At 37.0% G+C, this 72,089-nt stretch overlaps 1 protein-coding gene and 1 long non-coding RNA gene across 7 annotated transcripts; both read right to left on the minus strand.

The window, feature by feature from the left end:
- Window positions 1–27,511: 27,511 nt before the first annotated feature.
- Window positions 27,512–48,646, minus strand: RUG1 (Regulator of chromosome condensation (RCC1) family protein). Of its 6 annotated transcripts, none has more exons than XM_039027643.2 (15): window positions 48,116–48,646; window positions 47,838–48,010; window positions 43,830–43,905; window positions 39,887–39,946; window positions 39,319–39,420; window positions 39,112–39,205; window positions 38,751–38,793; window positions 38,632–38,677; window positions 38,496–38,542; window positions 38,295–38,397; window positions 37,622–37,676; window positions 37,465–37,531; window positions 37,125–37,161; window positions 29,033–29,112; window positions 27,512–27,883 (listed from the first exon to the last, which is right to left on the minus strand). In XM_039027643.2, exons 2-15 carry the CDS (start codon window positions 47,937–47,939, stop codon window positions 27,764–27,766), a joined length of 1,032 nt encoding a protein of 343 aa, XP_038883571.1. In that variant the 5' UTR covers window positions 47,940–48,010; window positions 48,116–48,646; the 3' UTR covers window positions 27,512–27,763. The 6 variants fall into 6 exon arrangements, with proteins under 6 accessions (XP_038883571.1, XP_038883567.1, XP_038883568.1 ...); XM_039027639.2 differs by having other exon boundaries at window positions 47,838–47,914; window positions 48,116–48,628; XM_039027640.2 differs by having other exon boundaries at window positions 27,512–27,941; window positions 47,838–47,914; window positions 48,116–48,624.
- A 2,900-nt stretch (window positions 48,647–51,546) lies between these two features.
- LOC150037520 (uncharacterized) lies at window positions 51,547–57,480 on the minus strand. Its single transcript, XR_016528220.1, has 3 exons — window positions 56,848–57,480; window positions 54,869–55,174; window positions 51,547–51,762 (listed from the first exon to the last, which is right to left on the minus strand). It is a non-coding gene; the product is annotated as an uncharacterized LOC150037520 (long non-coding RNA).
- Window positions 57,481–72,089: the final 14,609 nt, after the last annotated feature.

Consider the following 72,089-nt stretch of genomic DNA (forward strand, 5'->3'; position numbering starts at 1 on the left):
CTTAGAGATGAAACTTAAAAATTTTGAATTTAAAATGAAATTCAAGTTTCATCCCTAATTTAATTTAATTTAGAAATGAAAACTTTAAAATTTTGGTTTTAAGAAAGTTTGGAATATGGCCAAATTTATAAGAAAACTTTGAGCTTTGCCCCAAGTTAATTTGATTTTAGGGATAAAACTCAAGCAATTTTTGAGTTAAAAATAGAAGTTAAAGTTTCACCCCAATTTAATTTAATTTGGAGATGAAAACTTACAATTTTGGTTTTTAAGAAAGAAATTTGGAATATGGTGAAATTTCCGGAAAGAAAAAAAAAATTAAGCTTTAACCCCACTTTTTGATTTTGGGATAAACTCAGGAATCTCAAATTTACAAATAAAGAAATAAGTTTTATCCCAAATTTAATTTAATTTGGGCTAAAATGAGATTAATAAAAAGGTTCGGTGCATGGCCAAAAGTTTTAAAAAATGAGGAACGAAAAAAAAATCATCAAAGATAAGATTTGGGTCGTTAAAAAAAAGATTTTTTTTGTAACCAATAAAATCTAGATTTAATCAAATCTAAGATTTCCGGATTGGATTTTAGATTCTTATAAATAGGGCTCAAAACCTTCTATATTTCATTCAAGACAGTCAAAGGTAGAGGAAAACAAACTTCCCCTTTCTTCTTCTCTTTTTTTTCTTTTTTTTCTTTTCTTTCCTTTTCTTGTCCATTTTCTTCTTTTTTTTTTCTTTTATTATATTATATATTATTTTTTTTACTAACTTGCCCCCTTGCCTTTTTTTTACGGGAGATAGAACTATCAGTGACTTGCGCTTTCTTATTTCCCTTACTTCTTCATATCTTTGCACAAAAGGTGGGTTCTTTTTTTTATTTTATATATATATATATATGCACATATATTAGCAGGGGCATTCGACGCGCGACTGTCAGCTCCGTCAAAAGGATCTGACTCCTGCTAGACACAGCCCCTATGTGGGCGACTTTGTAGCCTGCAGGGGTGGTCGTCAACTCTGTCAACAGCGATCTGACTCCTGCTAGACACAGCCCCTATGTGGGCGACTGTGTAGCCTGCAGGGGTGGTCGTCAACTTCGCCAACAACGATCTGACCCCTGCTAGACACAGCCCCTATGTGGGTGACAATCGCACAATCATTTTGGAGATAAAGCGAAGTCACACCATCATTCTGGAGATGAAGCGAAGTCGCGCCTTGGCTTGTGAAGACAAAGTGAAGCCAGACGAAGCGAGCCACGCCAGACTTTGGAGGCGAAGCGAGCCATGCATACCGACCATAAACTTGAAGATGGAGTGCAGTCGTGCACCCCGACCTTGAACTTAAAGATTGAGCGGAGCCATGCACACCGACCTTGAACTTGAAGATGGAGCAGAGCCATGCGCATCGACCTTGAACTTGAAGATGGAAGTGGAGCCATGCACACCGATATTAAGCTTGAAGATGGAAGTAGAGCCATGCACATCGATCTTGAATCTGAAGATGGAGCGGAACCATGCATATCGACCTTGAACTTGAAGATGGAGCGAAGCCATGCACACTGACCTTGAACTTGAAGATGGAAGTGGAGCCATGCACACCAATCTTAAACTTGAAGATGGAAGCAGGGCCATGCACACCGATCTTGAACTTGAAGATGGAGGTGGGGCCATGCACGCCAATCTTGAACTTGAAGATGGAAGTGGGGCCATGTACACCAATCTTGAACTTGAAAATGGAGTAGCATCGATGGAGCCTCTGAACTTGAAGATGGAGAAGCATCGACGAGATTTTCGCGTTTGAGTTTGACAAAGCATCAGCAATTCTCTGTATTTGAGTTTGACGAAGCATCAGCGAATCCTCTGCACTTGAGCTCGAAGAATCAGTGAATCCTTTGCATTTGAGTTTGAAATATCGACGAATCCTCTGCATTTGAGCTTGACGAAGCATCAGCGAATCCTTCGCAATTGAGCTTGAAGCATCGGCGAAGCCTCTACACTTGAGTTTGACGAAGCATCAATGAATCTTCGCATTGAGCTCGACTTCGTGACTTTGAGCATGAAGATGGCATTGCAAAGCCTCCAGACTTGAGCATGAAGATGAAGCATCGATGAAACCTCTAAACTTGAAGATGGAAGAGCATCCAAGTTTGATTTCGAAGAGGAAGCAAAGTGCATTCCAAGTATGTGCTTTTTATTTACTGTGCTAGCTCCTTACGAAGGATGAACTTCTTCAATCCGTTGTGTTGCCCCCAATAGGGATCAAGTCATAATGTAGTTCAAAAAGAATGTTTTTTATGTGCGACTGAACTTAAATTTCTCTAAGTTGCCTACGTACCCTTTATAATGACAGGAATCAAGTTGTAACGTAGTTCGTACAAAGATTTTTTTTTTTTTTGGGAGGAGGGGGGCGTTCACATTTTAAGCTCATGCGGGCCAGGAGCATCATGCAGTTTAGGCTCTTGCAATGAGAAGCTTTTTCATTTAAACTTCAGAAGCTCTTATTTCATCATGGTTTTGATCATCCTTTTCATTTGTAGGATTCGTCAATATGATGAGTTTTGGCTTCACTATCAAGAAAACTTATGTACTTATGTCAACAGAAAATTTCCTCTTCATGCGTGAAGGGACACGACTGCGAATCTTTTCGCCATTGTTTTCTTCATGGAATGACGTCGCCTTCAAGATTTTCATCCTTCCTTTATGTTGATCGCTTGTTGTCTTGAGACGATCAAAAGAAAATGTTGATCTTTCTTTCATGTGGATACACTTAGCCTTTTGAAGGATGAAATTCGAGTAGTTCTCCTACCGTGGCCATACTCAATATTTGAAAGACTGAAGATTGAGGACTTGAAGGCTAATACGATCGAAGACAGAAGTTCTTTACTTCATTTCTTCTGAGTCATTGACTTCTTCGACAGTTATATGATTGTTGTCAACTTCCACTATGCAATAACTTCTTATGCTTTCTCTGGATGATTATTGAGAAAGCTTCTTGAGAGAAATTCTGCCAAAGTTGTTGGCCGTCGAAATTGAGGGAAATCCTTGTCTTCTTTCTTAGCAGACTTAGGCTTCCATGTCAGCTTTTTGCCTTTCTTTTTATAAGTCTTGTTCATTCTTCTATAGTTTCGATAGGAACGCGGCTCTTTTTGGGTGAAGTTTGGTTGTCTTCTTTTTTGACGAGTCACAACTATCCACCCTTCGTTGTCATCTTCAATGAGCTCATCTTTATTTTTGGAATTCGCTGTTTGAATCTCTTGCTAGAACCAAACAATTATAGACTCGAAGGCTCCAAACTGGATCAGGCTTTGTCTTTGAGCATGGAACACAGACAGTGTTGGAACACTTAAAGTCACCGCTACTGTAGCGTGATTTTTCTGAGCTACTTCATCCAAATCTAGCTCAATCTTCTTTTCACGAGCCAATATCAAAATTTGTTCCTTCAGCACGAAGCACCTTTCAACTAGGTGACTAACGACCCGATGATACTTGCAGTAGTTAGGATCATCTACTTTTCCTGCTTGTTCTAGCCGTTTGCATTCTGGTACCTGAATAAGTTACTTCTCTAGTAGTTACTCCAACATATCTGCCACATCAGAATCAGGGAATAAATAAACCTTTGTTTGTCTTTCTTTAAGAGCTGGACGACGCTTCTCGCTCTCATTGTGCCTTCTTTCAAATTTTGTTTGTTTTCCTTTGGAGGAAAATTTCAGCGAGGTCACATGAATGACCATAGATTCTTTAGTGGCATTATCCACGATCTTTTCAAAACCCTTGGATTCATTCTTGTATTTTCTCCCTTCAGGGGCTAGAAAATCTTTAGTTCCCTTGTTGGCGATGCTCAACTCCATATCATGAGCGCGTGTTGTCAACTCCTCAAACGTACGAGGTTTTATCCCTTCTAGGATGTATAGAAGCTCCCAATGCATGCTTTGAGTGCACATCTCCACCGCAGATAATTCAGTGAGTTTATCTTTGCAATCCAGACTCAAAGCTCTCCATCGGTTGATATAATCGATGACTGGCTCTCCCTTCCACTGTTTGGTGTTTGTCAGCTCCATCATGCTAACAGTGTGCCTTGTACTGTAGAAGCAATTCAGGAACTCCCTTTTTAGCTGTTTCCAATTGTCAATCACTTCTGACTCCAAATCAATATACCAATCGAAAGCATTTCCTTTCAAGGTACGGATGAACTGCTTGACTAACCGGTCTCCTCTAGGCAGGTTTCAATGAAGTGTGCAACACGTTGTTTTGGACTGCCTTTTCCATCAAACTGCTGGAACTTTGCAGGTTGATACCCAGCTGGCATTCTCAAGTTGTCGATTCTCTTGGTGTACGACTTGGAGTACATAAAGAAGGACTGTGATGGTCTTCTGTACTGAACCCATATGGAGTTTGTAATCATATCCTGCAGCTGTTGAATGGACAAGGTGGCAACAGAGGTAGATTGTTGCGGCAGATCTTCCTGCAAAATAGTCTTTCCTTTGTCATTGGCTTTCGTAGTTGGAAATTGACTTAACTCAGCAGTTTATCGAGCCTGTATTTCATCTCTTAAAGTAGCGATTTCATGATCTCGCTCTTCTACCGCTTTCATCAAGAGATTTATCTTTATCTCTATCTCTGCTATAGTCGACTCAGTCATTACGTCAGTCATCATAACAGACACTACATCAAAAGGTGATTCTTTCTCTGATAGATCAGTGGCAGAAGCATAGTTGTCGAATAAGGGATTTTCTCTGATGACGATCCTGCCTTTAGGAGACTCCATTAGCTGATCCCAGATTTTCTCCGTGATGACAGAGCTTATGTAAGTGTTGCTTGCGACGGTAGCTTTGGATGTAGCTTTCTTTGGTGTCATTTGTAGATTTGTTGACTTAGATGACGAGAGAAAGATGAGAGGTAGAGAGGTCCCACTAGGCGTGCCAATTTGTTCGCACGAGATTTCAAGAGAAATTTATTTCATGAAACTTGAACTTTGTATTTGTATTAATTTTGTGGAAAGTGAATACAATCTATAATACATAGTATTTTGATGCTTTCAAAATAAATTATAATCTTTAAGCTGGTTGATCTTCTTGAACGATCGGCCTTTGGGCTTGTTGATCTTCTTGGGTGATCGACCTTTGGGCTTGTTTATCTTCTTGGATGATCGGCCTTTGGGCTTGTTAATCTTCTTGGATGATCGGTCTTTGGGCTTGATGATCTTCTAGGAGGATTAGTGTTCGCACGAGGCTTCCGAAGAAACTTGTTTCGTGGAGTTAAACTTGAGTTGGTGTTGATGTTGAGGTTGGTTTGATGTGATGTGGTTCGATCTCTAGTAATTGATCCTCTGATTCTCTCTCGGTTGAGTGGATGTGCTTGACTTGAAGAAGAAAAGCACCGAACATTCTTGAAGTAGAAGTCTTGGAAGAGTGTTTGTGTCTTCAAGGGTCTTTTGTCTTATATGAGTGCAGCTTTAGGAGTCTTGGGAGTCTTTTGCTTGTTGATGAATACTCTCTAGGCTCTCTGAATGTAGAATTGTTTGTATCTTCAAAGGATTTCAGTCTTCAAAATGTTTGTATCTTCAAAGAACTTCAGTCTTCAAGCGTGGTCAGAATGCTTGTATCTTCAAAGGACTTCAGTATTCAGATTGCTTGTATTTTCGAAGGACTTTAGTCTTCAGGCGTGGTCAACTTCAGGAGTCAAGGAGTCTTCTGATTGTAAAGAATTCCCTATAAGTTCTCTAAAGTATAGAATTGTTGACTCTTGCAAATGAGAGGAGCTGCTCTATTTAAAGAGCTCCCTGATGGGCTTCATGGGCTTGGGCCAGCCTTGATTGGCCCATGGGCCTGACCCTTGGGCCTAATTTAATTAGACTTGGGCCTGGCTTTTGGGCGTAATTAATTGGACTTGAGTCTAGTCTTTAGGCCCCATTAACTGAGCTTAGGCCTATTTTGGCGTTTTAGGCCCACATTAAGCCCATATTTAGGCGTAACTAGGCCAATGCCCAAATTATAACGTTAAATTGGTCGAAATTAATTTTACTCAATCGACGTCTACGACGAAGACACAGAATTTGTCCTCAATTTCAATTTGAGACACATGTCAACTCTTAATTGGTCACAAATTTGACGATTTTGAAATTTCGTCATTAATTTAGCAAATGACATGGTGGTCCGTGATTGGTCTGAAATTTCTCCTCCAACAATTATATTGCATTTCCATATAGTATAAATGCATCAAAAAATTGTACTATTCTTCATCCAATGTTTGTGACAACATTACATGCATGCAGATCGTTAAGGACCAACTAGAATCTTCACATGGGGCGGATCTAAGAATTTTATATCCTTCATAGATGATTACTCTAGCAAACTATGGACTTTCCTTAAAAAAAAAAAAAAAAAAAAAAAAGCAAAAAAAACCTTTCAATGGTTTGAAGAATGGAAATTGAGAGTTCAAAGTCAAACAAAGAGAAAAGTAAAAATGTAAGAATAGATACTCAGCTTAAATTCTTAGTGAAAGAAGGGTTATTTGTCACACAGTATAACTTATTACACATGATATTATACATCTTAGGGGTTGTGTGTCTAGGAAAGATAATGTCACTAATATAAAATCAAGGGATTACAATTTTGTACTTATCTATAAATAAATGGCGATTACAGTGACACACAAATAGCTTAATTTTGTGAATGATCACTTTGGCTCTCCCTAAATGTGAGACTCCTTCTCAATGAAACTTAGCTTCCCCTAAGTGTGAGAATATTACTGATGAGACTCCCGCTCAATGAACCGTAGACTCCCCTAACTGGGAGACTTCCTCTCATCCGAGCACTTTCATCTTTCCACCTTCAAATGAAGACCACTTCAGTGGAAATCTTAAGTTCCCCCCTAAGTATAAGTCTCCTCTCAAAATACAGTAGAACGAATCTATAAAATCTAAATAATAACTCAAGATCAATAATAGTAAAAGTTTCACAATAACACTTGTTTTCGACTCCAACATAAAACAGCGGCTTAAAAAATTTCTCAAAGTGGCAACCCTAAAAAGAGAACAATATTCTCTTAAATATGCATAGCAGAAAAATGAGAAAACAATCCAGAACCAGCAAGCACCATGCCGAGAAGGAAAGAAATCTGCAAAAATAACCAACAGGAATTTTCTAAAAAGAAAAATATAATCTACAGATTCTGCATTTCGAGAGACATTCTAAATGACATTCTTACGGACAACCGCCATAACAACCTTAAAAAACAAAGTCACCACCAAATCTCTAACAAACTCTCCCTTTGGCTACTTTTTAAGGTAAAACAAATCAAACAATAAAGCACACAGTAGAAGAAAATCAAACAAGGCTAGAACAATCATCACGACCACAAACAATCAAACAGAGAAACCAAACTAGATCAGGTCAACCTCATGCCATAGAAAAACCACACTAGTGTACCTTTTGTTTGACTTACAAAACAGGCAAGGTCATTGAAACTATAGATACTAGGGAGGGAAAAGAAATAACAAACCAAGCTATAAAAAACAAGCAACCAACCAGCAACAAATAAGAACAGTTAGAATGCCTGAAATTCTCTAACTTGACATCAAAAATATATATATAGCCATCAAAGTACGTATCATTTGACAAATGCTTAGAGCCTTCAGCATTTGACCCTGACATAGAGGCCCCATCTACATAATTAATAGATAACCTCAATAATACTAATAATACTGTCAAAAAACAGCTTGTAACTCTAGGGGTATTTAAGTAAATGTATGTACCCTAGGACTTTCCACTAGTCTATTTATTTGACCTATTCTCTTGTACTTTGTGTATCAGAATTAATAATAAAAAAATCAATCTCTATCGTGGTTTTTTCTCCATGATCTAGGATTTTCCACGTAAATCTTGTGTTCCTTTTCTCCCTTTTATTTTCAACATGGTATCAAAGCTAGGGGACGAAACCCTAGCCGTTATGGAAGAGAACCAACCACAATCATCTTCTGCTGATGGAACTTCGAGTTTTGACATGAAGATTGCTATTCGAGCGGTCGTAAAGGGGTGTTTTCAAGCAGCCCTGTCGAAGTTGATTTCTGCCATCCAGCTGCAGTCGACGGAGAGTCGGCGTTGGTGGGAACTGCTGCACCAGACAGAAGCGCCGAGTGAATCCAGACGAGTCTTCAACGGACGGACAAGTACGTTTTCGATCGATTCGAGCTGTAGGTCGTCACAAGCCGCACCGGTCGAGGCGAGATGTATCGTCAACGGGAAGACAGGAACAGATTCAGTCGTTTCGAGCTATGGGTCGTTCCACGCTAGATCCGTCGAAGCCCTTCACGCGCTGTCACAGCCCTTCGCGCCGGAAAGACAGGAACCTTCTGCACCGTTACAGTCCTTCGCATCGGTCGGTCCTTCCGCGCTAGATCCGTCCGACCTACGAGGAGTCGCGCCGAACATAGTAGATCTGCCTGCGCCTAGCCCTAGTTCGTTCAACCAACAACGAGCCGGCGACCACTTTGAGCAGTCAAGCCAGCGACTGCCTTCCAGCCGACGATCTTCTTCCAACCGTCTATGGCTGCCCCGTTTCCAGCCACTTATGGTTCGACCCAATACCCAGATGATGTGAGACAACGTTTGGCTTATTTTCGAATGCAGATTTCAGATTTAGAAACGACTCTTGGCATAAATCTTCAACCAGATTTCTCAGCTAACATACTAGTATACTTTAAAAACCCGGTAAATTCTTTCCCTATTTTACCCACTACAAATATCCTGCTTGGGTTTCCCTCAGCAGACAGTACGACCAGCCTGAGTACGATTGGAATTAGTACCATCGTCCAGTCAGGCAATATATAGTCTTTTGGTCTTATTAGTGTTAACGGTAAAAAATCTTGGATTGTTGACTCAAGGGCGACGGATCATCCTACTAATACCTCTGATCAATTTCTCACATATTATCCAAGTGCTGGTAACGAACGAATTAGGATTGCAGATGGGTCATTCGCATCTGTTGCAGGAAAAGGGCATTTATCTCCGTTTGAGGGTTTGGTCTTGCGGGATGTTTTGCATGTTCCTAAAATTTCATATAATTTGTTATCCATCAATAAGATTATAAGAGATTTTAATTGTCAGGCAGTATTTTCACCCGACTATTTTATTTCAGGATCTAAACTCGGGGACGACGATTGACACTATCCGGCACGATAGGGGACTCTACTTCCTAACTGATGATGCTTCCTTTAGGAATGATTATAGGACTAGCCTTTTCTCCTTAATTTTTTCTAACTTTGAGAATGATTTTCTGTTATGGCATTACAGCTTAGGACATCCAAACTTTCAATACATGAAATACTTATTTCCGCATTTATTTCATAATATTAATGTCTTCTTTAAAGTGTGAAATGTGTATTCGTGCCAAACAGAGTCATGTCACCTTCCACTCCTAGCCCTATAAACCATCCAAACCCTTCACCTTAGTCCATAGTGATGTTTGGGGTCCCTCACCAACCACAACCTCCACAGGGAAACGCTGGTTTGTCACTTTTATAGATGACCACACTTGGCTTACTTGGGTCTTTCTTCTCACTGATAAGTCCGAGGTGTTATTTGTATTCCAGCATTTTTATGCCACTATGGAAACCCAGTTTAATGCCAGGATTGGTATTTTGAGAAGTGACAATGGGTGGGAATTCTTTAATGCTTCCTTCAAGGAGTTCCTTGCATCCAAAGGGATTATCCACCAGAGTTTGTGTGCCTACACTCCCCAGCAAAATGGGGTAGCCGAGAGGAAAAATCGTCATTTGGTGGAAGTTGCCAGGTCCTTAATGTTATCCATATCACTCCCATCTTACCTATGGGGTGATGCCATCCTTACTGCTGCTCACTTAATCAGTCGAATGCCTTCCCGAGTCTTCAATTTTCAAAACCCATTAGACTATTTGAAAAAGTCCTACCTTACTACTCGTTTAGTCTCCGATGTACCATTTCGAGTTTTTAGTTGTGTTGTCTTTGTTCACTCCCATGGTCCAAACCGCACGAAATTTACCCCCCGTGCTAAAAAATATGTCTTTGTTGCGTATCCACTCCATCAGCGTGGGTATAATGTTACCACCCATCCTCTTGCAAATATTTTGTTTCCATGGATATCACTTTCCTTGAGGATCAGCCCTTCTTCTCTGTTAGCCATCTTTAAGGGGAGACCTCTAGTGAAGAGACTAACTGGTCCACATATACAATTCCCTTGGAGTCATCTCCTATTCCCGAACATGTCGGTCCTATCCTCCTTACCAATCAAGTCCCATGGATAACATACTATAGGACGAATCTCGAAAGGAAGCAACGTCACCTGTTGCATCTCCGACTCCGATCCATGAGTCAAACTCGACATCAGGTATGTGTATTCTTGAAATTAATGAGATTGATACTTTTACTGAGACTAACGAGTGCAGAGAGGAAAAGGGAGGAAAAGGTGCTGACAGCACCACTAAGCAGATGGGAAGACGACAGTGAATAACGATTTAGACATAGCTCTAGAAAATGTGAATGATACTAGAGATAATGGTGAAATGGTGGTGATTTCTGAAAATGAAACCCAGGCAGAGGAGACTAGTGATCACAGTGGAAATTTTGACAGTCTGAAGGAGTATGATGTTTCTCTTGATCTTCCAATAGCCCCGAGGAAAGGTATTCGGTCATGTACAAGGTATCCTATGCATAGTTACATGACATACAATAACCTGTCATCTGAATTTAGGGCCTTTACCACTAGTTTAGATACAGGGGTGATACCGAGTAACATATAGGAAACAATGGGAATTGATGTTTGGAAGGCTACTATTATGGAGGAGATGAGGGCTCTGGAGAAAAATGGAACGTGGGACCAGGTGATCTACCCAAAGGGCAAAGACAGTTGGATGCAAATGGGTTTTCTCAATAAAGTACAAGTCAGATGAGACTGTTAATCGGTACAAGGCTAGGTTAGTTGCCAAAGGGTTTACTCAAACCTTTGGGGTAGATTACTCCAAGACATTCTCTCTCGTAGCTAAACTCAATACTATCCGAGTATTGCTATCAGTTGCAGTTAAAATAGATTGGCCTCTGCATTAACTGGATGTAAAGAATGTCTTTCTCAATGGAGAATTTGAGGAGGAAGTCTACATGAATCCTCCTCCCGGATTTGAAGATCAATTCAAACAGCGAGTCTGCCCACTGAGAAAGTCGCTATATGGGTTGAAACAGTCTCCAAGAGCCTGGTTTGATAGATTTTCCACTTTTTTCAAAGAACAATGGTATACCCAAGGGCACTCAGATCACACACTTTTTACAAAGAAGTCAACTTTAAGGAAGGTAGCAGTTGATCTCATTGTGTACGTTGATGATATTGTGCTCTCCGGTGATGATGATGATGAAATTGTAAAACTCAAAGCAAACATGGCCAAAGAATTTGAAATTAAAGACCTTGGGAAGTTAAGATACTTTCTCGGAATGGAAGTAACCCGATCAAGGGACGAAATCTCAGTGTCCCAACGAAAATACACGGTTGATCTCCTAACGGAAACAGAAATGACTGGGTGCAAACCTGCTGACACCCCGGTTGAATATAATTCAAAGCTTAGCAATACTAATAACAATGTCCCGATCAATAAAGAAAGGTATCAGCGGTTAGTTGGGAAATTGATATACTTATCTCATATGAGGCCTGATATTTCATATGCCGTGAGTGTTGTCAGTCAGTTTATGTAGGCCCCTTGTGAGGAACACATGACAGCTGTTGAGCTCATCCTACGATATCTAAAAAGTACACCAGGTAAGGGGTTAATGTTCAAGAAGTCTGATAAACGTTGCATTGAAGCCTACACTGATTCTGATTGAGCAGGGTCTGTTGTTGATAGAAAATCAACATCTAGGTATTGCACATTTGTTTGGGGTAATCTGGTGACCTGGAGGAGTAAGAAACAAGGAGTTGTGGCTAGAAGTAGTGCGGAAGCTGAGTATCGGGCCATGAGTTTAGGGATATGTGAAAAAATTTGGTTGATGAAAGTGTTGTCAGATCTTCATTAAGACAATGAGCTCCCAATGAAACTGTTCTATGAAAATAAGGTAGCAATAAGTATTGCAAATAATCCTGTTCAGCATGACAGAACAAAACACGTTTAGATCGACCGACACTTCATCAAGGAGAGACTTGACAACGGAAATATATGCATTCCTTATGTTCCCTCAAATCAGCAAATTGCAGATGTGCTCACAAAAGAGTTACTGAGACAAAGCTTTGATTACAGCAAGTTGGGTGTTATTGATATCTACACTCCAACTTGAGAGGGAGTGTCGAAAAATAGCTTGTAACACTAGGGGTATTTTAGTAATTGTATGTACCCTAGTGCTTCCCACTAGTCTATTTATTTGGCCTATTCTCTTGTACTTTGTGTATCATAATTAATAATAAAAAATCAGTCTCTATCGTGGTTTTTTTCTCCCTAATCTAGGGTTTTCCACGTAAATCTTGTATTCCTTCTCCCTTTTATTTTTAACAAATACATTCACATCAATCATGTGATCGGTACTATATTGAATGAGAAGATTCCAAGCTTGTGATTTGAAGGCAAGTATATGTATGATGTATTTTTCAACATTTGTAGCTCCACCCGAGTTATAAATATCATCAATAAGCAAAATACTCTCATCATCTAGCGGCGGAATGTCATGGATAATGTCAGACATATGAAGCCATTGAAACATATTGACGTTGACATATTAAACACTGAGATCAATCATAACTAGTTGCTCATTCTTGAGCCAACACTAATGAACACCACCAGTGAAATCGCTCTCTTATAGCAGGACAATGTTCCAACACAAACACGGAATCTTCCCTTTCTAATAACTCATTTATATACTAAACAAAAGACAGACAAAGTAGTGACTGCTTATATGAACCCTTATGAAATTAGAATTGTTAAGAGTTATCAAAATTCCATGGAAGATTTACAATGAACTCACGAACTAGTTGAAGGTAGTAAAGGCCAACAACTAAGACTGTTCTAATGAGACAAGTTTTGAGACAATCTTGAGCTTGTTCATAAAGCTCCTTTTCACCAGAAATTCGTCTCTTGACCACATATTTCCATAAACTTTACACTCTCGGGAGTGAAAAGGAATATCATCTAGAGGCATAACGGGAATAGTAGGAGGATTTCTATTCATTCTAGTTTTAGAAGATTGATTATCACCAACCTAATGAGGACTGTCTTCCTTAGAACTAAAGTCTTCAGGAACATCTTCATTAGAAACAATTTTATCACTTTTAGACACAAAATTATTCTTCTCATATGAACGAGATTGAACCTCAAGACTTGAGGCAGCAACCTTCTCAAGTTTCATCTTCTTCTTCTTATTGAAAGCACTCAAAGGAATACCATCATCAGAATTATTCTCCTTATAGCTCTCAATAATACTAGGACTAATCTCTTTCAGTGTCTCCAGACATGTGCTCAACATCTAGAACAAAATTTTCTTTTTCAAAAATTTCTTCAACATTATCAAAAACCATGACTTCAGAAATGGCTTTAATAGACAAAACAACATTTTCAGGACAGACGTTTGACCAATCACAAGACTCTTCCTACAAACAATAGACTTTCCAAACACAACACTATCTTCAAGATTCTTTTCAATAACATCTAATAAGGAGAACTAACTTCATAAACATTACCAGCAGAGCCAAGGAAAGATCCAATAACATTCTCAACAACAAGATTCTCAGGAATCACATAACCTCTAACCAAGTCACAATCAACAATAGTTTCTTCAGACGACTCTAACTTAGCATGACAATTCACATTATTAAAACCAATAGAAATTAAGACTAAGGCAACAACCTTTTTAAGAACATATTATGAAACATCATCAGTCTTACTAGAAGTAACAATAGGAACACATTCAATATCAACAGAATCATATACAAACATCCATAGAGACGACAAGATATTGGGTGGGAGCTTCTTACCATCAATACAAGTAAGATTACCTTTTACTTAAACTAGATCATCATCGTTAGACATTATTAGATTTCCTCCCCCTCCATATTTCATAGTTTGGACACACATACCATGGTCCAAGAGTAAGGTAATTGGAGATATGACAATCAGTAATGATAACTTCGACCCAAAGGTGATATGGTAAAAGTTTAATACGTTGCATCATATTGAGAGACTTCTAAAGAGTACTATTTTTGCACTCAACTATTCCACTTTGTTGGGGAGAAACTAAGGACTTTTCATACTCTCTTCTATGGTCACACCTTATTTGAACAATTTTTTGTCCTTACTCTCTCTGAAGTTGCAAACATAATGTCCGACAAACTATGAAAGTTTGTTTACTTGTTCTTAACAGGCTAGTTCCAATTACATCGAGAGAGATCATAAACACACATAGAAGTATAATTCTCTCTCTGAAGTTGCAAACATAATGTCCGGCAAACTGTGAAAGTTTTTTTACTTGTTCTTAACAGGCTAATTCCAATTACATCGAGAGAGATCATAAACACACATAGAAGTATAATTCTTACATCCAAGACTTTCAATTAGAATAGTACCCATTAAGTCCACATGGAGAAAACTAGAGCACATGATCAATGTTAAGTTGAGAATGTTTATTGTGAGAAACTTTGATTTGTTCTCCACCATGACAATCACCACAACTCCATCTTCAAAAAGAACATGAGGTATCCCTAATATAGCATCTTCTGAAATTGCTTTCTTGCTTGAACAGAGATTAACTTGACCAAGTCTCTTATGCAAGAGCATAGCTTCATTATGCTTATGGATGTTACAAACATGATTAATAGCATTAGAAGTCCACAAGTAATAATTATCAGAAGATCGCGTATCTGTCATGATGAGAGCCTTGACATCAGTTGTGACAAGACATTTATCTTTAAAAAAGTTAACATTCGGACCTTGGTCACATGACTGACTTCTACTAATAAGATTAAATGTAAGCCCCTTCAACAAGCATTACGTCTTCAAGCAGTGGGAAACCGAGATATTGCAATTTTCCTTTCCCAATGATCTTTCTAGTTGCGTCATCACTAAAATGTCACTTGACCAGATTGATAGAGCAAATTAACATGCAGCGAAGAAAATCATAATCAATAAGCACTCTAACTATACTTAATTTGAGTTGAAAACATGCTTAAAAAAAACTACTACAGAAGAGGGTTTGCTAAACACAATACCTTTGATGAAACCTCTTCAAAAACCAGTTGAGCTCCACGTAAAGTTTCTTCAATCTACAAGTAGACCACTACGAAGATCTTCTCTACTATTCTCTTGCAAGGATTTTGTAGTGGAAACACTAAATTGAGTTGGTTTTGATGAAGACTGAAGAGGGTTTGGAGAGGGTTTCGAATTTTTCAGAGTTCTTAAAGAAGTACTGAATGCTTAGCTTAATTATTCATCCCTACACTTAATTTATAAAGCTTTCATCATGCAAATTCAAAGCTTGCATGAAGATCAGCTCCTTCTTCATGGATTAAGTAGAATTGGATGAATAAGGTGCTTTGTGTCACAATCGCTCTTTCGGAAGCTTCTCTTAGCGATTGTGCGGCACTTGTTCCCGCTCATGAACAAGCCAGCCAACTCGAATACGAACTGTCGATGGCACACCGAGGGCCTCTTGCAACCTCCAACCCCGTTTTAGGGAAAATGGTTTTAGAAAACGGGTTTAAAGAAAAGGTTTTCGTAAGAAGATTTGAGAGTGTGTATAAAGAAAGAAAGATTGTAGTAGACTAGAAAGCAATAAGCAACAACAACGGCTTTATAGAGTACTACTCCGGGTATGAGGAAGTGATGGTTAGTCTTATCCCCATATAGTGCATTCTGAACAAAAAGCCAACTGGCGCCCTTGCATATGCAAAAGTGCGAGTGGTCACTTACAATGAAAATGTAAAGAAAGCAAGCTAACTAAACTAAATACAATACAGGATATGAAAGTATGCTAGAAGGGGGTTGGATTAGGCATGCGGCCATGGGCAACAGGCCCTGGACAAGCATGACCGTTACACTTTGCACCATAGTGGAGATTTCCAACTTTTGGAAATTTCCACTTTGTATTTTCAAAATTTGTTTTAAAAAAATGATTTCTAAAAACCAATTTACAAATAAACTAATTTATTTGTTTTATTAGTTTTATAAAAAGAAAATTAATTCAATTAATTATTTTTAAATAAAACTAATTAATTAGACCTTTTAATTAATTTTGTTAATTTAATATCTAATATTAAATTAATAAAATACCAATTTCACTACAATGAATCTAGTTTCATATAATTAATATTTAAATCATAATTTAAACATTAATTGATTCTCCAATTTCATTTAATTTCGATAAAATCAAACATTTCAATTGTATCGAATACAATTAATAGAAACCCTAATTGAATTTGAACATTTCAAATTCTAAACCCTAATTTCAGATCTCATCTAGATTACTCAATTTACTAATCCAAATTAGAACTAGTAGAGGGAACTTATGGACCTCCAGATCATGAGCTCCAACGATTTGTAATTAATTGGTTAAACTTTTTAAACCAAATTAGTCACTATTCGTTAACTACCAAGACATTCCATTATAACTCGATAGTTGCACTCTCCTCACTGTAGATATATTTATGTCCATTTTAACCATAATCAATAAGTAAATCCTTCACAGGTCGTTTGTATTTACAGTTGGGTCAAATATTACCATTTTACCCCTGTAAATACATCTTGTTCCTTAAGCTCCCATTGGTCCTCCATTGAAAAATTGATTTATAGTCCAACTTATAAATCATGACCCTCTCTTTCCTGAGAGGATGGGGCCCCATTATTCAAGATAAGGCATCAGCACTTAAGAGAACAACCTATCTACTAACCCTAAATCGAGTATGAGTGAATTCCATATTGCAAAACTATGTCCCCAGCTATTTATCCGGTCTTATCCCCAAAATGGGAGGCTTATTGAGTAGTGTTGTTGGACTACTCTCACCTATGCAGATCAAAGGATAATCCCAAATAAATAGAAGTTGATAGTTAGCTCAGGATTAAGATCGAGTTACCCTAGGTCATTAAGTTTAAGGTAGTCAGTTTTAATAGTAAACGGTTGTTATAAAGAAAAATGACTATTTCGAGGTCCGGTCTTATGCAAACTCATTACATAGGATGCCTCCACTCACATATCTTCATATGAATGATTTTTGGATCACATCATTTGTATCAGTATATAAAATGGGTCGCATCCAATAGTGTCACCAGGATGAAGTACTCAATCTCATCCATACACTTATAGACCATTTTGGCTACATATTAAAACTTGATCATCTTTTATGTCGTCACATAAAGTTAAAGTATTCATGTTATAGCCATGGATTTTTTTATTGGATTTTCATAAAAGAATGCAATATCAATAGTAATTTATTGAATAAAATACTCAATAACATTTTTATTGATAAATAGAATATGTTAACAACATTTACAAACTGCGTGTTTAGAACATTCCCAACACAGATTCCACATACTTTAGATTAGTGATGTAATTCTTCTCTCCAATCATGTGTTTGGAGCTTCCATTATCAAAATATCAATCATCTTTTGCGAAAGATCGAAAAGATGTAAGTACCACATTGCATCATACTCCTATTTTTGCACGCCACTCCTGTTTTGACATAGAGCTTGAAGGCTTTTAAACATTAACCTTCTTGAACCATGTAAAAGATGACCAAGGTAATTGTTATAAAAACCATGCAGCTTAAAACAATAAGGTTTAATACAACGCTTTTTGTCACAATTATGACAGATCCATACCCTTTTAGGATGTTTTACAAACTTTTGAAAGGATGTCTACGTAGATGTTGAGGACACATGTACTAACATCTACTTATGATCACTCTCAACAATAATCTTTTGTTTCTCTTTAGGAATAGACTGGTCATCAACTCTTTTCTTTGTGCTGAAGTATCCAACACCTGTTAAATCACCAACTTTTTTACCTTGAGACAACCAATTTAGTCTTAGCTTGATTTAACTCACGTTTAAGCTCAGCAACAGTCGTCATGAGTCTATGAGTATAAAAAAGGAGTGACTCAATTCTTTCCTTCTGAACATCCAAGACTTTCATGTCCTCTAACCCATTGTTGATGTAAAATACAGTAAAAATTTTTAATTGATTCAAACTTATATTCTTATTCTTCGCTATGTTCATTGCATTTTCTTGAATTTTCATAAATGAATGCCCTATTCTTCAGATTCACTACTATCTTCAGTGTCTTTATCAGAAAAAATAAACACATGGTTCTTATTCTGCCATTTGAGATAATTTGGATGTTGGGACTGATAATGACCATATCGTTCACATTCCCTACAATGGAAGGATTCTCTTTTATTCTAACCAATAAGCCTAAATGATCAACATCCTTCTTTTGATTCTGAGATCTATATGGATTTGAAGATGTGCTTCCACTTTCTTTAACATGTCGAGGCATATAATTCCCAAATTTCTTTTCAAAGCGTTTCAAAATCTTGTTAAACTGTTTAGATAGCAAAGATATGAAGTCTGCAAGAGATTATTTCGACTCTACAATTTTACCTTCAAACTGTTGATTTGCAGAGGATTGTAGTGGCCTTTATCTCTCTTATCAGGTTTCCTATCAAAATTCATCTGAAAAGTAAGTAAGAACTCAATCAGTTCATCAACCTTCATTGTTACAATATCCTAAGCTTCTTCAATTTGTCGCCTTTGTATCAAACCTTTTTGGCAAAAATCTGAGAACTTTTCTAACCAACTTCTCTTCTGATGTCTTCTCCCCAAAGCAAATGGTTCGTTCAATATATTAAGTAAGAAAAAAACCTTAAATTCGGAAATTGTTCCATCTTCAAGCATTTTCAAACTTCCAAACTTTGTAGTCAACGACTGAAGTCTGGACATTTTGACTTTAGAGATTTCCTCGTGAGCAATAGGCAAAATGTCTCAAACTTTCTTGGAAGAGACACATGTTGATCGAAAGATATTTCTATCAACATCGTTGAAGATAACATCAAGGGCACAAGAATTGCCTATGAATATTTCGTCCTTAGCTTCAGTCCATTCGACTTCAGGCTTAAGGGTGTTCCCAACATTAAGAACAACAATTTGAGGAGTCGTCCATCATATTACCACTACTTTCCAAGTCTTGTGTTCAAAGACTTTAAGAAAGTTGTCATTCTAACCTTCTAATAAGAGTGGTTAGTTCCATATAACACAGGGGGACGTGGGGTAGATCAACCTTCTTTGATTTCTTCCATTTGAAGAAATACGGATGGGAACACTAGAAATAATGGTGACCTGCTCTGATACCAATTGAAAGAAGGTATATGTCACACAATATAACTTGTTACACACATGATAATAAAGTATGAACATAACACAAAGTTTAGTAACCCAGTTTGGTGTGATACTACCTCGTCTAAGGAGCAACGTCCCCAGGAAAGATTATTTCACTAATATAAAATCAAGCGATTACAACATTGTACTTATCTGTAAATAAATGATAATTACAGTGACACATGAATAGCTTAATTTTGTTAATGATCAGTTAGGCTCCCCCTTAAGTGTGAGACTTCCTTTCAATGAAACTAGACTTCCCCTAAGTGTGAGAATATGAGTGAATGATCACTTAGACTCCCCCTAAGTGTGAAACTCACTCTCACCAGGCACTTTTATCTTTACATCTTCAAATGAAGACCACTTTACTAAAAATCTTAGGTTCTCCTTAAGTATGAGGATCTCCTTTCAAAATACTGTAGAACGAAATCAACAAAATCTAGCGAATCACTCAAGATTAACAATAGCAAAAGCTTCACAATCACATGAATTGATATACTTGTGTTTTGGGCACCAACACAAGACAATGACTCAAAAAAATCTTCAAAGTGACAACCCTAAAAAAAGAACAATATTCTCTTAAATATGCACAACTGAAGGAGAAAATAATCCAAAACCAGCAAACACCATACTAAGAAGGAAAGAATTCTGCAAAAATATCCGACATGAGTTTCTCAGATAAGGAAAATATAATCTACAAAACCTGCATTTCGAGAGACATTCTAAAGGACAATCCAAAGGACATCTCAAAGAACAACTGCCACGACAACCTTAAAAAATAAAGCCAATACCAAATCTCTAACACTTAGGAAATAACTTTTACTCTCTATGTGTTGAGTATGGAATAACTAGACATAAGACTCACTTACACTCCCAGCAGAACAATGTAGCTAAAAGGATGAAAAGAACCTTGATAGAAAGAGTGAGGTGCATGTTGCTCGAAGCAAAGATACCTTTGAGATATTTTAGACATAGGCATTAGCTACTGCCACCTTCAAAGTGAATAGGAGTCCTTATACTTCAATTGAGATAAAGACCCTAACTAAAGAAAGATGGATAAGAGTGCCTCTAAACTTATATTTCAAATTTAACGACTCTTGGTTGTTATCCTTATCCCCAAACTAAACAATGAAAGTTTGAACCTAGAGACTTTAAATGTTTGTTCATTGGGTATCTAAAGGATACTAAAGTGTTCAAGCTTTGGGATTTCAAGACCAACAGAGTTAGCAGAGATGTAGTGTTCAAAGAAAGAAGAATTCAATATGGATTCTAATAACTCTCATTTGTGGACTAATTTAACTCTTAAAACCCAAGTTATTCGATTTATTTGATATATTGTTTGTTTAAATTAGGATAGAATCTTGTGAAATTGGAAAGATTTCATGTGAGCGTGGCAAATATTTGTGATCCTTGATTTTAGAATTTTTCTTTATAACTTATGTTTATTGAAGGATGTTGGCGAGATTTTTAGAATTGCAGTTTTGATGGAATTGCATTACAAGCCAGTTGAGCAGATTTTCAAAAAAAAAAAAAAAAAAAGGAAAGAACCTTATTTTAGCAACTTTGGAAAGGATCTCTTCAGTGATTTCTTGTCCGAATCTCAATGATTTGAAGCCTAAAAAAATCTTAAAAAATCCCTAGCATGAAGGCTATAAATAAGGCATGAAATCAATCAAGACACCAATCTTTACGTATCTCACTTCTTCAGTTTCCACCATTTATTTTTGCTTTTCTCTAATAATACTCTTGCATTCTTGCTACATATGTATCCGATCCATCGGAAGATTAAGATTGTTAGACCCAACGATCCTTGACAAAGGAAGTTGAGTTAATTGAGGAATGATTGTAGTCGGATCTTCTCGAATATAAGTTTTTCTTTATCTTGTATTTTCTCGTTTTCTGAATTCAATATTCAATAAAATGTATAGTTCATTAGTTCAAGTTTTGTACTTTCATTCACATTAGTTAATTCAAGTGCCGATTGGTGCTCATGTCTTATCTATTACGTTTGTCATCTCAATCAGTGTCTTCTTCTATTTCATTTTGAACTAAACCCTAGTATTCAAATATATAAATGTCTTTCGTGCAAAAGTTGAATCTAATACCAAAAGACAAATGCTTGGTAACATTTTAAAAGAACTAAAGGTAATTCTTATTTTCTTGAACAATGTATAATTGTTATGGTGTTACTTATGCATGTGATACTCTAAATAATGGTACCATATATATGTCAAAAACTAAGTGCAAAAAATTACTCTAGGAGAGACTTAGACATTTATATATTTGTTTCAACTTTTTTGTTCTTAAAAAAATCATATTGATAAAATATTACTACTATGAATGTGTTGATTAATCACAAATAAAATTAACAAAAATAAACATATCAACAAAATACGAGCAAATGATAATAATTTTAATTTATTAATACCATTTTCTTGAAAACATACTCTCTCTTCAAGTTTTATAAATTAAAATAACAATAATAATTTTCTTTCGAAATAATCCATAATAACAATTTTAATTTATCCATATTTCTCAACCATTTTACAAAAAACTTTTAAGAATTGGACACTGAGAATTGGTAATTAACGTGAAAATAAAGTGTAAAATGAGAAAATACTTTTGACATTATTAACCATATATAACATAAAATGTTATTATAGAATGGAAAATATTTTGGACGTTATGAACCCAAGATGTGCAACATAATAGCAAAGTCTCCCAATCACTAGACCACAAGGAAATTTTAGAACAATTAATCATGCGCCTTTATAAACCACCAAAAACCTTTTCACCAAAGATTTTCTTTTTCTTTTTTTTCGAAATTTCCAAACCATTTAAAAAAAAATTTAAAAAAAAAATTACAAACCAAATTGACTATCAGACGGCCCGGCCCCTAAATGATAGATGATGATAAGAATTCAACCAAAGTTGATGACAAGAAAATGAGATTTTATACCCAATGTGAGGAATGAAACATTAAAGAATTTAGTAACGGTTATAATTCTATAATTAGGATTTTCCATTCTTGTAAATATTTTGTGATAATTTCCTTTTGTGATATTTTCCTTTTCTATGCTTTGTACACTTGTATATATTCATATCTTTGGTGAATGAATAAAGCATTCTGATTCTTTCTCAAACCTAAGAGTTTTACATGGTATCGGAGCTCTCTAAATAAACTTAGGGTTTTTGTGAACCTTAGGGTTTGAGAATTTAGAACCCATTTGTGATACATTTAAGGTTTTGTGCAGAGGTGAGTTTACACTTTTGTTCACAGTCGCCGTCTTCGATTCATTCGCCATCGTTAGCCGCCGCCGCCGTCCAAAAAAAAAAAAAAAAAAAGGAAGCTATTTTTTTTCGACACCACCCAGTCCAAAGAGAAGCCCAGCCGCCGATCTACAAAACCTCAAAGTCCGGTTGCTATCTAACCAGTACGTGAGGCTCACGCGCCGATCGTTCTTCTCTGCCGTCTGTCCACGCGTCGGTACGTGTAGGCACGTGCGCTATCCTTTTTTGTTCGTTTTCTGTGGGTTTCTTCAGTGTGGTTGACTCTTCTTGGTGGTGTGTTTGTTTGGGATATATAGATATTCTCACTGCTTGTAAAGACATCTCTTCGGTAAATTAGGGTTTGATTCTCTGCTGTCCAGTGTCTATTGTTTTTGAGGTAATGGCTTATCAGAAACAAGTAGTCATGTCTGAGATTGTTCCTATGGTGTCAAAAGTAACTGAACACAAGTTGAATGGATCCAACTACTTTTCATGGAGATTAAATGTCCGCCACTTTATTAGGAGCATGGAGATGGATGATCACATTACAGAAGAGCCACTGATTGATGCTAATAAGAAGATTTTGTGGTGGGACGATTCAAGGATGCTTCTACAAATCAAGAATTCTATTGACCGTGAAATTGTTGAACTAGTAAATCACTGCGAATCAGTCAAGGAACTATTGGAATATCTAGATTTCCTGGGAAAGAGAATATTAATAGAGTGTTTGATGTTTGTAAGACTCTATATCAAACTGATCAAGGAGAAAAATCTCTTACAAGATACTTTATGGAGGTTAAAAATACATGCGCGGAATTCAATGCCTTGATGCCAATCAACACGGATCCAAAAGTTCTAATGGCTCAACGTGAAAAGTTGTTTATCATGAGCTTTTTAGTAGGCCTTGCACCTAAATATGAGATGGCCAAAGATCAAGTGTTGTCAAGCTCAAATATCTCCTCGTTGGAAGAAGCTTACACTCGAATACTTCGTACTGAAAAGACACAAGCAGTTACAACATCTGATTCTAGCAGTGCTTTGATTGGGCGCACAAATGATTATAGAGGTAATAAGGGGGTTGAATCAAATAGCTTCAAAGGTCATCCAAATAATCAAAGATCAAATCCAGGAGGTATTGTTTGCTAACCTGGCCATACGAAGCGTGAATGCAGAAAATTGTTGAATAAGGGTCAAAGGATGCCATCACCCTCTGCACATGTCGCCTCTACTCCTGATAATCTTGACAAGTCAATTACGATTTCTGCAGAGGAGTTTGCTAAATTTCAGCAGTATCAAGAGTCATTGAAGGCATCATCTTCTACTCCCATTACGGCCATCGCAGAGACAGGTAACATTTCTAAATGCCTTCTTTCCTCCACGTCAAAATGGGTCATTGACTCTAGCGCTACAGACCATATGACAGGTAACCCCAGTTTATTCTCTAACCTTTATACATCTACCTCTTCACCTAATGTCACTATAACTGATGGAACCTCCACTCCTGTTTTAGGATCAGGAACCGTCCATCTTACTGAATCAATTTCTTTGTCATCAGTTTTAAATTTACCACATTTCTCTTTTAATGTGATTTCAGTCAGTAAACTCACTCGTGATCTTCATTGTTATGTCTCATTTTTTCCTTGTTATTGCTTATTTCAGGATCTTATGACGAAACAGACTATTGGTAAAGGGCGTGAATTTGGAGGTCTTTACATCTTTGAACCACAAATACCTACGGCCATCACATGCTCAAATGTGTCGTCTCCCTTTGAAGAGCATTGTCGTTTGGGTAATCCGTCTATCTCTGTGTTGAAGAGTCTTCGTCCACAACTTCAACATCTGTCTTCTTTAGATTGTGAGTCATGTCAGTTTGCTAAATTTCATCATTTGAGTTTGTATCCTCGAGTCAATAAACGAGCTAGTACTCCTTTTGAATTAGTCCATTCTGATGTTTGGGGTCCTTATCCTGTTGAGTCCAAAGGAGGGTTTCGGTATTTTGTTACATTTATCGATGACTATTCTCGTGTTACGTGGTTATATTTAATGAAAAGTTGTTCTGAGTTACTTTCTCATTTTCGTAACTTCCATGCTGAAATCCAAACTCTGTTTAGTGGTGCTCTTAAAATCCTACGGAGTGATAATGCTAAGGAATATTTCTCTCATACACTCAAGTCTTATTTAGATGCCCATGGCATTCTTCATCAATCTTCTTGTGTCGATACTCCATCCCAAAATGGAGTTGCAGAACGAAAGAATCGTCATCTCCTTGAGACAGCCATAACTTTGATGTTTCAAATGCATGTTCCAAAATCCTTTTGGGCTGATGTTGTTTCCACAGCTTGTTTCTTAATAAATCGCATGCCTTCTTCCATTCTTAAGGGTGAGATACCTTTTCGTACTTTATGCCCCAAGCAAAATTTGTTTCCCATTCCACCCAAAATATTTGGTTGTACCTGTTTTGTTCAGGATGTTCAGCCTCAGCATACCAAGTTGGATCCAAAGTCCTTAAAATGTGTTTTCCTTGGTTATTCCCGTGTCCAAAAGGGGTATCGGTGTTATTGTCCTAGTCTAAATAAATATTTCGTCTCTCCTGAAATCACTTTTTTTTAACATACTCCATTTTTTTCATCACCATCATTCTTTCCAAATAAGAGTCAGGGGGAGCATAAGGAAGTAGAGGATGATTTCCTTGTCTACACAGTTACTTCTCCCTCCGATCCTCTTCCTGATTCATTTCTACCTGTGGCTACCTCTACTCTTCCACCCATCGTTAAGGTCTATACTCGACAACAACTTCCTTCAGTTTCATGTCCTATACCAAAGTCTTCTTCGTCAGTGGATCCAAAAACGAGTGATGATCTCCCTATTGCTCTTCGTAAAGGTAAGCGTACATGTGCTCATCCTATTTCCTCTTTTGTTTCGTATAACCATTTTTCACCTTCCACATGTTCATTCATTGCATCCTTAGAGCCTATTTTTTTTGTTTGTAAAGACGAAGAAACAAATTCGATTTTGTCTGTATCCATCCCTAAAACTGTTCATGAGGCTTTGTCTCATCCTGGATGGTGTGTCGCAATGGTGGAGGAGATGACTGCCTTAGATGATAATTGTACTTGGGATTTAGTTTCTCTCCCTACAAGAAAGAAAGCTATCAATTGCAAATGGGTGTTTGCAGTTAAAGTCAATCCTGGTGGTTCTGTTGCTCGGTTAAAAGCACGCCTCGTAGCGAAAGGCTACGCACAAACTTATGGCGTTGACTATACCGATACTTTTTCTCCTGTAGCAAAAATGACATCTGTGAGGTTGTTTATTTCATTAGCTTCAATCAATCATTGGCCTTTACATCAGCTTGATATTAAAAATGCATTTCTTCATGGTGATCTTCAAGAAGAGGTGTATATGGAGCAACCACTAGGGTTTGTTGCTCAGGGGGAGAATGGAACGATGTGTCGCCTTCGTAAATCCTTGTATGGATTAAAGTAGAGCCCACGAGCTTGGTTTGGTAAATTTAGTCAGGTGATTGAAAGTTTTGGAATGCGGAAGAGTAGGTCAGATCATTCAGTCTTTTTTAAGAGATCTGAGAGTGGTGTCATCTTGTTAGTTGTATATGTGGATGATATTGTGATTACTGGTGATGATGCTTCAGGTATCCAGTCTCTAAAGACCTTTCTTCATAGTCAATTCCATACAAAAGATTTAGGCATGTTGAAATACTTCTTAGGAATTGAGGTAATAAGAAGCAAGAAAGGAATTCTATTATCACAAAGAAAATATGTACTTGACTTGTTGGCTGAAACAGGAAAGCTAGGGGCTAAGCCATGTAATACCCCAATGATGCCCAACTTATAGCTCACAAAAGATGGAGAATTGCTAAAAGATCCTGAAAGATATAAGAGGTTAGTGGGAAAACTTAATTACCTTAAAGTGACTCGACCCGACATAGCCTATTCAGTAAGTATTGTGAGTACATGTCATGCCCTACAGTTGATCATTGGGCTGCATTGGAACAGATTCTTTGTTATTTGAAAGCTGCTCCCGGGTGTGGTTTATTATATAAGGATTATGGTCATACTAATATTGATTGTTTCTCAGACGCTAATTGGGCAGGATCTAAAGAAGACAGAAGATCAACATCAGGGTATTGTGTTTTTGTTGGTGGTAATTTGTTTTCTTGGAAGAGTAAGAAGCAAAATGTGGTGTCACGTTCAAGTGCAGAATCAGAATGTAGAGCAATGGCACAATTTGTGCGTGAATTGATTTGGATATATGAACTTCTTGTTGAGTTGGGATTTGAAATCACCACACCGACAAAGTTGTGATGTGATAATCAAGCAGCACTTCATATTGCGTCTAATCCAGTATTTCATGAAAGGACTAAATATATTGAAGTTGATTGCCATTTTGTACGTGAGAAAATTCAACAAGGGTTGGTATCTACAGGATATGTGAAGACTGAGAACAATTAGGAGATATCTTCACGAAAGCATTGGATGGAAGACGTATAGATTATCTATGTAACAAGTTGGGCATGATTAACATATATGCTCCAACTTAAGGGGAAGTGTTATAATTCTATAATTAGGATTTTCCATTCTTGTAAATATTTTGTGATATTTTCCTTTTCTATGCTTTGTACACTGGTATATATTCATATCTTTGGTGAATGAATAAAGCATTCTGATTCTTTCTCAAACCTAAGAGTTCTACAATAAACAAGCAAAATATAGAAACATTTTTTCCTTTCTTGGGTTTTCAAATAAACAAATCAATTTACCATTTCAGAGATCTTAAGAAAGTGAATATAAAAAAACATTACCAAGATCATTGAGGTGTACACAGAAGGAAAAATGCAGAATCAAATGAGTATAAAACATCATCAACTTGAGCTGCAAAGAACCATTCTAAATTGAATGTTGAATAAATATTTTCAGGGCACCATCTCCCAAGTCCATAATTATTTCTGTGACACCAGTGGCATATCATATACAGTTTACAATTTATTTTCCTTACTAGTAAATGATGCAATTATATGAATGACATATATTGTGATGACTTTGGACTGAAAATTAATGAACACGCCTTGCATCGATTACTACATACTTGGATGTATCTCGTGGTCAAAAGTTCAGAAACTCACTTGTACTCGAGTATTGCACCGGTATGGTTGAAACCACAGGAGACTTGCACTGCCTTCACATTTTCTCCGAGGTCGATCATTGTCGGTTTCACGTAGTCAACATCACTTCCATGCCCCTAGAGTTAAAACAGATCCTTTATGGATACATGCCACATTCACTGAACATTCCTAAATCTAGTCCAAACCGAAATATTTGTAGGGAAAGTTAGAATACAGTCTATATAACTGATACGAAACATTTTATGTTGTGTAATGAATTATTCTTCATGAGATGAACTGCATTTTTACCTCAAACCTGATAAGGTGTAGAACTTTACAACTGAACTTTCAATTTCATTGAAACTAACCCAACTTATAGAACTGTTGGAATTTTTACCTTCTGTTTAATTTTCATTACATTTATCCACAAATTTTAACAAAAAGTAAGGTAAAACTTTTTCCAACTCACTAATATCATTGCATAACATTGAGCCCAGTCAATAAATACTGATCAACAACCGAATCAATATCCAAAAACTCACAAGTAAAAATAAAATAAAATAAAAAATTCTAGTATTATATTTCCTTAAAGTTTCATCAATCTCAAACTAGACAAATTTTTATAATTTATTGAACGAACATCATAACTTCTTTTTAATGATCCTTCATACTAAATCTTTTTTAAAAAAAAAAAAATAAAGATTGCAACAACCAACCATTCAAGTAAAGAGTGCAAGACCTAACTTAATTTCAAGGTCCAGTTTGATAAAAGTAAAAAAGAGGAGGAGGAGGAGGAGGATAGTTTATTACTATGAATCAACTCCACTGAAATTGATTTGTTAAGGATAGAATTAGGATTAGGAACATATTTGTAATTGGTTAGAAATATTATGAAGGGCCTCATTTTTGTTTGGGCTTTAATCTATTTCTTTGTTTTATTCATGCATTACCTACATTAAAAAATAATAATAATAAGTAATTAGTTAGAGAAGTTTTGGTAATTTGTTATAAATAGAGTGAGGAAGAAAGGGTGAAGTTATGCATTTATTCGGTTGGTATATGCTCGAGAGTTTTCCACAGAGGAAGAATCCAAGTAGACTATCAAAATCATAAAGCAAATGCATGGAAGAAGGAAAAAAATAAAAAAACCCGTAGATTTCAGGCATTCATATTCAAATGCCGACTAAGTGCAAACAAATGCAGTAGTAAATCCAGATTCATTGAGCAGCAGAGATATAACAAGGCAGTGAAAACTAAAAGAAAGGACTAGAAAACGAGAAGCACACCAGCTGACCCCCAGAAGAATGGCCATCCACAGAAAACGTTCCGTGAGACCCTCCCCAGCCCCATGTGAATATAGCGCCACCTGATTCAAGCACAAACTTCGTAAATTTTAAATACACAATATTTTACACAGCCGTTTAAGTATCTTGAACTTTTGTTACTTTTATCATTTCCGTTTCTTTATTCTTTACTCTGTTTGTTATTTTAAATCAAATGCCAATGAGGAGCATGCATCACAAAGGTGAAAACAGAGACATGCACACAAGTACTAAGTAAACAAATTTCTGTCTAGGTTCATTTGAAACCTGTAGATTTGAGTATCAAGATTCAGTTCTTTTGAATTCAGCATGAAAATCGAACTTAATCGCATTGTAGGTTAAAGATGATAATATCTTATCAATTAGATAAGAGCCAAGCTAATGAATATGAATTCATGATACTTTCTTCATTCAACTTAATTAATTCTTTTTTCTTCAATGCCATTTCTTCTAAAATTAAGGACCCTTCGGATTGGCTAGAAAAAAATACATTTTTCAAAGAAGTCATTATTATTTAAACTCTTTTGATAAAAATGGTTTAAAATACACTTTTTCCTAAATCCATCACTATGATATGTATTCAGTTCAGAGATTAGAAACAGAATCAAAAGAGTACAAGGCAGACACAGGATATAAAAGAGGAATGAAATTAAAAGAATTTTGATGTATCATTTGTGAGTACATTTACTAGACAATTGTAGTGCGATTGAAGCATAGACAAAAAAATACAACTCTCAAACAAAATATATTACCAATACCCATACATAGGATGTACAATGGCAAGGGTATGAGATATGTAGAGATGCCCTCCAAGGTTCTAAGTTCAAACCTCCAAGTTAAAATCTTGATTATATGAAACTAAAACTTTTGTAGTCTTCCAGAGTTGGCATTGAGGTGAATAGAGCCTCCCCTAGAATTCGTGTGTGGTGGATCAGGAACAAAATACAAGGAGCAGGGCATTTGATATCCAAATTATCAACCAATAAGAACTAAAAGTGAAATAGCAACGAATGTTGCCATAGGTATAGCTTTACACGAAAAAGCAGCAGATTTGATGTTCATATAATTCTCTTTTACTCAACACAAATTGATAATATGTTTAAGCATATTGCAAATTTGAGTCTTGTTCTAGATATGGAAAGGTGTGGACAGCCCGTGGAAAGATATTGCTAAAGCAATTAAGCAAACACGTTCTTCTGGTCAAATATTGGCTACAAATTGGGAGACGAACAAGATTACCCTCTGGGAGGAGACGTGGAATTTAAACCAGCCTTACCTACTATTATCAGAATTCGTTGGCCAAGGAGAGCAAATTCCATGAGCTGTGGAACCCAGTCGAGCAAGGTTGGGATTTAAAAATTAGCAGAAATCTGCTTGAAAGAGCTGAGTGTGTGACGTGTGTTTTTTCTGGAATTGGCAAGGCTTAACCAAACGTCAAATTGTATTGTGTCAAAGCTGGACAAGTCATGGATGCTCCAACAGAATCAGCCAATGTAACCGTGCAAGAAAATAAAAAAATTCTGGAGGAGCAAGTCTGTCATCTGATTTGGGAGAAAAATCCTGCTAAAAAGATGAATATTATTCTGTGGACAGCAGCACTTGGAAGCATTAGCACAATCGACAGACTGCTAGAAATCCATAGCATACCGTGGGTGCAAGCCAAACTGAGGAGAGTGAACGTGAAGGACTTACTATCGACTTTGGCAATGGCAGATGCTTTGGTAGACCACAGACTTAACAACTAATCTTCTTCAAGAAAAGGACGATGGGAAGAAATCCAAAGCACGAGATAAATGATGCTGGAGGTTCTCCAAAAAGAGAACCTGATAAAGGTAAAGGTAAGGGTTCTCGACTCTTCTTCATCAAACTCAATTGACGGAGGTTGTTTCATATGCAAGGGAGAAGAGGCCATGTAGGGCCCCCTTTGACAATGATCTTATTTCTTGCTTCCTATTTTTGTTTCTCACTTTTTCAAAAATCTGACTTGTTTAATAACTGTTCCCATTTTTTGTTCTCATTTTTTGTTTCTAAATCTTAAGAAACATTTTTTTTACAATAGAGCTAAATTTGAGAAACAAGTTTATCCCAGTTTCATTTATGTTGTATATATTTAGCATTTCAAAAATAAAACAAATACGACATTTTCTGTGATGGACAATGTAGCTGAATAACTTGGATGTTGCCTAGTAAGATTTGCCATTACAGTGGGCATCCGACCCAGCGATCTGTCCAGGGCATCCCCTCAACCATAGTAAAATCCTTTCACCTAGGGGTGGAATGAATTGTTCCCTCCATGGTAAAATCCTGGAGTTACCTGTCCTAGACACTGCTGCAGCACTCTCCCAGTATGAACATCCTCTCAACAATCTCCTCCTCTTTAGGATCAAGTTCAAGGTCCTCTTCCATTTCCTCGCCATCTGAATCACTTAATACAATGATTTCAGATTTGTTACTCCCTATATCTGCCTAAGCTTCACAACCCGCGACAAGTACGTGAACATTTTCTTGTATGTACGATGGAAATTGAAATGCCTCGTCAATTTCCTGTTCAAGTTGTTTTTTATTCTCTTTGGCATGTACGGCCTCCTTATATGCCCACACTTACCCTTGCACCATCATAAGTTGAGGCCCACACTTACCCTTGCACCATCATAAGTTGATGGGTCAACGCCTCAACCAATGCAACTACTTCAGCTAAGGTCAGCTCCAATATCTCGACTTCCTGTCGATGGATTTCTCTTTTCAAGACCTCTACTTGCTTAAGCCTTCCCTTCAGTTGGTTGAACTCCTTCTCCAGCCTTTCAATTACTGATGTCATCCAGTCGTCCATCTATAAGAAGACACAAAATAAAGTCAGTATTTTACCCACCTGATCCTCCATTGCGAAGTAATTTAGACAAATGCTACGCATTCAAACGATCTTTAAGCCACGATTTTAGTGTTGGGATCCCTAACCAACATACTTCTATCATTCTATCCTTCACAAGAATAAGAACCGCGCTTTGATACCAACTTTAATCCTCCACAAGAATAAAAACTGCGAGGGTTAAAAATCGAAATTAAAATTTTTACCTATCCACCATGCGGCCTAAGAGGTTCTCAACTCCTAGACAGCCTTCTCTCGTCCTCGGATCACTTTGGGCACTTTAACTCGAATACTATCAAAGCACACAAGCATATGTTGGCCAAGCGGCAGACAACCCTTGCTTTTCTTTATTCTCGCTAGAATAGTTATTACAACTCAATTGTGTGTACGGAGTGGGATGATCCCAAATGAGAACACACCCCCTTTTGTACTACTTTACATACATCTACTTCCTTACTTTGAAGGAGTAGTTGAGAAGCTTGGGAAAATGGGCAACCTAAAAATAGCAAACCAGAATTCCTTTTCATTTAGCCCACGTTTTCCTCAAGCTAAATATAGTGAGGGACCAACTCAAGTTCCTACAAACTTGGGAACTCTTGACTTGTTCCTTACTCCACGTTTCCCTACTCCAAACACTTCAGCATACAACATACTTGGTCACTTCCCTACTCCGAAATGACCCACGAGTTTGGAGAAGAGATCAGACCTTAGCAGTTCACGCCGATCGCTCAGCTCCCTATTGACATTGTCTGTGCACGCACCTGCCCGCCAGCCACTCTATCTGCCGCACAGACCTTTGCACCCGTGCGTACAGTATTGCGCACGCTCATGCCAGCCTACATGCGATGCCCAACACCCGTGTGTCTGGTGTCACAATCGCACCTTCATAAGGGTCTCGATGCGATTGTGCCGCACTTGTTCTCGCCCTCGAACAAGTCAGCCAATCCAAATCCGAATAGCCGATGACGCAATGGACGTTTCTCACAACCTCCACCCCCGTTCTTGGGAAAAGGTTTGAGGAAAAGGTTTTTGCAAACGTTTGAAAGCATGTGTAAACAATGAACATTAGTCGTACAGCTAGAAAGCAATAAGCAACAACATGACTTTATAGCATACAACTCACTGGTATGGGGATATGATGATTAGTCTTACCCCATATAGTGCATTCTGAACAAAAACACATCCGCCACCCTTACATATGGAAATGGGCGAGCAGTCACACACTAAGAAAAGTACATAGAAAGTAAGCTACCTAGTAAAAGGAAATACATAGGATGAAAGCATAAGAGGTGGAGGCAGACATGCGGCCATGGACAACACACCCTGGACAAACATGACCATGACATTCTCCCCCACTCGATTGGTTGACGTCCCCATCAACCGACTCTGCTCGAACTCAGCAAATTGTTGAGCAGTTGCCTTAAGGTCTTCCGCACGCTCCCGACAAACTTCTCTGTCTTAGAGGCTTTTCCACTTCTCCAGGAATTCTTCCAAACTTGATCCTGGTCTTCCAACTCTGCATTTCTTCCAGCAAGATTCTCATCAACTTCTTCCTCTATCATTCTCTTCATCGTGGCAGGCAAATAGGTCACCACCCTACGTCGCTCATCGACATGGTCGGGGGGATAGAGTTTCAATCTACTTACGTGGATGACAGGATGAATCTTCATCCACAATGGTAATTGTGCCCGATAGGAAGCTTTCCCAACCTTTTTTATGACTTCCACCGGTCCTCTACAACTGCTCACGAGGCGACGTTCTCTTTGGCTTCGGCATCAAAACTGTCTTTGGCACAATCTTACTCGAACTTTGTCCCCTGGTAGGAACTCTCTACGTCTGGGCTTCCTTCTCCTTCACTTTGGAGGCAGGGACTTATGTAAATTGTCCGTCTCGACAACGCGACACTTTTCCAAGACACACAGAATGTCTTGAGGGTCGAGATTATTCTTATCCCATTCGACTGTTTGATCCCGGCATGTACAACGGTGGCCATCGACCCTATGGTCACTAAACACTTGGTGAGGGGTACCGGTATTACCTTGTGTTCAAGCAAGAATTCCATATCCAACACCACGTCAAAGTCATCCATTTTGACGATCACAAAATCGACAGGGTCACTCCAATCCCCCAACTTTACGACTGTTCTTTTCACCATTCCTATAATAGGCAAACAGAGTTCACTACTTTCATTTTACCTGCGCCTCCTTCCCAACGGAGATTCAACCGTTTGACTTCTATTTCGGACATAAAATTATGAGTGGCTCCCGAGTCAACCACGGTGCTTTTGGCTACTCTATGGTTGACTCAAGCATTTACATACATCAGTCTGCCTTTTTGGGATTCCTTCGTTTCTCTCATACTCTTCTTGAGGGCAGCTAAAAATCTCAGGGCCCCAACTCGTGGGGTTCCATCTTCCTCTACTTGTATATTCTCGTCCTCTATCTGAATAGCTTTACCTTTCGAGTCGACGCCAATAGGCTTGAAAAGCGTTAAAGGCTGCTCGTTTCAGACATTCGCTCGTCTTGTGCTGCCTCTTACGTATATAACAGGATAGAGGCCGATAAAAACTCTGCCCCTACCACGTATTTCCAATCGTCTGCTGAGGAGATTTGCCATCTCCACTAGTGTCTCTGCCATCCCCAAGATGAACAATCAATTTCCTTAAATAAATTTGGAAATAAATATTTGACATAAGAAAAACTGGGATGCCCCAGTCTATAATGTCACAATATAACTTGTTCTTTAACAGAAAGAGAACTGATACTACTAAACCTTGAGTTATTTTATTGCTAAAAGAACATTCATCAAAGTAGTAGAGACCATCAAGCATCCTAGCACTCCCAATCATCCTTCCCAAATCCTGATCCTAAAAAATGCAATGAGATTCAAAGAATGTAACACGACAATTAGAATCTTTAGAAAGTTTAGAAACGGATAAAAGATTACAGGCTAATTTTGGAACATGTAAGACAGACTGGAGAGAAGTATTTTCAGTCAATTTAATAGTTCATTTTTCTGCAACAGAAGAAAAACGACCATCGGCAATTCTAATTTTCACATTGCAATATAATGGAGAGTACGAATTAAAAGAAGAACTAGTTATGTGATCTGAAGCTCCAGAATCAATAAACCATGGAGATGAATTACTACACGAGAATGTCTTGGGACCTATATGTGTCAAAGAAACACATGAATTATTAGATGGAAAATTGGTGGTTGGCAGTTGTAGGATTTGATGAATTTGCTCTTGTAGAAGATTTAACAAATAGTAGAAATCCACCCAAAAAGAAAGAGTTTCTAAACCAAATCCAATAGAAGCAACCCAAACCAGTTTGAACCAAACCAAATGAACCAGATTTTAAATAAAACTAGTAGACCAAACCAGACCAAATGCTTAACCAAATCTGAATCAAATTGAATATGAACCAAACCAAATCTGTTGTAATTAGAACCAAAGCGGGTTAATCTAGGCATACATGGAACAAAAAATCACGCAAGACCCACGTGATAGTCCTCTTTTGATCAATACTGATGAGCAAGCAAATCAACCAACCGTCACAGAACTAGTGAAGTACGTTGAGCTTGAAGGATAAGGCAGCTCCAGATCTGGTCTTGGCGGCACCAGATTTGGTTGTCATGCACAAAAAACAGGGAACTTCACGATCTGGATGTCAGATGGGTGTTTGAATGGGTGGCTAGATCGACAGATCTGGGCTTCACAACGATTAACACTAACGAACAGATAAACAGCACATGCGGTCTAGTCGGTGGCAGAAGTTGGACAGCCGTCAGAGACGGCTCTTGAACGATCAACGAGATCTAAAAACATAGTGCTGAATCGAGGGAAATCAAGTGTGACCCGCAGCTGAGAGGCAGCATCCAGCGGTGCTTTGAGAGACTAGCCGCTGACGTCGGAGATAAATGACCGGCAACGGCAGTGGTAACCTAGGGCTACAATGATAATACCCTAGTGAAGTTATCCCCAGATTGTTGGAAGTTGAGTGTGCCGTTTCACTTGACAACTACGGTTCCAACAATGAAGATAATTAGGCAACAGCTAGGGTTTTTTAGGGGCCACTAGGATTTTACTATTGAGGAAGAAAAGGTGCGGCAGCCAAGGTTACGTGGTGGTGGTGTTAGTGGCTAGGGTTTTGTTTAACCACCAAGATTTACCTGCTCTGATACCATGTAGAAATTGGAGGAATTAAAATATTATTCTCCTTTTTCTCTTATTAAATATGTACATATTAGGTCTTCTTATATAGGAGAAAGACCTTTTACAAATATGGAAAGAATAAAGACAATTAAGAAAAAATAAATATTCATATACAAATATAAAAATTCCAACAAAATCCTCAATCATCTTGCATCCTCATCATTTTGACAACATGTATGCCACCATTACGTGGCGTCTCAAAGAGCTACATGCTTGTCATTCCCACTCTACCATCCTCAGGGATGTGTGGTGGTACTTCGGAGTATTCTTCTATGACCCATAAGTTCCTTTTCTTGAACCGTTAAATGCTTAGGGTTCAAAAATCTTGACTTTGGTTGAGTTGAGCCCACATTCTGCATAGTTAGAATGCTTGCTAGAGCCCTCTTAACTAGTAGAATCTCATTCTAGATCTCACCTATTACTCTCTTTAACATATCGAGGTTAGCCTTAACAAAAGATAAATGGGTAGAAATATCATGTGTTATCATGCTATATCATTCCTCAATCTGGGTCATGAAGGCGGTTAAGGAAGCTTGAATTTCTTCAAACTGTCCTTCGTGTTGTGTTACCAACTCGACAAGAGAACCCCCTCCATTGGAATACCAACAAATTCTTCAAGGTGGCTAACACGATCAGAATATAAGGTTAGAGGACCTTTTTGCAATTCCTACTTTTGGGAAAAGGATACCTGCTTTGTCCCTCAGTCTCCTAGGCTAGGCTGTTCTGGCCCTTTTTTAGCCTTTTATCCACGGAAGTGTTGGATCATTTCTTATAAAAGAAAAAAGGGAAAAAAAAACAAACAAATAAACAAAAATATGAGTCTTGCTCCGATCAAATGATAATTTTCAGTTTTTAAACCATTTTCCTCTACGGGTACAGAAGAATCTGCAAACCTCACCTAATATGAAAGGCTTCAAGAAATAATAAATTTGAAGCTTAACTTTATATCTCAAGTTTCATTTGACAATTCTTACCTGAGATTGCTGCTGTGTGTTTCCATCCGCAAGATATCTGTGAAACATGATTATTAAACATATTGAACAAAATGAATTAAAATAAATGAACATAATATATAATAAAATAATCAATAACAAATAAATCCTTTTCTTAAGAGAAAAAAACTTTTTGCCGTTGTTTGTTCTCATGTATGAATTAACTCTCTTTATTTTGCTCTTTTCAGATACTAAAGTATTTAAAGGGAGAAAGCAACTAAGAATTAGTCTTCACACTGTAAAAACTTGAAGTTATCTCCAAAAGGAAAAGGATGGATCAAATCATTCGAGTAATTCTGATGTAAGAACGTTAAACTCCAACCTTGCTTACGGGAGATTTTGAAAAGGGACCTTCGACTCTTTCAGGGAGATGAAAGACACTTGTGGACCTGAATAACCAGATATCAGGTATGCAGTACTGAACCTTCAAACTTAGAAAAAAAGTCCTATCTACAAAATATTATTGAAATGAGGAATACCCATTCCCAAGACAACCGTTCTCATTCGAACCCCAACTGTACAAGTCCCCACCTTCTGTAACAGAAAAACAAAAACAATTGAAGATGTCGGTATGTTTAATTTTCTGATGAATAAATAAAACACGTCTTGGTTTAAAAATCATATAGAGTCATCCATCATTAAAACAAAATATGAGTAGCCAGCAGCCCATTGTGAAAATTAGATCAACCTGCATGCCCACGGCTGACAAATAACATGTTCATACTGACACAAAGAAACACCCCTGCTCCAGTTTTATTGTTAAATGTCATAAGGAAACCATAGAAAAATGAAGCAAATATATCAGATGAATTATACTAACTCATTTATGACCACATTCATATATGATTGCGTACTGGCTAAAAATTATTCTGATATATAATTTCCTCATATGAACGAAAAATTCTTTAGTTATACATCACAGTCACAATGTAAACCTTTTAACAATGTCATTCATAAATATAATGCACAGGTCAGCAAGTACATTAAACTACATAAAGATGCAGAGGAAAGCCAAGTCCTAATGCCAAGTGGGATAACAAAAATCTTTTGCAAATGACGCAAGAATCAGCTAATATCCGATTTTCCAGAGGTTTATTAAACTACATTTCAGGAAAATTACAATTCTCAAAATAATAAGAAGGATAAAGTTACTTGTTAGGACACACGTGTGATAACCACCACAGGCAACTTCTTCGCAGTCTAAGATTGTGCTGATCATTGATGGTGTTGTTGCCTTGTTTGCCTCACCAAAGCTCTATATCATACCATTCATAATTTAAATGCAATTACATCATGCAAAATGTAGCTTTACTGGACACATACACACAATTCAAATATGGAATTGGAACTTGCCACTCTGTTTGTTGCCCTTTCACCAAATATGTAAACAGCTCCATTTTCTGCTAAATTTCTGAAGCATTAGTAAAACAACATGCCAAAAGAAACAACATTTGCAATAAAAAGAAAAAACGAATGAAATGGAAGCAACCATCTACGCAAGCGGAGTGCAGCATCCCTGCTGCAACGTGTTTAACCTGATTAAAAAAAAAGGATTAAAAAATTGTTAACCTGCAGGAGACAAATGGAAGCTCACTATGGAAACATTACCTTAATCCCCTCAAGTTCTTTAATTAGCCTGGGTGTATATTCACTATAAAAGAATATACAAGTCATAAGAACACAAGAAACAAAGAATGCTAGGATGCAATATGAATCTAGTTGTTAATGTAATATAGATCCAAAGAAAATTCAAAGTAATAGCTTCATACATTGATATGCTAAAAACACATTTCAAAAAATGCTAAAAAGATGAGTTTGGTCAAATGCCAATTTATTGTCATTTTATTTTTCTGTGGGCTAAAGAATAAAGGAAAGGGAGATCGCAGATCGGTATAAATCTAACAGTTCCCCATGATTTTTATTTCTATTAATACTTCTTCATGAAGAAACTATAATTCCACTAAAGTACCTGGTACTTTTTAGAAAACCCAAAAATGTTGACTCATGGCCATGACCCAATCTACCCGACCGTCCATCTCCCCAACTAAAGACTTCACCTCCATCTGGTGAAAAATATAAACATCGAGAGAAATATAATATCACAAATTCCAAGTTCATTAAGAAAATATGAAAAACGGTAAAACTACTAAACTGAAATGTGGTAGGATATTCATACCAGCAACAGCCATCGAATGATTGGAACCCAAAGCAGCCCTCTTAATCACTATACCATCTAAGCTATCTACTTTAGTAGGTAGGCGTACCGCTTTCGCTGACCCTGTATGACAGTAAAACTGTAAGGACACTTTCTCACATTCTATTGATTTATTTTTTAAAATAACAAGAACACACAATAACAAGTTAACAAAAAAAAAAAAAAAAAAAAAAAAAACTCCCAGCCAATTCTGATTGTTAGTAAACCCTCCCAATACTCTACTGTTCCATTTCACAAAAGACATCCCCTCTATCTCTTTCTAACATTAATACCCTCACTCACTCCCATGTACAGGTCCGACATTCCCCTTCCCACTAACAAATTTTCAGGTGCACAATTCGCTTCCCACCCTCTCTAGCATATGTAAGAACACTTGGAGGCCTAACAACAACCAAGATGAGACCATTTAATTCTTTCATTGCCCATTGTCTAACCACCACTCCTACAAACACCTTAAATTGCAAATGAGATCATTAGATTGGCAAAAATGTACAGTGCAAGAAGAATATTTTCAGAATCTAGTGCTTACTTTTTCCAAGACCAAGCTGTCCACATGAATTCAACCCCCACATATACAGTTCTCCATCAGCTATAAAGAAATAAAATGTAGAATCAATAAAACAAGCTAAAAAGAAAAGTTGTTGTATAATCGCTTTTCGAGAAATTATATACAAAAAATAAAAATAATAATTAATAGTATTCTCAATTTCCAATAGCAGTTACATAATGGAAGAATGAGTTGGTTGCATAAGATTAACACCCAGGGCGATGCCAGAAATAACAGTGAATTTCAAGTGCATATTGTACAATAATACCTTACCCTGATGATTTTTTTTCTGAAGGGTATCAAAGCATTTAAAAAAATAAATAAAAAATAACTGTAACAGTAATTCTTTAAATTTGGTATGTCATTTTAACATTATACAGAAATATACAAAAGAAAACAAATAATAATATAAAGATATATATGTATCATAGGAATCACAAAAATGTCTCTTCAGTTTACATAAATGGTGGAAAGATTATAACTGCAGATGTTTTTATTGAAAGAAGACCACAGGAAGGAGGAAAAAAAACAGTCTCTTACTTTGCTGTTGGAAGGCATGCAATATAAATTTTGGAAATGAGCAAGACATGATATTTTGTATTAACAGATCAACGAAAATAATCAGCCAATTATACCTATACCTCATTGCAATTCAGATTATATTAGGATGAAAACTTGAGGTCAAGCACGTTAACTAATCTTACATTTAGTAAAACAAGTGGGTAAATAAGTGGAAACCATTTTGGGCAGAAAGTTGTAGAAAGTCCTATGGCTCTCTCAAGTTCTGTGTTTCTTCTATCTTTGCTTCTAGGGGCTTAAGGCAAGGGGATCTCCTTTCTCCCTTCCTTTTCCTCCTTGTTAGTGAAGTATTGTGCAGTATTATTTTTAGACTTCATAAGAGAGGGTTGTATGAAGGTTTTATAGTGGGAAAAAAAAGGTTCATGTTCCTCTTCTACAATTTGTTGATGATACACTTCTTTTTTGTAAATATGATGATGAAATGCTAGAGAATCGTCGAAGGACATTAGAACTCTTTGAATGGTGTTCCGGTCAAAAGATTAATGGGGAGAAATCAGCCATTTGTGGGATCAATATAGATGAAAACAATTCTGTGCAGTTGCTTTCTCGCTGAATTGTAAAATTGACCAGTTTCCATTGATGTATCTCGGGTTACCCTTAAGTGGATACCCTAAAAAGGTATCATTTTGGCAACCTATCATTGATAAAGTCCAAGGGAAATTAGATAAATGGAAGAGATAAAACCTTTTCTGTGGAGGCAGAATTACACCTTGTAAAGCAGTGCTGTCCAATCTTCCCACCTACTATATGTCTACCTTTTTAATGCCGGAAAAGGTAACTGCATCCTTAGAAAGATCCATGAGAAATTTCTTTTGGGAAGGGAATAAAGGGTTTAAGCTGAATCACTTGGTAAAATGGGAGATTGTGGTTAAAGACCAAAAGGATGGGGGCCTTGGATTGGGGAGTTTAAAGACCAGAAATTTTGCTTTGTTATCAAAATGGGGCTGGCGTTTCATGAATGAGGCAGATTCTCTTTGGTGCCAGGTTATACGCAGCATACATGGGAGCAGCCCTTTCAAATGGCACACTAATGGAAAGGAACATTCCAGCCTTAGAAGTCCGTGGGTCAGTATTTCAAGTCAGTGGCGAAAATTGAAGATCTGGCTCTGTTTAAGGTTGGAAATGGGAGTAGAACAGCCTTTTGGTCTGATCCTTGGCGGGATAAATATCCAATAACATCAAATTTCCACGGCTTTTTAAGCTTGCAATTATGCCTAAAGGCTCTGTATCTGATCAATGGTACTTATTTACTTCCTCATGGTCAATTTTCTTTCTGACATGAAGAAATTATTGATTTCCAGACTCTTATGGGCTGTCTTGTGGACAGAAAAATCTCTAGCATTCCGGATGAAAGATATTGATCATTGGAAGCAAGTGGAGTTCTCACAGTTAAATCTCTTGTTAATCATTTATCCAAGGCCTCTCCGATAGACAAGCATTTAGAGAAGGAACTTTGGAAAGCAAAAAGTCCTCGGAGAGTGAATATCACTATATGGATCATGCTGTTTGGGAACTTAAATTGTGCCACTGTCATGCAAAGGAAGCTCCCCTATCACTGCCTATCACCTCACATTTGCCCACTGTGCTTGGATAACCATGAAGACTTACAGAATCTTCTTTTTTATTGCGTTTATGCTAAGAAGTATTGGTTTCCGTTTATTCATTATTTTTAATCTTTGTTGGGTTTTTGGTAGTGATTTTAGGAGCAATGTTTTGCAGTTACTAGTGGAGCCAGCCCTTAAGAGAGGTCCTAAATTGATTTGGAGCAATGCATAAAAGCCTTGTTAGCTGAATTATGGTTTGAAAGAAACCAAAGAGTCTTCCACAATAAAACCTCCCCTTGGTTAGATCGTTTTGAGTTCGTTTGGCTGAACATTTCTTCTTGGTGCACTTTATCAAGATCTTTTGCAGATTATTCAATCCAGGAGATAAATTTGAATTTGCGAGCTTTTATTTTTCCTCCTCTTTAGAAGATGATGGGCTTTTCTCTTTGCAGCATAGTTTTCCTAATGCTTTTAGGTTGTTTCCTTTTAATTCGATGTTTTGTAGTATTCTTGATGGGAAGTTGTCTTTATTGCATCTTTATTCATTTTTTGTTTTCACTGTAAGAGCTGTGTTTTAGCATTGAACCTTTTCCTTTGAGATTAGTTTGTAGGATATGATGAGGGCGCTAAGGGGGTGTCAACCTAGTTGAAATACCCAGGTGCACCTCCTGATTCATAGGTCTTATGTTTAATGCTCCTTTTCATATACTTTGAGCATTGGTCACTGGTTTCCTTTTCAAAAAAAAAAAAAAAAAATTCTGAGTTTCTTCTTGGAACTAAATCAAGCAGTCAACTGAAAGGCCAAGTGATGGAAAAGAGTTCATTTAGCATTGATATGAAGCAAAAAAAAAATAATCATTTAAAAAATAGAGATTGAGGCAAACTTTATAGTAGTATAGTTTCTTTTCTTTTTCGATGTTTCCTTTTTTTTACTATATTGAAGGCTTTAGAGGCCATTGGGAGATTTGTTTTTTAAGCCCATGGCTTCAAGTTGACTTCTCATCATTTTTCTTTTCTTTTCTAATCATTTCTTTTTTTCTTTTTTTTCTTGTTTCTTTTTTTTTTTTTTTTTTTTTTTTTGGTTCAAACCAAAAGAAAAAAAAAAAAAAGAAATCAACTTCCAAAGAAATTCTTTAACTTCGTTGGTGCCAAATATTTTAACCTGAATAAAGTTCAATATTATTTGCAATCTAGTTGAAATTAGGACCTTTTCTGAACAAAGACTTTGAAAGTTAAGTTAAATGGGGAGAAGAATGATTAATATGCAGAACTTATTTTTCATGTCAAATAAAATAGAGAAAGCCATCTTTCAGAAACTCATTCCTCATTACGACTTCAGTAGAAGAAGTCATATTTTTCTCTTTTCCTTTTCAACTCTTAAAGATTACAATTTTGCGTTGGTAAGGTAAATTACAAGGGGGAAACATGAGATATCTTTCATCGGAGAGAGAGAGAGACAGAGTGAGAGAAAGCCATTTAAAGTACAAAAATACAAGTGTGTCCCTAAAATTAGGATATTCTGCCTACTTGGACCTAGAAAGGATATAAAATACCAGAGTAATTCCCAATTTTAATATATATCTTTAAAAGTAGAAGCTTTTCTTAAAACTAAACTACCCAAGAAAGAGCTAATTACGATAATTTTTCCCATTCAATAAAGCTGAGTCATTATTGTTCTATCTTTAACAAGTTACAAATTAGGGGCTTTAGCTAACCACTAGAAATTAAATTACTTCTAAACGAAGTTAACAGTTCAATTTTAGTCACCCACTCAAAGAAATCAAGCGAACTGCAGGACAAACCTGTAACAACACAAGAGTGATTATAACCGGCTGAAATATGCACAGCTTCTTTCTGAATGCTAACCTCAACAGGCTCCTGCATCAAGATGCCATCTAATGAGTGATAATTAACGTGTCTTTATACAAAAATTTAAAAAGTGAAATACAAGTAAGACCCAAAAACATGAGATGGCAACTAGAGGACTCCACAGTAGGAAGAAAGATGGGAAGGAAAAACTCATACAAAAACGGTAGGATCGATTGCTTCTTCAAATTGTGCAAATGTTGAATATGGAAAGTATTCTCCTTTCCCTTATTTCTTTGGAATATTATTTTTTGTAATCAACATACATTCTCTCTGTAATATTCTTTCCTCATTTCCATTTTTTTTACCGTTCTTTGCCACATTTGGCTCTTATCATTGTATATATTAGGGCTACACCACCCATTTGTAAAGAAATAAGAAGAATTCAGAGAGTTCAAAAATTACAATATGGTATCATAGCGTGGTCTGTGAATTATCTTCCATAGGTTTCACGTCCGAAATCCTAGCAAAGAAAAACAGAGCATTGAAGCTTCAATCGACATAGTAAATCGGCTAATTAGTTTGAAGGTGTGCATCAGAAAACCTCCATCTATAACCTTCACGAGAATCATCCAAATAGTAGATCTGCCAGCTTCGTGTCAGAAGCCAACCACAGCATCCTGTGTACTTCAAGATTGAAGTAGATAGGAAATTCACGACAATCGAAATCTTGTACTTCACGTCTGCAACAAATCAGCCAACAATCGTGGGCTAACTCGCGTCTAAGCAAAGTCACAGCTGAGCAAGGGTTTTGATCGTGGGTGAATCGCGGCTGAGCAAGGGTCTTGATCGTGGGGAATCGCGGCTGAGCAAGGGTCTTGATCGTGGGTCAATCGGGTTAGGTGTTTCCAACCGGGTCAGGCATATCCATCCGCAGTTACTTGTTTTTTTTTTTTAAATCGGGTCTGAGCTATTTTACTACTTGCGTATTTTTTCTTCAAATAGCTCGAGTATGAGCTATTTTACTCGAGTATTTTTTCCTTCAAATCGGGTCTTTTCTCCTCAAGCTTTGTCTTTGGGTCTGATAGCTTCTTCAAAACTTGTCTTTCTAATTTTCCTTTAGCACAAGAAATATTTGGGTAAGTGCTAAATATCTTCCTCTACAGAATGTAACATTCTAATATTTCATGGCATATGTGAATTTTAACCGTATAGAAGGGACCATACTTCCAATTTCTAATCACAAACTAAATGGAAGGAATTATCTCCCTGGATCACAATCTATTATGATGTTCATAAAGATTATCATCCCAGACCAAGCTGATCTGAAATACAAGACATGGAAAACTGAAAATAATATGGTTACGTCATGGCTAATCAACTCCATGACGACAGAAATTGGTGAAGGATTTCTACTTTTCTCAACTGCAAGCGAAATTTGGGAAGCAGCTTGTGAAACCTATTCCAACCAAGAAAATATAGCGGAATCATTTGAAATTGAAGGCAAAATCACGAGACATGGCAAGGGGACATGCAAGTTACTCACCACTCCACTCAACTGTCTCGTATTTGCCAACAACTTAATATATTTGAAAGCCACAAGTGGGAATGCACTGCAGATGGAGCCACATACAAAAAAGATAGTTGAGAAGAAACGAGTGTTCAAATTTCTTCTTGGCCTTAATAAAGAATTAGATGAAATACGTGGTAGAATCTTAGCTATTAAACCCTCACCTAAGATATGAGAAGTTTTTGCAGAAGTAAGAAGACAAGAAAGTAGGAAGAAACTGATGTTAGGAGTGCCTACAAGCTCTGAACCTGAAGGATCAACTTTAACTGCTCGAAATCTTGGTAATGAAGTATGTATAAATACTCATGATAACCGTTACAATTGAAATCAAAGCTACACAGGAACTGATAATCAGCAATGAAAACCAAGACCATGGTGTGAGCATTATAGAAAACCATGACACACTAAAGAAGTGTGTTGGGATATTCATGGTAAACCTCCAGATTGGAAACCAAACAAAGGAACGGGGGATAGACATGGAAAGGCCTACCAAACAAGCGCAACAACAGAAGGAAACATCACCCCCAAAAATAATGTGTTTACTAAGCAATAATTGAATATTCTCCAAAAACTCTTTGGTCAACCCAAATCTATCAAAAAACATCAGAAACAAGTGCAACAACTGAAGGAAACATCAACCCCAAAAAAAATGTATTTACTAAGGAGCAGTTGGATCTTCTCCAAAAACTTTTTGGTCAACCCAAATCTACTCAAAAAAACATCAGAAACAAGTGTGACTACAGTTGCACAATCTGGTAACTTCCTTTGTGCCCTTAATGCAACCAAAGAAAATTGTAGTATTTGAATTATTGATTTCGGAGCATCAGACCACATGACAAGTGGTATCTCACTTTTAACTAATTATGCCCATTGTAGCAGTCATGGTACCTATCTAAAGTGATGGGAACTGGCAATATTTTTATCTTTAAAGATTTTATTTTAGAAAAATGTGTTACATGTCCCAAACCTTAGATGCAATCTTCTTCAGCAAACTAACACTTATGAAAAAGTGTATTGCGACTTTCTACTCACATAATTGCATATTTCAGGATTTGAATTCGGGGAAGACGATTGGCAATGCTAAGGAATCCTCAGGTCTTTAAATACTGAATGCTTCCAAGTCTCAAGTCAAGGAGTTAGGTCTTAGCAAATTTACTTTTGTTGTTTATAAAGACAATTATGATAGTACAATAATATTATGGCATAATCGTTTAGGACATCCCAATTTTCTATATTTGAAACAAATTTTTCCATATATTTTTAATAAAAGTTCTCAGGTTTTTCAATGTGAGTCCTATGAAATGGCAAAGTTGGCTCAATCTTCGTATTCGGTAAGCACTTATAAACTCTCTCATCCTTTTTCTATGATGCATAGTAATGTTTAGGGCCTAGTAGAGTTCAGAATATAACAGGAGCTAAATGGTTTGTTTCCTTTATTGATGACCATGCTAGACTTATTTGGGTATTTTTAATGAAAGAAAAATCTGAGATTACTGTGATATTTCAAAATATGTATGTCGTGATTCTCAATCTCTTTAACACAAAAACCCAAATCCTTCACACTGATAATGCTAAGGATCGGTATCAAAGACTAATCGGAAAACTAATTTACCTAACTCACACTAGACCTGATATTTGTTTTGCAGTGCAAGAAATCTAGGAAAAGAAACATTGAAGTCTTCACAGATGCTAATTGCCCGAGCTCAAAAATAGACAGAAAATCAACAACTGGATACTGTACCTTTGTTTGGGGAAACCTAGTCACTTGGCGAAGCAAGAAACAACCTGTCGTATCTAGGAGTAGTGCTGAAGCTAAACTAAGAACACTAGCTGAAGGAATATGTGAAGGAACCTGACTCAAAAGTATCTTATTAGAACTTAAAATCACATTAGAAGAACCAATGGAGGTACACTGTAACAATCAAACTACTATAAGTATCGCCAAAGATCCGATCCATCATGATCGCATAAAACATGTAGATATTGATCGACACTTTATTAAAGAGAAAATAGAAAACAAAAGTGTCTCCCTTAACTACATACCCAACAAGATGCATATTGCTGACGTACTTACAAAAGTCCAATTCAAGAACACTTTTGAAGTCTTAAAAGCCAAACTGGACTTAATCAATATATACAATCCAACTTGAGGGGGGTGTTGAATATGGAAAGTCCTCTCCTTTCCCTTATTTCTTTGGAATATTATTTCTTGTAATTAACATTCATTCTTTCTCTGTAAAATTATTTCTTTATTTCCATTTTTTTATCATTGATTATTTTTACCATATTTGGCTCTTACCATTGTATATATTAGGGCTACACCCATTTGTAAAGAAAAAAGAAAAATTCAGAGAATCCAAAAATTACAATACAAAATGTAGCGACCAAAAATTATCACATGTATATAATGATGATGGAGTATGAGATAACTTACCGTACAAAAGCTTTTTTCATCTGATATTCCCAGCTGCCCAAAATTATTAAGACCGGTAGCATAAACTCGTCCAGATTCTGCCAAAGGAGGGGGATAATTCATGAGCTTTTACTCGAACTCAGCTTACATCTTCACAATTTCACCAACAATACATAGGAGATTGCTCTCAAAATCTGCGGGACTCGAAACGTAACACAATGTCCCTCAAATAGATACAGATACATAACACTACAAATCCCGTAAACCAAGCCGCAAAATTACAAAGAGAAGTTTAGAACCTGTCAAGAACAGAGTGTGAGCACCGCCACAAGCAATATCCTTGAGCATTTCGCGATCAAAGGCAGAACAGGCGACAGGGCTCCATTGAGAATCCAAATTTCCAAGCCCCAGCCTCCCGAAATCGCCATTACCCCATACTGCTGCAAATATCTTCCCTGAATTGCTGGACAACCATCGGGTTATTCTTCTATTCCAGGTTTCCGAATTGAAACCGAATATGAATTCCGTTAAACGCCTTCTGGTAAGCATAGGTTTGCTTAAATCGATTTCTGTGAGGAAACTGTTGCGGTGATTGTGAAGATCAAGATGAACAACTGCCCGGCATTCATATGGATTTTTTTGGATTGGAGTTTCGGATTTCGAGAATTATCGATTGAGAGTGGGAAGCGAAGAAACGTGGAACTTAAGAAATGGGTTTTGATCGGTGGCAGGGAATTGTGCTACGTCTTAAGCAGGGGAGCCAGAGTCGGTTAGTTTAGATGGGAAATGACAAATCATCCAATTGTCTGTGTATATGGTGGGTAGGATTGAGTGAAATTATAATATTTGGTTCTGTTTTTTAAATAAAATTGATTTTTTTTTTTCTATTGTTGATTTTAATTTTCAACTATACACATTTTTTTAATTTTTTTAAGAAAAAAATTTTTAAAAAAAATCTTTTAATTCTTTTTTCTTCTCAAAACATAACAAATTCTCTACAAAGTATTCATATACATAACACAAAATTTTGAATTCAATTTTTTTAAACACTCAAATAGAAGTGATTATCTCATTCAAAAATCCAACTTAATCATTAATTACCGTAAAAATTAAAAATAACTTAAAGGATTAGTGTCATCAGATGAAACTATTGACATTGATTTAGATATAAAGGATGACACTTAAATATTAATCTTCAAAAAACCAAAATCTTACAATTTAAATCATAAAACCAACTATTAAATAGTCTTTTTTTACCAATTTGTGGAATATGGATTTACCTTTTTCTAAATCCAGTGAAATGATTTTAGAAATAGTAATGTCTATTTTTTCTACTATTGTTGAATCAGTGTACAAACTATCTTTTTTAAAAAAAAAAAAAACTTGAGCCATAATTTTAAATTCCTCTATTTCATTAGAATTATGTAATATTTGAAAACATCAAGGGATAATTGTTTAAAACATATCATTGAACTTTTGTTTAGTGAAATAATAATAGAATGTCGTATGTAATATTTTTTAGATCTAAGAAAAAAATGGAATAAAAGAAGAATAATTATATCTAAAAGAATGCCATAGAAAGAAAATCAAAAAAGAGAAAGAAGGAGTTGAGAAAGAAAAAGAGAAAATAAAACTCATACGAGCCAGACAAAGAAAGAAGAGAGAAAATAAGAAAGACGAACCGGATGACGAAAGAAGAGAGAAGATGAGAGAAGGGGAGTAAATGTGAAGAGAGCGTGAGAGAGAGAAACGACAAAGTAATTGAGGAAGTTGGGAGAGTAATGAAAACACGTGGGAAAACGGGTGAGAGTGAAAGTCATAAAATGGTGAGTAATTAAATCCATCATTTTATGTTTATCAGTGGTCATCGAAGTTGGGCACACAAAGGTGGTAGGCAGAGTATATCACCGAAGTTGCTTATACGAAGATAGTCGTTGGAGTTAGTCACTAGAGTTGTCATCAGAGGTGGTTGGTGGAGCCTGAAGTTCTTCTTTCAAGTTGGTTGCGTGAATGTGAGAGTAAAGTTTTTTTTACTGAGGTGGTTTTCGGAATTGGTTGCCAGAGTATTGTCGGAGCTCAGAGTTGGTCATCGGAGTTGGCCACCCGAATGTGATCGTCGGAGTATGTCGCCAGAGTACGGTAGCGGTAATCGCCAATGGAGACCGATGAGTGGAATCATTAAAAACATTGGAGGGAGAGATAATTGGGGAGAGTTGGGGCGAGTTGGTAAAATAACCAACTTAACCCCATCAACATTTAAAGTTGGTTATCAAACATTAAGTTGGTAAAAAATACCAACTCAACACAATTCTCCTTGGTTGTCAAATATCCCCTTATAGTTTTGAAACACTTCAAAAAAGATTTTTAAAAAAAAAAATTAGAAAAAATTTTGGATTTACTTTTCATCTGATCCCAAATTTTTAAATGTTACACATTTAGGTTTCGTTTAGTAACCATTTTATTCTTTGTTTTTGTTTTTTAAAATTAAGCCTATTTCATCTATATTTCTTATAATGATGTACATTTTAAGTACAATGACTATATTCTTAGCTAAATTCCACAAACAAAAACAACTTTTTGAAAGCTACTTTTCTTAATTCTCAAATTTGACTTTTTAAACCATAGGTGAAAAGTAGAAAACAAATTAAGAAATTTAGAGGTGGAAATAATATCCATAGGCTTAATTTTCAAAAACAAAAACAAAAAACAAAATGGTTACAATACGGGGTCTTAGTCTTTAAATTTTGAACTTATTTTCAATTTAATCCCTAAATTTCAAAATATTACAACTTTACCTTTGAGATTTGAGTTTTGTTTCAATTTCGTCCCTAGGTTTCAAGATTTTACCCCCTTAATCTTGATTTTTCATTAAATAGATTTTTCATTAAATACTCCATTAAATTTAAAATTTAATTTCAATAGATTTTACTCTCTTAATCTTGATTTTTCATTAAAATACTCCGTGAAATTTAAAATTTAATTTCAATAGTGATGAAAATAGTAAAACTTAATTAATTTAAGGGAAATTTTCAAAAATAGAAAAAATATATAAAGTATTTATATACTATGGAAAAAAATCATATCAACAAATATTTTTTAAAAAAAAAAAAATCCAAAACTACCATGAACTTCTTCTTCTTCTTCTAACAGTTTCTTCAGTAGATGGTAACAATCGAATCTTTCCCCTTACATTTGGTCTCGTAGATTCTGAAAATGACTCATCATGGACATGGTCTTCTTCTTCTTCTTCTAACAGCTTCTTCAGTAGATGGTAACATTTGAATCTTTCCCCTTATATTTGGTCTCATAGATTCTGAAAATAACCCATCATGGACATGGTCTTTTGAAAACTTACGAAGTAGTTTTGGGCAACGAAAGAATTTAATCATTATTTCTAATAGGCATATTAGCATTCCTAAAGGAGTTTTAAGAGTGTTTGCTAATGTTGAGTATTGTGTATGCATACAGCATCTCTTAAGAAACTTGAAACTCCATTAAAGGATCCATTGCTTGATAATTATTTCTTTAGTTCTGCTAATGCCTACACTACTACTGATTTTGAGTACCACATGAGATACATAGAGTCAATCTGTAACAACCCAACTCCCTAGGACTCGAGCTAGGTCGTTACTATACACATGTATGCATAGAATTTAAAATGACACATTTTTATAGCGAAATAAATGTTAGATAAATAAAGTCAAATAAAAGATTTTCATTTAAAACTAAATAAAAAGTCAAATAACATGGTACCCATAAATCATAATCAGAATTTAATGAGTCTAGAAATCTATAAAAGACTGGAAAATAGTAAGTTTCAAACATTAAGACTAAAAGTTGCAAAACAAGAAAGAAATCTAAACCTCATGAGCAAAAGAATAAAACTGGTCCCAGTGGCTCGATCACGAATTCTACTTGTCATTCGTCGGTGCGTCTTTACTCTTACCTGAAACATAAACATGAGAAATGATGAGTATAAAATCTCAGTAAGTAACCCCACTACTGGGGTCAAACTAAGCATTTATGTCTAATAAATGCAACATGAATTGAAACTCTATACTAAAGGAACCTGAAGTACACATATGTGAACCTCGAATCCCAATTTTACACTTAAGTGTGTTTTCTTATTTAAATTGTCTTAATTTTCCACTTAATTGTTGAGAGCGAGATCAGCGAGATCGAGACCAGCGAGATTGGAGAGAAAATGGGAGAGAGCGAGATTGGATAGAAGATTGGAGAGAGCAAGACCAGCGAGAAATATGGAGAGAGCGATAGTGGAGAGAGCGAGACCAGCGAGAAAGTGAGAGAGAGCAACACTACCGAGAGTGGAAAGAGCGAGAGCGATTATGCGTTAGCCTTGCTTTGTCCGATTCGAACGTCACGCCCACACCTCACCTATGCATTGAACGGCCGAGCAAGCTTCTTGGCGATGTATTTGGACGCGTTGGGGTGGGTTATGCATTTAAAACCCCTAATTTGAATATAAAATAAGCTTGAAGATGTAAGGGAAAACGTTAATTAAAATCTAGGTGTCCGATTAAGAGAAATTCTTAAACCCTAAGAAATTGTGTTGGATGCATTTGGGAAAAACACATTGAACCAAGGTGAAGTCATCTTACGTTAATAAAGGGAGGATTAAACATTTAGCCATGCAGCCAAGTAGGTGCTGTCAATCCCACGAGAAATTTGAACGCCTATAAATAGGGAGTTGAGATTTCATTTTCAAAGCACACAAAAATCATAAATTTCGTAGAGAAAGTAGAGGGCAGTGAGGGTTCAAAGGAATATGTCAACTTTGGATGAGAAGATCTTCCAATCTATTCGTGCGTTTGGAGTGATTTCAAAGCCATCTGAAAGCTATGGAAATCTAGTTTTCAGAGTAGGGCTGCCGGAGGAAAAGGCTCAAAGGAACTGGGTTGGAGATTGAGAAGAATGCAGAAGGGTCATACTATCGGATCAGTCTGGGCCAGTCTTGAAAATTTTGAGATTCCGGCCAAACCACGAGGAATTCTGAGCTGAAAGTTTATGGTAAGATTCCTAAGACATTTAGAATAAGTTTTAGAAGGAAGTATTTCTAAATAAGGTTTGAAACTATGAGTAATCTAATTTGTAAGTTGAATCTGAATTCTAGGGGTGAAAAAGGGACCCTAGGAGCTACTAGAGTGAAAAGTTCCTAAGAGTTTGAGGTGAGTGGCTAAAATTTTTTTTGAACTAAAACGTTTTTAAACTGTTTTGATTACAAACGTTTTACAGAAAGCATGTTTGCGAAAATAATTCTCATGCCTACTAGTTTTATAAAGTGGTTTCCAAGCAAGTTTGAATTGTGATTTGAACGCATGCATATTGTTGAAAAACTATTTACATATGTATATGTATTGATTTTATCCAGCATGCATTACCATCTTTAAAGCCATGTTGTATGTGTGTTATACTATATATGTTTTAAAGAGAAAGGTTGTTTATAAATAGTTTTGGTAAAATGTGATGTCGAAGTACAAGGAGAAGGCATCCACCCAACTAGATACTGAAGTACAAGAAGAAGGTATCTATTAGTACTGAAGTACGTTTGAGAAGGTACCAAGCCAACAGGATACTAAAGTACGTTGGAGAAGGTATCCTAGTAGCTTGATACTGAAGTACAAGGAGAAGGTATCTGAGCAGTAGTACCTAATGTGGCCACAGGTGAACTAAGTCGGAGATTGAACAAAAGGGTTCTCTCTGGACTAGCAATTGGTGTTGGGATTATTTTACCAGTTATAAAGTACTTTGATTTGAGAAATGCTTTTATTGTTTTATGTCTAAAACAGCTTTACATGTTTTACGCTTGGAAAACGTTTATGCTGCAGTACAAGTACTGTAAAAGTTTATGTTTCAGTTAAAAACTCATTACTAAAATCATGCATGAGAATTTACTATGTTTTCTCGGTCACTCACTGGGCGTAAGCTCACCCCGTTTTCAAATGTTTTTTGTCCCCCCCCCCCCCCCCCTCCACAGGTAACGGTCAAATCCTCTGAAGACAGCTTAGTATCTGCTCTGCCACTAAAGGACTAAAAGACTTGTAATCTTTGCTAGGTGGTTACTGTTAATATTGTACACATGTTACTATTGTTCATATAGGGACTAAGGTTTGTGGGTTTTGAGACTTGTAAATCTAATGTTGTAAATACTCTAAACATATTAATTTTCTAAGTTAATAAATTGTGGGCCTACAGCCGTCCCGTTGTATATAATTTGTATTTGGAATCAGAGTTATTCCGCAAGAGTTTTTAGGCAGTAAGTGTCAGCCTAAGGGTTGATAACTACTGCAGTCACGCCCTTCTCTAGGCTAAGAGGGTGATCTGGGGCGGGATGTGACAACATAACCCACTGAGTGTGTACCTCTTACGTACACCCCATATCCTCTTTATGAATGTAGGGATGCGTACCTCTTTCGTACATATGGTTATGTATACACCTCTTTCGCATACATATAACCCACTGAGTGTGTACCTCTTACATACACTCAAATACCCTCTAGGTATGTATCACTTTCATACACACCAGCCCTAGATCATCTCTTTGATGTACTAGTGCCCTCAGTCATGTATCACTGTCATGCAGTCAAATAATTTGGAAAGGAAAAGAGGCCGCATCTAACTTTATATTACATATTGCATTCACATAATCACAAGTCCTCTAAAATCTCCTCATCAAAGTCATATTGACTAACTCATCATACGTGTTTAATCTAGTGTTGAGGGATCAACTCTAGTTCATCACTTTCATGCACTAAATCATGTAAACAATCAAACATTCGAAATTTTATAATACATCATATGACCTACACATTTTCATAATAAATCACATAACTATATACATCAACAAATGTCTAACTCTCAACTAACTTTAAGACATTCCAGTAGTAGTGTCATTTAACTCATAATTCAAAGTCATGCTTGTTAGAGTTAAACAACATGAAGCAGAAGTATCAAGGATCCATAAGCATTCTAATTCACTAATTTTGGCAAAAACTAAAGCATGTTGGTCATAAAAATGGGTTTTCAAAACATACCTTTGAAGAACTCTTCAAGAAAATCGTTGTTCAGCTGTTGTCTTCACTTAATATCAACGTGAACCACCTCAAAGCCTTCCCTACTATACTCTTGGAGCTTTAGGCAGAGTTGGGGGACTCAAGAACAACTTGTAGATGTGGAGAAACAAGGGAAGCATACAGCAACAAGTTGAAGAAGACATCTTCTTCTTCACCACGATTTTTCTCTCAAAATTCTGTATTCATCTCCTTCTCCAACAACTCCAATCTTCTTTATATATCAAGATGAACATGCAAAGAGATGGAGTGCATGGCTTGCAGCTCATACTTGGAGAATCAAGGTAGAGAAAATCATGGTTTGTGTGTGAGCATAAAGATGATGATAATGGAAAAAAAAAAAAAAAACCTTTTTCCACTTCGTGTCATGCAAAATGATTTTTCCATTTTCCTTTTTAAAACAAAAAATGACTTTTAAATCCTTTTAATTTAAAAATGGATTTTCTTAAATTAATTTAAAAATTGATTAATTTAATATCAAATATTAAATTAATTTTTGCACAATAATCATCTTTATATATTTAAATCATATTTAAATATTTATTCTCTTATTCCGTTTAATTTGAACGTTTCAAATTAATTTCTCAAGCTACCCTAAAGCGTACCCATTTACGAGCTAGTAGGGAGATCTGGCGGACCTACAGATCATGGGCTCCAACGATCCGAGATTAATCGGCTAAACTCATTAGACCGATCTAACCCCCATTCGTTAACTAATGGGTAATTCCACTAAAGCCCATAGGTCTGAGATCCACATCTATGAATTGAAAGGTCTGAATGATCAACTCTACAATCAGTTATTAGAATCAATAGGTCTTTAAATCGTTCACTTGAAAAAATTGAAACCCTCACTGTAGATATATTATGTCCACTCGATATAACCATGATTAGTAAGTTAACCCTTCACAGGTTGCTCATAATAACGGCTGGGTCAAATCTCTGTTTTACCCCCGAAATTACCTTTTTTTTTCCTTAAGTTCCACTGATCCCCTAATGAACAATTGATTTGTGATCCAATCCACAAATCGAATCCCTTTCAGGCCAATGAGAGGGTGAAACTTCTTGTTCAAGACCCAAAATTAGCACTTGAAGGGAACAACCTCTCTACTGACCCTAATCGATTAGAAGTGAATTCCTTCTTGCACCCTATGTTCTCAACTATTCATCTGGTCTTATTCCCGAAATGGTAAGTTTATTGAGCAGAGGCAATTGGTCTACTCTCACCGTTTGCAGATCGAAGGATAATCTCGAACAAACAAGAGTTCATGGTTAGCTTAGGATTAAGGTTACGTTACCTAGATCATCACTTTGAAATTGTCAGTCTTAAACAGTTATAAAGTAAGAGTGATAGGTTTCATGGTTCGATCTTGCACAAAACTCATTTGCATAGGATACCCCCACTCCTCATGTCTCAACATGCACGAATTAGGATCACTTTCCTATGTAGCACTTTACAACACTTTGTAATAACTACAAAGTAGGCCACATCCAATAGTGTTACCAAAATAAGGTACCCAATCTTATTCATATACTATAAATCATTTTGACTATTTACTCGAACCTGATTCACTTGTATGTCTTCACATAAAGTTCAAGCACTCATATAATATTCAAGGGACTTAGATTTATTGGATTTCTAAAAAAAATATATTCAACAACTTGAATTCTCAGAATAAGTTCTAATGTTTACAAACCACGAGTTTTAGGACATAAAACCCAACAATACTCAATCGTCCTTTTAATACAACTCATAAAATTCTAAATCATGCTCATACATTTAACATACTTCAGACATATTATCACATGCTCATATATCTTTTCTAAACAGTCCATTCAATCTCAGAATAATTAAAATTATCCTTGTAACTAGTTTTAAAATCCTCAAAATAAATCTTTAATTTATTGCTCAGCACAAAGGTGGTTCCAGTATTAAGATTACTTACTTTAGAATTTCAGCTCAATCTAAACAAATTTATCCTCTTCCTTGCCTAATACGAATCTTGAATCGAATCCCGAAGTGTTTGCTCAAGCCGAACTATACTTGAGCTTCAGACATGAAATTCACAAAAGTCGATGAAACAAACTCCAACTTCACCAAATTGATAAATCCAGTGATAGCAAAAGTGGACGATGCTTGAATAGTGACTGAACAGAGGACGTGACGAAGAAATTGACGTGGTCGCTTTGGACGGCGTCGGATGGGCTCGCAAATGGGTGGATGAGCGACTGGAAACTCGCGAACGGCAAGGCGACCCATGAACGAAGTGGCCAGACGACTGGCGGCGGCTCGCAAACGCGCATGAGAGGGACGATGTGATCTACTGGCAAGGACTTGGCTGAAGGAGACAGCGGCACGCGACGTGAAGGCTCGGTTGAAGGCGAACGATTGGGCGACGCGAGGGAGTTGGGTGGTGAGGCAGTTCGGCTGGGGAACAAGCTGCGACTAGCGAGGGCTGCTGGACAGGCAACTGATTGGATTGACGGCGAGAGCGGCAGCGTTTGACTAGGTTATGAGGCGGGAGGAACAAGGTGCGAAAGTGGTGTGGGTTTTAGTGGGGGAGGGTGGTCGCGTGGATGAAACAAAAATGTGGGGGAGAAGGTTAATTTTAAAATAAATAAAAATAAAATAAAATATTAGTTTTCATTTTATTTTATTTTATTCTTTAAAACCCAAATAACTATACATACATATATTTATATATTTCTGAAATTCTTTTATTTTTCTCTTTAAAACCCAAATTTCAAATTAAATCAATTCTCCCAATAAAATCTCAACTTTCTTTTCTTTTTTTTTTTAACATTAACTTAAAATACATTAATGCGATATAAAAAAAATCCAAAATTTTCCTTTATGCAACTAAATTTTAAACCGACAAAAATGTCCTTAATTAATACAAAGAAAGTGCTGAATTGAGTTATGAAAAACTCGGAATGTTATATTCTCCCCTCCTTAAAGAACTTTCATCCTCGAAAGTTCATTCCTAAAAAAGCTTCGGGTACTAGGCCCTCATCTCATCCTTTGGATTTCAAACTAATTCATTATACCATGTATACCAGTATTTCAAACTTTTCACGGTATGTGAAGATCTATACTTTTCCAATATGAGTAGCACTTCCAACTCCAAAGTAAACACCAATTTGAAAACATAGGTTAAATGGTTTAGCATAATCCTAGCTATTGGCACTCACAACCATGTACCCTCAGTGCATTTGCCATTAATCATGTTGACCAAATAAGCTCTTTGTGTCTTGGTTTACACTTTCTCTTGTTTTTATATCTGTTACTATCTTGGCCAACTTCATTTTTTACCTTTCTCATGTAGTACTTGTCTTCGCAAAAGAGTTATGTCACTCTCCTTATAGAAATAATCAGAACTAATGTGGTTCTCAACTACCCAATCTATAACTAAATAACTTTAAACTTTACATGTTCAAAACTACCAAGTTTACAACTATGCTTTGTTACGCCAACAAACCTAACATGCCCTCTTCTTTTCACGTGCAAAAACAATTACTTTGTATAGGGAAAATGGAGCAAACAAGGCCTTTCATACTATCTTAACGTTCTTAAAAACTGGACGGGCAACTAGTTAGATCGACGGCGAGAGAGCAGCATTTGACTTGACTGTGCGGTGGGAGGAACAAGGTGCGAAGGGCGGCGTGGTTTTGGTGGGGGGAGGGCGGTCGCTTGGATGAAACGAAAAGGAGGGGGAGAAGATTAATTTTAAAATAAATAAAAATAAAATAAAATATTAGTTTTATTTTATTTTTTAAAACCCAAATAACTATACATACATATATTTATATATTTCTAAAATTCTTTCATTTTTCTCTTTAAAACCCAAATTTCAAATTAAATAAATTCTCCCAATAAAATCTCAAATTTCTTTCTTCTTCTTTTTTTTTTTAGACATTAACTTAAAATTACATTAATGCGACATAAAAAAATCCAAAATTTTCCTTTAAGCAACTAAATTTCAAACTGACAAAAATGTCCTTAATTAATACAAAGAAAGTGCTGAATTAAGTTACGAAAAACTCGAAATGTTACACAATCTTTCCAAATATTAGAAGTTATCTTAGTAGTGTTGGGTTTGAGAAGTGGTCTCGGGGATATTCATGAAGAATAAGGTATGGAATGATGACATCAAATGTTATATAAAGTATAAGCTCAGTTTAAAGATGCTAAAGAATTACCCGTGGCTAGCATGATAAGTTTAATTAAAGATATATTGCAAAAGTGGTTTTATGATCGAAGTAAACTGCTTTTTCAATGAAAACTCTTTTGACTTCTTGGGCTGAGAACATATTATGACAAGCACATGAAAAGTGAAGAAGTTTCTTGATAAGAATTCTGTCTTTTTCTTATTTTCTATCTATGCCTGTCTATCTCAGGTAGACACTGATAGTGATCTATCTTTGTCTATCTTAGATAGAGATATAGAGCACTATCAGCGTCTATCTTAGATAGACAAAGTGGATTTTTATGAGATTATTTGATAATCTCATAATTATTTTCTCTCAAATACTTAGTGTTTTCCTCTCCAAATTAGTCACTCATCGGATCCCACCATCCCGTTCTAAGGCTGGAGAATAGTTGGGAAGACTTTCATAGTGGTTTACAGAATATTGTGAGAAGATTAGAGCTAATTTGGAGAAGTTTTGAAACTACGAAGATTGTACTTCTTCTTTCCCTTTATACTTGTTTTAACTGAATGCTTATTCTTTGAAATTACCCTTTAGATCCATTTTTTCCTTTCGATGCGCATGTGTTCGTTCCATCAATAATCTAAGTTGGAGAATAGTATAGAAGATCATATTGGTGGTCTACTAGTATTTTGAAGATCCAATTCGTGGAGAAGAGTTGGAATTGCAGAGATTCAACAAAGGTATTGTGTTCTTGAAACCCTCTTCTATCAAAAAAATTTTCTAGCATGTTTTTCAAACTCAAATTAAGTGTGACTAGAGTGCTTATTGATTTTGGTTTCTTCCGTTGCATGTATGTTTACTCTTGCATGAAAAACCCTCGAACTGAAAGGAACACCACCACAATGGAGACCTATATATTCTCTGGATGAGAATCTAGGAGGTGTGAGCTCTGACTATTTTAGAAAAGAGGGATTCTGAGAGAGATGAGAGGAAGTGATGATGGGGAAATCAAAATCTTAGAACACTTTTTGTGATTTACTGTGTTATCTGTAATTTAGTGTGAAGGCGAGAGGGAGAAGAAACCTAATCCCAAAAACACAACCACCCCACAACTCACATGTTGTGAGTTGAGAGAGAATAGGGAGGGAAGTTATTCCCCCTTCCAGACATTATATATATATATAACCATATGTTATATCATATATAACATACAACTTATAGCTTAATATTGCATCATATACAATATAACCTATAGTTTTTATTCTCTCACCAATGACATTTAGTATAAATCCCAATTATATTAAATTTAATTATATGAATCAAATTTATATAATTAATATTTGAATCATATTTAAATATTTATTTTCTCTCAAATAAACTTTATATTATAATGTATCAAATACATTATAATAATTATATCATATATAATTAGATTAATTTCGTCAATCAATTTGAACAATTCAAATTAATCCAAAAATTGATTCTCATTAATTCTCATTGAGTGAACAATGCTTATCCTCAAGCATTCCAAAATAATTCTTCGTTTTCTCCTTTGTCTTAAATGTGCAGAGTTTGCCTCTCATCATATTCAGTCATAAGCTTGAGATAAGAGTTTGGAAAATATAACTCAGATTGACTCTTTTATTAAAAGACTAATGTTTGGTTTCAGGTGCAGCAGGCCTTTTATCACAATTTCTTTCATTTCTCAAAACATTCCTGTTTTTTCTAAACCAGCAATGCGTTAGATGCTCTTTTTATAAATAAATGCCGGATAAAAAGAAAAAAAAATTATGAATTCACTTACCCATGCGTTGTTCCAGGTATCCACTTTCATTTTGGCTTGCCCCCACGAGTGTCATGCGAGCATCCAACTACGGGTGAGAACCCTTCACAACTAAACTCATATCTAATATTCATGCGTTTCAAGATATAATTTCTTCAGACTAGATAGAGGAGTTCTATGGGTGCGTTGGTCTAGGAGACTTAACTTCGTTTTGGCTTGCCCCCACGGGTGTCATGCAAGTATCCAACTACGGCTAAGTGCCCGTTCCAACTTAACTCATGCCATTTTGAGGTTTTTCTTTTGAAGTAATGATAGAGGAGTTGCGTTTAACATTTTTCTTATTTTGTTCCCTTTTTCTTTATGATGCGTCTTAACTCAGATTTCTCTCATCCCCAAATTTGGAGATGAGCTATACTCATCCCAAATTTGGAGACAGCTAAATCTTCATTGTTAATAGAGAAACAAAATTTAAAAAAGGCTTTAAGAGTCTGAAAGGAGTTTAAGACTTAAAGCTTGTACGCGTTAGAAGGTAAACATAACCTTTTTAGAGAAGCTTAGGCTTTGTTGATTTTCCTAACGCCTACTCTATACTTATAGATTTCATATAGTTGATATCATTGAGGTCAGGTAAAGCACAAGACTTAGAAAATATCTAAAGAACAAAAATCAAGTATGCCAAGGTCAAACGCAAGGAATAAAATGATAGGAATTTCTCATTCATTTTCATAAATTCACATGAAGTAAACAAACAAGTCAAGCAGATACAAAAGAACAATTAAATCAAAATACAAAAATAACCCAACACCCCAAAACTCTATTGTGCTGGCGCGTCATCTCTGCGTTCTTCCTCAGGGTTTTCATCCATAAAACACAAGGGGTTTCTAAGATGGGCAGGCAGTGGAGGCAGAGCAAACATTCCAACCAAGACCTGATTGATGTATTGCGTTGTGTAAACAAATTGGTCTTGCATCCGTCTTGTTTGATACCTTAGATAATCTCTTAGAACCCGATTCTGTTGTTGAAGACCTTCGATAGACGCGACCAGTGGTCTGAGCTGATCACTGATAAAAGTTTTCAACTCTTCTAAGTCTGCACTGCGTTGAGATGGTGTTGGTTCTTCATTTCTTCCAACTGGGTCTTCAAAATTTGCAGCGTTGCTTGACCCTAGCCCAGTCGGTTCAAAGATTATTGGGGGAGGCACAAAGTTGGGAATTGGACTTGGTGGGGGCGAAGGAAGGGAATAAGGGATGTCTTGATCTATCTGAGTAGGCTCTTGATGTGTTTGATCAGGACTCCCTTCTGGTAGGGCCAATGGTGAGTCAGGGAGAGTAAGATTGAGGGTTCGTTTCATTTCTTCATCTGGAAGTTCAAGCTCAGCTTCATGTTCTTCATGCTCTAAAGATTCATCATTGTGTTCAACAATCAGGATGCGTCTTTTTTTGGGGGCGCGTTTTGATGATTGAGGCTTGGTTACCACTTCCTTGGTAGGTAAGGCAGGTAGATGCAGCGAACCCGAAGTAAAGCCTTACTAACTTTATATCTATCAAACCATCGATATCTTCATGATCATCCCCCAAAGGGATGCCCCCGCGTTCGCATAGTGTACAAATCAGCCATGAAAAGTAGAGTTGCCCTCGTGGCTTAGTCTTGATGGCCTTGATCTGATCCCTTATAATTCTTCCAACGTCCAAAGGGATGCACTGCATGATGCAATAGGTAGCCAGGACACGTTCCTTTGATAATGTTTCATCATGTGTTGTAGGCATGATGCTCTGTTTGATCAAGTAATACCATAAATTCGCGTCTGGAGTTAAATTCCTGAAAGTTAACATTTTTGCCCCGTTTCTCGATGTTTGCTATTTGCTTCCAGGTTTGGCTATCGTCCTTAATGCATCTTCTAATTGGCTTAGTGTTGGCTGCTCCAAGATGCGATTTCCTTCCGCGTCCGGATTACTATCAATGTTGAACACTTCATTGATCTTGTCAGCTGAGAAACATACTAATGCCCCATCAACGAAAGCTGTGTTCTTCTCCATATCAAACTCACTATTGTAGAACATGCGGACGAGGTTGAGCCAAATACGTGTGTGCCCAACGCAGAACTGATTCCACCCCAATGCGTTTATTGTTTCTGTTATATATATTGGCAGAGGGTGGCGCTTGGGAAAGAAGCTCTTTTCTTCGAGTATGTCACTAAATTGACGCTTTCTTCCTAAGGTCTTCTTAGGTAACACGTCGGTTACCTTGCGTTTTCCCGTCACTTGCTCTTTGGCTTCTCTTGCCAGCTCTCTCAGTTCATTCTCCAATTCCCTTTGGAGATCCGTCTTCCTTCGCCCTTGCCTTGCGGGCTGATAGTCTTCCAATTTCTGCTCTAGTGCATCGTGCCTTGAGATATTTCCATGCGTTGCATCCTCAGGGCCGGATGCAAATTGCTCATCTTCTTCTTCCTCCAATATTAACCTTATTTTCCTTGTTACTCTTTTTGATTTTAAGGGCCCTTCATTCGCATCGGATGGGCGTGATTGAGACGTGTCAGGGCCAATTATCCATTCTTCTCTATCTTCTTCTTCTTCCCTTTCTTCTCTTAATTCTTCTTCTAATTCCTCTTCAAGTATCATAGCATACCGCTCTACTTCGTCCAACTCAAGAGATGCATTAGGTGGGTCTGAATACATCATCTGCTCTTCTTCTTGACTTTGATTGAGAGACGCCAAAATCGCACCAAAAACTTCCTGCTCATCTTGTCGAGCCAATTCTGCCAACTCTTCAAGATTGCGCTCTGACGCAGTACTGTCAGAGGGAGGTATGGGTGGAGTAGATAGAGGGGTGCCCACTGAGGTATGAGGCATCCCGAGGGAGGATATGATGATGGGAGAATGAGGTGGTTGGCTCGATGCATCTGGTTTCACTGGATAAATGGTGGCTAAAGGCTGGATCGAAAGTGGAGGTGGTGGACGCACGGCTGGTGACAGTGCGTAGTGAAGGTATTCTGGGAGTAGGTCATGCGTTGCACCCATCATAGAAATGTTAGGAATGACTAGTGGTGAGGCAGGCATGATGTAGGGTTTAGAGGCAGCCGTAGATGACGAACGCGTCCTCGATTTTGCAGGTATTTTGGCCCTTAGCATGGGGGTAGTTTTAGGTTTTGGTTGAGGGGTCTTAGATTTAGGTTGAGGGGTCTTAGCCGGAGGGGTAACGATGGCTTTGAAGGTTTTTGGAAGGGATTTTTGTGGGTGTTGTGGAAGGTTTCGACCTAGACGGCCGCTGAGAAGAAGAGGTGGCTCCGCCGTGCATGGGTTTGGTTTGGACAAGGGTTTTGATGGTTTTTCTAGGGCTCGGGGGAGGTGAAATCGAAATAGAGGACGAGGAATAGGAACTTACCGGTGAGTCGTTTCCGAAGCTCACGGTCTTGTTCTGGCAGTCTGAGGCGGACGACATTGTGTCCGGAGAAGCTTGAGCAAATCAGAAGCGAGGGAAACGGAGAGGCTAGGTTTTCTTTTATGTTTCAGAGAACTCGCGAGTGAAATGAAGAAGAAGAAGGTACTCGAATCGTTGGTTCTTTTTATAGGCTGAGAGAGAATTAGTTGCTAATGTCAGTCGGCGCCTGACGTCTGTAATAAATGTAAAGTTGAAGGGACGTCTCGGGTTTTTAAGTACTTGAGTGCTTTTGTATTCTCGAGACGCATCCCTTCAACTGGGCCATGCGTTAGACTTGCGTCTAACGCGATCGTTATTCCCAACTCGATTATACATAAACTTTAAAGAAAAACAACAAGTTTCCAACTTTGAAGGCAAAAACAAGGTATAATCAATCTTAAAACAGAAACAAATAAATCAACAAACTCAAACGCATCATAAAATATAGAATGCAAAAAGACAAGGATAGAGGAAGCGTCCTTGAAATATATGGCGATGCAAAAGTAGGGATACTTCGACGCGGGCCTCAACTGGCTTCGCGTAGTGCGAGAGATGACTTTTGGCATTCCAGTCCATCTTCAAAGTAAGGCTTCACTCTTTGGTCGTTTACTTTGAATGCGTTGGTGCCATCTTCTCGTGTTATTTCCACAGCTCCATATGGAAAGATTGTTTTAATGATAAAGGGTCCTGACCACCTGGATTTTAGTTTCCTTGGAAACAAACGCAGACGTGAATTGAACAATAGAACTTTTTGGCCAACAACAAGTTCTTTCTTACTGATGCGTTGGTCATGCCAACGCTTTGTCTTCTCTTTGTATAGCTTGTTGTTCTCGTACGTGTTCAGTCGCCACTCCTTGAGCTCATTGAGCTGAAGTTTGCGTTGAGCGCCCGTGGTGTCCAAGTTTATGTTTAGCTTCTTAACTGCCCAAAACGCCTTGTTCTCTAACTCTAAAGCTAAGTGACAAGCTTTTCCAAATACAAAAGAGTATGGAGACATACCTATAGGAGTTTTGTAAGCAGTCCTGTAGGCCCAGAGTGTTTCATCTAGCCTCTGTGCCCAATCCTTCCGCGTTGCATTGACGACTTTCTCCAGGATAGACTTGATTTCTCGATTTGATACTTTCGCTTGATCGTTTGTTTGTGGGTGGTAGGCAGTAGCGATCTTGTGCCTGACATTATATTTTGCAAGTAATTTGGAAATGATACGATTAATGAAGTGCGTACCTTTGTCGCTTATCAGGGCTCATGGCATTCCATAGCGTGTAAAGATGTTCCTAGTAAGAATCTTAGATATGGTGGACGCATCATTCCTAGCACAGGCTGCTGTTTCTACCCACTTAGATACATAATCTACTGCATGGCCATAGGACAGGGGAAAAGGTCCCATAAAATCTATGCCCCAAACATCAAACAGCTTAACTTCGAGAATATTATTCAAGGGCATTGCGTCCCTTGAAGAAATATTTCCGGTGCGTTGGCAGGGGTCACATTTTCGAACAAACTCCCCCGCGTCTTTAAAGTGGGTGGTCCAAAAGTATCCGCTTTGAAGGACCTTTGCTACGGTTCTTTGCCCAACAAAATGCCCTCCATAAGGAGAGTCATGACACTCAGCTAAGATGCATTGTGTCTCCTCCTCCGGAACGCATTGACACATTATGGAGTCAGGGCCTTGTTTATATAGAAAGGTTCATCCTAAAAATAAAACTTGTTGTCATGAACTAATCATTTCTTTTGCTGAGAGTTGAAGTTCCCAGGGAATTGCTTTGTGGTTAAATAATTGACTATGTCCGCATACCAAGGTTCCCTGCCTTCAACTCTAAACAGGTTTTCATCAGGACATGCGTCCTTGATTTCACTTTCTTGGGCTTGCATTTCTTAATTCTTTAGCCTAGACGGGTGGTCAGCCACCTAATTTTCTGTTCCCTTTCTATCCTAGATATCAATATCAAACTCCTATAGCAGCGGCACCCATCTTATCAACCTTGGCTTTGCGTCCTTTTTGCTCATCAGGAATTTTATGGCTGAGTGGTCGGTGTATATGGTGGTTGACGCACCAACTAAGTAAGATCGAAACTTTTCAATGCCACACACTACAGTCAACATTTCTTTTTCAGTAGTGGTGTAGTGTTCCTGAGAGTCATTTAGTGTTTTGGACGCATAAGAGATGGGATGTATCAAACTACCCTTCTTCTGCCCTAACATTGTTCCTACTGCCACATCACTCGCGTCGCACAAGAGAATAAAGCGCTGCGTTCAGTCCGGTGCTATCAGTACTGGAGCTATCGTCAACGCATACTTCAAGGTTGCAAACGTGTCAGTGAAGTCTTCATTAAAGTCATAGGGTCGGTTCGCCTCTAGTAATGTGCTCAGAGGTCGCCTGAGAGAATCCTCTAACGAACCACCTATAGAAGCCAACATGCCCTAGAAAACTTCGTAAAGTTTTAACATTTGATGGTGGTGGAAGTTTTGCTATGACATCTATTTTGGCTTCATCTACTTCCAAGCCAGTCTTAGATACTTTGTGACCTAAGAAAATTCCTTGACTCACCATGAAGTGACATTTCTCCCAATTCAGCACCAAGTTTGTTTCCTCGCATCGAGCGAGGACGACCTCCAAATTATCTAGGCATGACTGGAATGAGTCTCCAAAGACTGAAAAATCGTCCATGAAGACTTCAATGATCTTTTCTAGGAAGTCAGAGAAGATAGCCATCATACATCTTTAAAATGTCCCAGGTGCATTACACAGCCTAAAGGGCATGCGTCTGAATGCAAATATTCCAAAGGGACAAGTAAACGTAGTCTTCTCCTGATCTTCCGGATCTATCAAAATCTGGTTGTAACCAGAGTATCCATCGAGAAAGCAATAAAATTATTTGCTCGTAAGTTTGTTAAGCATTTGATCGATGAAAGGAAGGGGGAAGTGGTCTTTCTTAGTTGCTGCATTGAGCTTCCTGTAATCCATATAGATGCGCTAGCCCGTGACAGTCCTCGAGGGTATAAGTTCATTATTGCTGTTGACTATCACGGCCGTTCCCCCTTTCTTGGGAACACATTGAACTGGACTTACCCAGCTACTGTCGGATATAGGATAAATAACTCCCGCGTCCAACCATTTTAAAATTTCTTTCTTGACCACTTCTTTCATTATGAGGTTCAGCCTTCTTTGATGCTTGATTAACCCCAACTTCCCTTCTTCCAGCCATCTTATGCATGCAATAAGATGGACTAATGCCACGGATATCTGCAAGTGTTCAGCCTATTGCACGCTTGTGCTTTTTCAGCATCTGCAAAAGAGATTGCTCATCAGGCTCTGTAAGATTTGCAGAAATAATCATAGGTAAAGTGTTGTTGGTTCCAAGGAATGCATATTTCAAGTGTCCAGGTAACTGTTTCAACTCGAGTTCTGGTAGTTCTTTAAGTGATGGACGTGTTGGTTTTGTCCGCCGCTCACTCAGACTTGGCAGCTTGATTCTTTCAGATTCTCCTCCAACATGCGAACCTCACATACATGGGTCTCTTCTTCAGGCAACTCAATACTGTTTAGTTGACAATCTTCACTATCTGGGAATTTTAATGCGTTGAGCACATTAAACTTCACCTCTTTATTATCTATGCGCAGTCAATTCGCCTTTATGCACGTCAATTAAAACTTTCCCAGTAGCTAAGAATGAGGCGTCCAAGGATAATTGGTACCTCCCTATCTGCTTCATAGTCCAAGATAATAAAGTCTACTAGGAATATGAAGTTGTCAACCTTCACCAAAATGTCTTCAATCTTTCCTTTTGGGTACTTAATTGTTCTGTCAGCGAGCTGAAGAGTAACAGAAGTAGGTTGTGCTTCACCAATCCCCAATTTCTTAAAAATTGAATGTGGCATGAGATTGATGTTGGCTCCTAAATCGCACAACGCATGACCCACATCCAATCCTCCCATCGAGTAAGGAACTATGAAGCTCCTAGGGTCCTTCTGCTTCTTTGGTAAACTGTTGCATACTAACGCTTACACTCTTGCGTTAGCGCGATTACTTCTGTCTCACTGACTCTTCTTTTCTTCGTTAAAATGTCCTTAAAAAATTTGACATATGTTGGCATCTGCTTTAGGAGCTCAAGAAAGTGCTTGAATTGTTGTTCATCATTCTTTTTCATCAGACGCCTAGGGAATGGTGTGTTCAGAGGCACATCAGGCTTTCTCGCGTTAGACGTACTAGGTTCTGAATGGCTTGTAGTCTCAGGCATTCTTTCTTCATGATCCATTGAACGTGTGATGCGTTCTTTCGAAGGACTGATGTCTCTTGGCTTCATTCTTCTTTCTTCAAGAGCTCTTCCACTTCGCAACGTCGCCACATGACATTGCTTCTTTCCATTATTGCTCCCAGGTGTTTCAGTTGTTGGCTTTTCGGCCCTTAATCTCAAATTAATTTATTTTAATTAATTAATTAATCAATGTTTTGATGATAACAAACTCAATTTTTAATTACTGAAAATCTTAGTGTTTTAATATGTCCATAGCGTAGAGCTCGGAACAACGATTCCAACACCTCTTGAATCACTCAAATCGGAGCTAAAACAAGTCTATAGATAAAATACCATGGTGGATGACGTGGCATAACCAGACCATTTACATGTAGACATGTGGCAGCATATTGGTTGAGTGGTGGATCATTAAGAGATTAACACATGATGGACTTTTGATTTTTGGATTGATTTAAAATAAAAAATTGAAATTAAAAAGAAATTTAAAAGGAAAATAAATTTAATATTATTTTATGTTTGTGTCTAACGGCTAGTTTTTTACACATGGTATGTTTTTTATTTTTGGAGTGACTTTAAAGAGAATGAATTTAAAAAGAAAATGAATTAAAAGGAAAATGAATGTAATATTATTTTATGTTTGTATTTAACGGCTAGTTTTTGACACATGGTATGTTTTTTATTTTTTGGGTTAATTTTAAAAAGAAAATGAATTGCAAAAGAAAAGGAATTTAATATTATATTTTGTTTGTATCTAACGACTAGTTTAGTTTAAAATCTCCACCATTGATTTTTCTTTTCCAAAATCCAATGGTCCAAATTAATTGTGGTTTCTAAGAATTTTCCATCTCTATATAAACCATCTTCCTCTCCAAATTTTAAACCAACAAATTTTACATTTCATAATCCTCCAAAACTCAAAAGTTCCATTGTTGTCTCTCTAAGTTCCCATTTTTTTTTCTTTTCATCTTATTCTTGAGAGAGTGTTATTGTATTGTGAGGATAAACTTGTTGATTGCTTAAAGTTGTAAATCCAGTCTAGTGAGAGTGTATTGTGTTCTTCAAAAACTCCAACATTTGTAACGGTTTGATCCTAAACCGTGGAAAGGATTGGGTTTGCTCTTGAACCCGTAAAAAGAGCGGTGGTGTAACGGTTGGGCTCTAATCTGTGGAAAGAGTCGAAAAGATTTTATTCAAATTCCTAAGAGGCGCTTGGGGAGTGGAGTAGGTGAAATTTGACCGAACCACTATAAAAATTACGGTGTCTTCTTTTGTAACTCTTTCCTTTTTATTTTTGCAATTAATTAAAGCAATTTATTGTATGTTTTAGTTTGTTCTTATTTATTTGTTAAACTTTGATAGAATTAAATTATCACATTTTTGTCATCTTATTTGTTGCATAAATTGAATTTTTCTTATTATTTATAAAAAGTGTATTAATTAGTTTAATTGGGTTAATTTAGAAAAAAAATTTAATTAAACCCTATTCACCCCCCCCACCCCCCCCAGGGTTGCCATATCGATCCAACAATTGGTATCAGAGCCGGTTGCTCTTCCTGAAATATTTATTTCTTGATAAACTTAATTGTTTTTTAGCTATGGCAACTTTAGGTTTTATCCCTTTTACTGATAGTCAATCTATTACAAAGCCTCATTTTTTTAGTGGTACTAATTATAGTTATTGAAAAAATAGAATGAGATTTTTCTTGCTTTCTATTGATTATGATTTATGGGATATTGTTTAGGAATGTTTTAAAATTCCAACAAAAGATGTTGATGGTGTTAGCACTATAAAACCTAAGGAAGAATGGTCATTAAATGAAAAGAAAGCATGCTCTTTAAATGTCAAAGCTATTAATTGCTTATTTTGTGCTTTGAATGAAGTTGAGTATAATAGAGTGTCTATTTGCAAAACTGCTAAAGAGATATGGGATAAATTAGAAATTACTCATGAAGGAACTAGTCAAGTAAAAGAAACAAAGATTGACATGTTAGTTCATCAATACGAGCAATGTCCATTTCCGATATGTTTATTAGATTTACTAACATTGTCAAAACCGCTAAAGAGATATGGGAAAAAGTACTCAAATCTTGAGAAGATAAAGATGTTATTGTGGTCTTTGCCTAAACAATTGGAGCCTAAAGTCACCGCCATTCAAGAGGCAAAGGATCTCAAATCTCTCTCCATTGATGAACTCATGGGCTCGTTGTCGATGCATGAGATAAAGATCAAGAAAAACATGGAGGATAAGAAGAAAAAGAAAGAAAAGAGTATAGCTTTAAAGACCATCTCTTTAGAAGTTGACTCCCAAGATGAAAATGACCTTGATGAAGATGATATTGCCTATCTTTCACGTAAGTATAAGAACTTCATCAAGAGAAAGAAGCAATTCAAGAAGCATCTTCTCCCAGGTGGTGATTTCACCAGGCTCCAGTGAGCTCACCTATTGTTTTGCATCATCATGCAAAGAATAGGGAAATAAGGACAGTCTGATCGCCTCTGGGGTGATTCCATGAATCACAAATGAATTACACTTTTCCAGGAAACGTTTCATGTAGGCGTGAGGATCTTCACCATGACCATCCCCAAATTGTCCAGTGGACTGGAGCATTTGGAGCATAACAGATTTCATCTCGAACCTGGTTCCATCCGGTGTTGGGTATATTTCCTAGAGAGAAATCATACAGTACAGGGGATGCGTATTCCCTCATGGGACACATGCTGCTATTCGCCATCAGGATCAGATTCTACACAGCATGAGCTAGTTGCTGATTTGCTTGTTCTTCCGCCATTGCTCGTTGCTTGTTCTGTTGTCTGAGAAATTGCTGCCTCAATCTTCAACGACGATTAGAACGGTTCCTATGCCGGAAGGTCCTTTCAATCTCAGGGTCGTATCTAAGTTCAGGACTACTCTCCTTACTCATAAACGTTAACAAGCTTAGGCTTAGCTTGTAATACTCCCTCGACCGAAGTGTTCCTACAACAGATACAAATGAAATTTCTAGTTAGTCTTGTTTCTGAATCCCCGACAACGGCGCTAAAAACTTACCACTATACTACAACGAATTTGTTCGTTGCTATCGTGATTCGCTCTAGGAGTGTTTTGTATAAAATAAATTGGAAGAATAAGTTCTAAGTATAAATGATGCATTTATGCTTTGATGCGTTTGAGTAATTGTAATGCATTGGGGTGTTAGATATATGCAGCAGAACACACACAACTTCTTCTAATGACGTTCAAGTTTTCCTAAACCAGACCAAGTATAAATCTAATTTAGGTTCCTGGTAAATCCAGGGTTGAACTTAGGGATTCAGTTAACCAAACGCAGACCTTGCGTTGTATCTTTGTAGGAGTTTTCCTAAATAATATGAGAAATGTGTTATTTACACTAAATTGTTGTGCCTGTACAAGAGATGCAAAAGAGTTGAGTAGTTAGTGATGGATCATGTAAGAATGGAGTTTAATGTAAGTGGATGCATCGGTGTAAGATGAATGTACACAAACCAGGATGTGATATGGATGAGATGGAGTGATTTGCTTATTTTTTGTTTATGCGTTAGACTTCATTCAACATTTCTCAA

This window comes from Benincasa hispida, chromosome 3 (assembly GCF_027475165.1).
Source record: "Benincasa hispida cultivar pf3 chromosome 3, pf3_genome.v1.1, whole genome shotgun sequence".
Classification (NCBI taxonomy): Eukaryota; Viridiplantae; Streptophyta; class Magnoliopsida; order Cucurbitales; family Cucurbitaceae; genus Benincasa; species Benincasa hispida.

Coding starts and splice junctions, on each gene's coding strand:
- RUG1 (XM_039027639.2), bottom strand. CDS start 48,365: ATGCTTACCAGAAGGCGTTTAACGGAATTCATATTCGGTTTCAATTCG. Junction 43,906..47,837: donor ATGAAAAAAGCTTTTGTACG/GTAAGTTATCTC, acceptor ATCTTGATGCAG/GAGCCTGTTGAGGTTAGCAT. Junction 39,421..39,886: donor ACAGCTTGGTCTTGGAAAAA/GTAAGCACTAGA, acceptor ACTGTCATACAG/GGTCAGCGAAAGCGGTACGC.